Here is a 72089-nt window from a genome sequence, read left to right as displayed (position 1 = left end):
ATAACCGATGCAAGCTATTGTGACATCGGCTGAAATTTGATTACAGGCACTCCTCGGAGATATTTCAGCTTTGATTCCAGACCACCACGATAAAGCAAATATCACAATAAAGTGAATCACACTGATGTTTTGCTTTCCCAGTGCATACAAAAGTTATGTCCATACCTTAATTAAAAATATTATCTTGCTAAAAAAATGCTATCCATCATCTGAGCCTTCAGTGAATCACAATCTTTTTTGCTGGCGGAGGGTCTTGCCTCAATGTTGATGAAAACACAGTATCTGTGAAGTGCAGTGAAGCGAGGTATTCCTGTATGCGCTTTTTTCTTTTTTCTTTCTATGGTGGAGGTAAATAAAGCTTTCAAACTTCTGGACAAACAATAATGTCGAAGAGAAGCTAACGTGGAAACTGACGTAGGACAAATGGAAAGGGGAATTATTAACATTTTGGGGACACACTGACTAATCTTCACTTTTCCAATTCTAAGCAAAAAAATGCTTCTTTGTTTAATATGCTGGATCCTTCAATATTTTTGCTGTTTGCCAAGGAGTTTTTAGCCTGTTAATATTCCTCTGCAAATTGTCTCAGATGAACAAGACATAAAACACACCAAATAAAATGATAACTCAAAGGAAGTTTTTTCTCGGTGTCCTGCTTCTTCCTGGTTACACTATTTCCCTCTCAAACGCTGGGGCATCCCTCCCCACCTGAAGGTCAGCATCTTGAGTCCGTTTTCCTAGTACAACGAGAAAAATGTGGAACTGTTCATACTAAGACATAAATAACTGATGACAGCTTAAAGTGCCCATAGGCATTTGCATCTTGCAAGATCCAAAGCTCTAAACTAAGAGAAGATGTTAGTCCGATGAAAGTTCAGGTGCGTAACAGGTGGAGAGGTTGACATGGTGTGGAGTGAAGGAGGCGGTGGGGGAGTTCTCAGAGTTCCTGAAATCATCACGTGTACCAGTGGTTCTTAAGTGTTTATTGGCATCACCTGGAGGGCTTATTAAACTGCAGCGCGTTGGCCCTATCCCCAGAGCTGCTGATTCAGTAGGTGTGGGATGGAGCCCAAGAATTTGCATATTTAACAAACTTCCAGATGATGCTGCTGGTTGGTGGACCATGCTTTGAGTAGCACTGACATCAACACTGCATGCTCCGTGGACACTGGAAGACAGTTCCAGCAAGAACTGTTTATGATGCCCAGGTTCAAATAAATTAAGTTTTTAAAAAGTACCCAAACCTGAGAAGGTAAAATGACCTAAGTGGGTAGAATGGAGATTTTGGCTAAGGGGCCTTGCTTTGCAATTCTTTCAGACCCAAGCCATCCAGGAAAAGAGACTTGTGAGCTGGGGGTACTTTATCAAGGACAGCTTTTCAGGGTGTTTAGGGAGGAGAATTGTTAGCCAGCACTCTAATTGACCTCAGCTGTCACAATGGTACACAAAGAGATGTAGCTCAGTACCCAGGGATCAACCATCAGGGGTTTATAGATCAATATCCACACCTTGAACTGCTCTTGAAAGCAAATTAAAAGCCAGGGCTGACTGCGCAGTGTACAACTCAAGGTGTAAGTGATGATTTGCAAAAATTCTTTAATTAGAGTCAATAGGAAATGGCTCTAGATTTTTCCTCCCATTCCACCTAGCTTGTTCATGATTTTGTTTTTCTTTCAGACATCACAGATGTTGTTTAGGGGGGTGGTGCAACACTGACAAGTTAAAGTCCTGAACTTTTATAAATTTATACTAATTGGAAACTATTACCATACAGAAAAGATGTGAGTCAACGTATGTACTATAGACCTAAGTAGAGAAAACACTTTCTAAAATCCTACTGGTCTGCAGCATGGGTGTTAAGTGATGTTGACATTCATATAAAAAGGACTTTACAATAAGGGAGAGAGAATAAATATACAGTCTGTCTCCTTACTTCTCCACCTGTAGAAAAATAAAGAATATGTTTCCATTGTGTACAGTGAAAAAAATGAAGAAATGTGAGATTAACTTTCAGTTTCTATGGTATGTTCTTTGGTATTAAGTACATCTAAATTAATTTTTTGTCTCTCATGGAGCTAGAGAGCACACCATAGATTGTTCAGATTTGGAAGAATATAGCTTCTACCTACCCTTCTCTCTTCAACAGAAAATGTCCTAAGAAACTTGAAAGGCAAGCTTGGCCAAAACTTCTGTTTAAATACACATGTAGACTTTTGAATGAATATAAACATCTTCATTACATTTTGTTTTCCTCTTTTATTCTAGCTACGTCTGCTGTGGTTTCAGGCTTCTAAATGGCAAGTTGTGGGCAATCATTTTAAGGTAGTTAAAAGGCCTTTAGGTTAAGCAGTAATTTAGACTATAATAGTTTGTGGTAATTTCCCAATACAACCCTGTAGAAGGAAAGAAAACATGTCAGTTCTCTGAAAGTTGGCTTCTCCTTTTCCAGAGCTGGAGTGTGTTTGAGGTGTTTTAAACCATGACTATCCTGGCATTATACAATTGGGTGTAAAATTAGATCAATTCCTTTTTTATATATTGTTCACATTTTGGAAGATGAATAACTTCCCTTTTCTAAGCTGGAAAGTTTGCAAAAATGAATTGATACATCAATGTGTTTTGGGTTAAAATGTTTAAAGTTTCCTGAGTCTATTTAGAGGTACAAATAAGAGTCAAGATCCCCACCATCGACTCACTCTTGTAAAAATCCTTAAATGGAACCTTCTCTTCTTCACTGACTTCTCTAATCTAATATTCATTTCCTTTTAGAGGGGTGGGGGCAGGGGATTGAGGAGACTTAAAACTCTAGTCTCCTGAAAATTATCATGTAGTAGTTTAATAGCATTCAGGAAACTGAATTCATTTAGCCAAACAATTAATCGAGGACCCATTGCATGTCCCCAGCTATGTCAGGTACTGTGGAAAATTCAAAGTCGTTTAATGAGACAAGATGAACAAATGCTGGAGAACACTGAAAGATGGCATTTGACTATGTAGTACATTGTGAGATACTGATTATAAGAAAGAACATGAACATTTAACCTTATAAAAAAATTTGGGTTTTATGTGTAGAATCCTTTTCACGATTCTTTTCTTACTCAACTGAGACTGAACGGAGAACAGAGTTGCAGAGTGGGAAGAGGCCAGGTTTGACACTGCAAGCACTAGGTGTGTGACCTCGGTCAAATTCCTTAATTTCTCTAAGCCTCGGTATTTTGAGCCATAAAACAGAAATCTTAATATCTACTCTCATAGGACAGTGAGGATTAAATAACTCAGTTAAAGCTCATAGTATGTAGCTCACAATAGAAAATAAAGTGGTTGCTATTGTCATTATTATAACACAATCCAATCCTTCTCATCACTTGGCCTACTTTGCTTTGGGCAAAGAATAATTTACCTCCCCAGACACTGCTATGGAGTCAAATGACACATGCTTTCAACATCCTCTTCTCCTAAATTATTTCTGTTTGGGACTTTACATGCTGAGCATTCCATGTTTCTATTCCCTCACTCGTTCGCATATTTTTTCCCCTCAATATTAGATTCAGAACCTCTCTTCGGTCTTTGTCTTTCAAACATACATTTGTTTGAAAGACTAGCCTTCTACCTGTGAATGGGATGTCTAACTCTTCTTAGTGCTGGTACGCCTTGTCTCATTTTACTCTTATAAAACCTTATGAGTGAGTTAAGACCGGCATCAATCTTCTCATGTATACAGTAAGGCGCAGAGAAGTTACGCAACTTGCCTAAAGTCACACAGGGAGACTTTCTCAGAACCTGAATGACAACCCGATTCTTCTCATCCACAAGTCTGTGTGATTTCCACTAAAATGTCACACCTAAATCTCACTGCAGTTTTTCGTCACTTTACCTGGAAATCCTTAAGAGCCTACCATAGTATGGAACACAGTGAGATGGCTTGCGTTCATTCATGCATTCCCTCAATGAATATCTGAGTGCTAAGTATGTGCCCGGCACTCCTCTAGACATTTAGATCCCACCGTAAACAAAAGAGACAATGATTTCTATCCTCATGAAGTTTACATGCTGCTGGGGGAGACAGATAAACAAGTAGAGTATTTGGCTTCTTGGATATTGATAAGGAAAAAAGTAAAGCAAGGAAGAGGAGTAGAGAGTGGGGGACTGGTATTGGTGAGTCCGTGGTGGGAAGAGGGATATGATACTTTTAGATGGGGTGGCGAGGAGGAAGACAGTGAGAAGGTGACATGAGACAAGACTGAAGGAGACGAGGGAGCCGGGCTTTGAGATATCTGGGAGGAGGGAGTTTTAGAGAGTAGCAACGACCAGCACAAAGGCCCAGAGTTGGGATAATGGAGAAACAACAGGTCAGCCAGTGTGACTCAACCCAGGAAGCTGAGTTAACAAAAGGAGTGGGAGACAAAGTCAGAGGAAAAAGGGGGCAGGCAGGGGCAAGAGCCAGATTGGAGGGGGAGAGGCGTTGTGAATCACTGTCAGGACTTTGCTTTTGCTCCAGTCAAATGAAGAGCCAGTGCAGGGTTTGGAGCAGTAGAGTGTTAAATGACATTAACAGCTGCTCCATTGGGCAAAGGCTCAAGGGGGATGGGGCGGGGAGACAGAGAGGAGCCATTGCAGTAATCCGGGTATAAGATAATGGTGGTTTGGAATGTTCCCTCACCTCACACCTATTATTCCATGATGAACCACAGTTAACTCAGAGAGTGGTATTGAGAAGTCAAGGCCAAGGAATCTTGTGAGTGTTCTTTGGGCCAGTGTTACCGACCAGAGCTTCCAGGTCTTTGGAGGTACTCAACTGGTTCCTGCATTTTAGTACTCCTCGAGGAAATCATTTGGAAAGTTGTTGCTCAGGCTAAAACACTGAGTTTATTTGCAGTGGTCTGGGCTTGCATCGCCCTGGCTTTCGATGCTGGTCAGAAGGTCAGGTTGATAGCAATACTTGTCATCTTTTTTTTTTTTAAGCAGGAAAATGAATGCATACTTAACAAATGGGGTTTGGTTTGTAGACCTAATTTTTGAAAGCATGGGGCTGAGTATTCGGGGGAGGGTGCAGTTAATACATTCACTCCTTGGTAATAAAACAGAAAGAAGCATTAAGGAAGATGATGGCAGCTGCTCCTGTCTCCATCCCACCAAGGCAGCTCTGTTCCTAGTTCCCTAGAGAGGGAGATGAAAGTGTGTCCCTGGGTCAATGCCAATGCCTTTCCTCACTCCCAGCACACACCCTCTGCAAAGGAAACAGTGTGGTGGAAGGACGGTGAGCTGCTGGTCGCCCTGGGCCTCAGTTTCTCCATCTGTGGAATTTGGAGATTGGACTAACTGATCACTGTGGTCCACCCCAGCTTCAAGCCGTGATGCTGTGGATGGTCTTTTCACGGGGAACGGGAGAAAGGATTTCATTTAACATCTGGTCAAGAATACAGGTAAACAGTCCAGCACTTAACTCTTCTGCAAACCTAGAATACGTGAGCATGAGGAAATCTTTTTCGCTCTTGGCATGAGAAAGAAATCATAAATATGGCTTACAGGCTAACCATGGGATGTTTTATCAAACTCTAGAGTTCAGAAAGATGTTACAAAACCTGGCATTTATTGAATGTATTTGGATAGACTCTCAAGTCATGCTCCTGACATATACTGGGATAATACACTCTACTCCTCACAGTTTGGGGTGGGCTTACATCGTAGCTCAGCTATGGCTCATTTTTTCTAAAAGAGCAAAGAGTATGTGGAAATGTTTTTGTTTTATTTTTTATCAATCTCTGCAGCTCATGTGATATAGACTTCAAGGGCCAGCCTTACTCTGGGGTTTATCGTCTTGGCAGAAAGGCACATGTTAGGAGGTCAGGAGAGGGCTCATTTCCTGCACTCGCTGTGGCCAGCCAAGATCTTCCACTCCCAGACTGACTTTTACTCCTTCGCTTTAGCCTGGAGGCATTGTTCCCCACCAGAAAGCAACACAATGAAAAAACTGTCACTTAAGTTACTTGTGGATTTACTGTTTAGATTGTCAAGATCAACTTTTGGTTAGAAGGAGAGAGGCAAATAGACCTTATGACCTTAGCAGAGAAGAAATGTGCCCTTGGGATGAGGACTGTGAAAACAGAGCTGAGAGCGTCACAGTCAAGTGCTGCCTTCTTACCCGTTTTTCCCAGGCAGAGTCCTACCGACCGGCACAACCAGCATAATTCCCCTCTGGGGCTTTAAGAACTTGGTTTTCCTTGGTTAAGTGAACTCACATATTGATTTGTATTTATCTAAGCACATATTCGCAACCCTTTTTTCTTGTTGCTTTCTTAGTTGTTGAATAAGTGTAGAAATCGTGGATCAAGAATCATACAGGTCACTTAGTCTCACTTCCTGCCCCAAATAGAAGTTCTCTCTGGCCCACTGAGGGCCACTCTGTTGGTGCCTAAATATTTCTAGTGCTAAAGACCCCACTGCTTCGTAAATTCGCAGGATTTAAATGACGGGCTATTTTATTTTTAGGAAGTTCTTCTTTATACTGAATCAAAGTCTTTCTCTCTTAACTTCAACCCATCACTTCTAGTACTCCAGAATTACTTTCGTTAGTGGATCTCAAAGTCTAAATTCAAACATTCTCACTGGACTATCAAGGTCCTCTCCTTTATCATTTCTTTCACTGGCCTAGTTTATATAAACAACCCTATGAAGTCTTGGTGACTGCTCATCTGACAAGCCCATGCCTATTTCAGAAGAAAAGGAAGGCAGGTGGACCCTAAACTAATCTTAGTAAAAAGCAGGCCTTAGCACAGCATAGCTACTCCACGAGGCACATGACATTTTCCCTGGAGATATTCCCCAGGCTTTAATAGCTTCGGTTCCCAGCATTTGATAACCGATCACATTTTCTAATAGATTCTAATATCTTACTTAAAATTAATCCACAATGAATATTTTGACACAAAACCCCAAAGGAAATTGCTTCCTATCCAAACTAACTACACAGTCAGGAAAAACTTTAAAAGGTTCTGTAAAAGACTGTATTTAGGAAAACTGACTGCTGTATTTCACTGGGCTCATCCTGACATCTAGTGGTGAAGTCTGGAAGAGTTTACTGTCCTGGGCTATAGAGAAGGTAGAAAAAAATCTTAATCTTATTTAATATTTCTCTTTGAATATTTTATTTTGTGAAGTTGTAAACTGCATTCATTTTTCAATCCATTATAATGATATACTCATCTACATTTTAGCCATCTTTGCTGCTTTAGACCTTTTATATCTGAGCTTACTTTGAAATCAATCAAATCTATTTTTTCACAGATGCCAGAAAAACACATCTTCTTCCTTTAGAAAAAAAAAAAAGGCATTTTGGATAAGCATAAATAACTATATTTTGATCTGGAGGCATACTACAAAAATGTTTTGCATAAATATATTTATCTTCAAATGTGGTTTTAAGACTTTGGATTCCTGTGAAATCTGAGTCATTTATAGCTAACCTTGAATGTATTGTTATTCACAATTAGAAGTAGATAAATTTCACAGGCAGAGAAGCTGACAAGTCTTTAAGACTTCACACTTAGTTTTGCAGGAAGAGCTGAAGTTAATTAGAAGTGATTATACATACATTGCATGTGTGTGTGTGTGTGTGTGTATGTGTGTGTGTTGTCGCACATAGACACCACAAAGGCCTTGGGAAGGTTGAATTTTTTTACGTTTTAAAAATAAACATAATCTCCTTCCCATGTGTTGCTATAAGCCCAGTAAATCTAGGAAGCTCAGCAGGATTGAACAAGGTCATTTCTTGTCAGGACTCCAAGGGGGAGCAGGAAGCAACCTTGTGCATCAGATGCTGGCATTCTAATCCCCGCTCAGCACGGGCTTCCCGGGCATGGGGGACACGTCATGCCAGGGACGACACACTGGCAGACTGAGGCTTTGACACGAGCATGATCGCTACCAGGACTGTGGCTCTCTATCTACGGTGTCCCTTGTAAATTGGAAATATATTCTTGCCCTGGTAATAAAGGCAAAATTCCTACCGAGTTTGCTCACTTCTCGGTTCTGGTAAATAAAAAAGTAATCATGTAAAGATATATAGTCAATCACTAGTTTAAGTCAAAGAGGCCTTATCAATTTGTTCTGGGTTTTGTGGAATTTAAATATACATTTAATATACTTTTTAAATTAAATATTATATATATATTTAATTCAAGGGCAAGCCTTTCACCAGCCAGCTCATCCGGAGATTCTGGGTGGGCCATCTGATTTGGGGTCCCAGCCGGCTCATTGCTGGAGTCCTCGGGTGGGCAGGTCTGGTGCCTGGGTCAGCATGTGGGAGGCCTGATGCTTGAGTATAGAAGGACCAATGCTAGTGCCCAGGTTCACTGGGTCAGGCCTGGCACTGGAGTCTCTAGTGATGGATTTTAGACCTGGGTCTGTGTGGGTGGACCTGGATTCTGGCCCTATAGAGTCAACCAGGCACCAGGACCACCGGGATAGGCCTGGTGTCTAGATGTGCAGGGGCTAGTCTCTACTGGAATGGGCCTGGATGCTCGTTGCACAAGAACTTTCCTGAGGCTGGCACCACAGGGGCCAGCCTAGAGCTAGTGTGGGCCTGGAGTTTGAGCCTCAGCGGCCAGCCTGGATTTGAGTCTTCAGGAGCAGGTCTGGCACTGGAGTGGCCCAGGAGCCTGGGCCTATGGGAGCTGGTCTGTAATCTATGTCCCTGGAGGTTGGACTGGCGCCGAGTGAGCTGGGGACCTGGGGCCATGGGAAGCCAGCCTGGTGAGGTAAACCTACCCTAGCCCAAAGAAAGCAAAAGCCGTACATTAGAAACAGGCAAACTAGACTTTAAGGTAAAGGACATGACTAGAAATTAAATTCACTTCTTACATATAAAGGTTCAACTTACTAGGAAGATAAGGCAGTTTTAAATCTATGTGTATCTACTAACATGATATCAAAACTAGAAATTAAAAACTGACACAACTTCAAGGAAAAGCAAACACACAAAGTTAATCCAATAATTAAAAAATACACATTCTTTTTAAGCATATTTCCAAAAACCACATTTAAAAAACATTTGCAAGATTATAATGTCTAATAAGAATATAGTGTCTAATATGATTATAATTATATTGATAATATTAATGTAAATTAATTATATTAAATAATTATATTTAAATGTATGTATTATAATATATACATAGGGCCATAAGTCAAGTTGCAACAGATTTCAATGGTTAAAGTGTATAGAATATGTTTTCTGACCTCAGTGTAATTAAGCTAGATCAAAAAATATATATATATCAAAAAAATCTTCATTTGTTTGGAAATTAAAACATATATTTCTAAATAACACATGGGTCAAAGAAAAAAATTAGATAACATTTTGCTCTAGACAACAACACATCTGTGGGATATAGTTAAGCCAGTCCTTAGAAATAGCTTTAAAGCATATATTTCAAAAATAAAGCTAGATTTTAATGAGGTAAATCTACACTATAAAAAGAAGGAAAAAATAAAATGTTAATAAATCTATAAGAAAGGAAACATAAAGATAAAAATACAAATGAATGAATCAGAAAAAAAACACAAAATACAGACATTCAATAAAACTGAGTTCTTTCATTAAAATATCTAATAAAACTGATAAATTTTTAGTGAGACTGATTAATAACAATCCAAATTTTGATTAACAGATGAATGAATAAATAAATTTTGGTATATAGAATAGAATAGTACTCAGCATTAAAAAGAATAAATTATAAATATGCACGACATGGAGGAATCTAAAAATAATTCAGTTGAATAAAAGAAGTAAGAAAAAAAGAGATTATACTGTAAAATTTTATTTACATGAAATTCTAAAAACGGAAAACTAACATATAGTGAGTGACAGAAAATTGATCAGTGGATGGCTAAGAGGAAAGGTAGCATGAGTTAAGAAGGGCACAAAGAAAAGATTGGGTATGATGAATATGTTCATGCTCTTCATTGTGGTCATGGTTTCACAGATGTATACATATGCCAAAACATATCAAATTGTACACTATGTATAATTATCCCTAAACTTATTTAAAAGACCATTAAAAAGAACAAAAACATGAATAAAAATGAAAAGAAACAATAATTAATAGAAACAGTCTCACAAGGGCTCCAGATAATTGGCTCATCAGATACAAAATTTAATAGTTACATTTAGACTTCTTTATCTGTCAGACTTGCCATTATAGACTCCAGCTCTATGATGGAGTAATTTGTGGCAAAGTCATGTTCCCACAAAAAATGCAAGATTTGAGGATCTAGGGTCCCAGTGAGAAGGGAGGAACAGAGAATAAATCTTGATAGATAGCTGATATTTCCTTCAAGACATTTGCCAAATTGTCTTGCATGGGATTAAAGATAAGAAATTAAAGAAACTCTGAAAACAGAGTGTTCATCATAGTCTCATAGTGTTAAGGAAGTAACGATTAAAGTTCAAATCTTCCAAGTGGAGGTGCTTCAGTAAATATACTAGGCTTTCATTTTATTGGATAAATTCATTGAATAAAGTAATCTGACTTGAGCGGAGGAAATTGTAAACTCATTCTGAAGGAATATCATCCAGAGCCTTTACTTACTGTTCATTTACAGTGTCTAATATGCAATAGATATTAAATAAAACATTGTTAAATATTATCAGATATGCCAAGAGATAGGACCAAATGACTGAAATCCAAGAGAAAAAAAATAGACAATAGAAACCAACTCACAAGTGATTCAGATATTGAAATTAGCAGAACAAGACTTTAAAATACAAATGCTATGTTAAAGAAAAAATAAAAATTTTTAAAACGAGATTTTAAAAAATGGAGTATATCGGCAGAGATTTAGAATCTTTTAAACATAATTCAACAGGAAGTCTAAGAATGAAAATATAAATACTGAAATTACAAGATAAATAGGTTTAACAGAAAGTTAGAATAAAAGAAAGAATAGAGAACTAGAAGGCATGTCAATTGAAAATATTTAGACTGTCATGCAGAAAGTCAAAGGATAGAAAATACAGAAGAAATGGTAAGACATAGTGAAAATGACTGGTATGCATGGAATTGAATAAAAGAAGTCAGAAAATGGCACAGAAGCAATATTTAAAGAGAAAATGGCAAATAATTTTTCACTACTGTTTAAAGACACAATACCATCTTATGAAGTTTATAACTTGTAAAATATACGTGACAACACTACCACAAATAATGGAGGCTAAATAGAACCACAATGCTTCAAATTTCCTATATTTTAAGTAAAGTAGCATAATATGTTAAATCTAAGTGATATGTTAAAGATAAAAGATACACAATGCATTTCCTAGAATAGCCACTGATGAAAGAGAAATTTAAATGGAGTTTGAAATTTTTGATTAACACTAAAGAGGTAGGTAAAAAATAAAAATAAAAATAAAGCAAAAACTAAACACAGATGGGAAAACTAGGAAAAAAATAAAATGGAGACCTAAATAAATTATATCAATCATTAATCTAAATGTAAACAGAATAATTCCAGTTAAAAGACAGATATTGTCAGACTGAATCTAACTAAATGCTTTCTACAAGAGGTGTATTTAAAATACAAAGACACAGAAATATTGAATGGTAAAAAGTTATACAAGCTATGCCACGCAAATAATCAAAACGCTAGAGGGACTATATTAAATTCAGCAAAATAAATAAACTTCAAGACAGAGAGCATTATCAGAGTATTAAAAGACATTTATGATTAAAGGATGAATTCATCAGAAAGACATACTGTATATATATTTAAGTCAAATATACAATCATAGTTGAAGTTTACAACCACTCCCTCAGTGATAAATAGAATAACAAACAATAAAATTAGTAAGAGTACAGATTTCCTTAACAATATCATCAACCACCTTGATCTCCTTGATAATTATAAGAAATATTAAACTCTACAACTATGCAATATTCATTCTTCTGAAGTGCACATGGAACGTTTATCAAGACAGATTTTTATGCTGGGACATAAAACAAGTCTCAAGAAGTTCCAAAAGATTAAAATCTTAGAGTATGTTCTATTATAGAAATGGAATTAAATTAAAAATCAACAAAAATAAGATATCTAGAAATCTAATTAAAGAACATGGGATGTTTTTCATTTATTTATATCTTTCACAATGTTTTGTAATTTACAGAGTATACTTCTTCTACCTCTTTAGTTAAATTTATTCCTAAGTGTTTAATTCTCTTGGTGATATCGTGAGTGGAATTGCTCCCTTAATTTCATTTTTTGAATTTTTACTGCAAGTATATAGAAATACAATTAGTTATATATATATATATATATATATATATATATATATATATATATATATATATATATATATCTTGTATCCTGAAAACTTGCTGAATTCTTTTATTAGTCTGAATAGTTTTTTAGTGGATTCCTTTAGAATTTTCTATGTACAAGGTCATATCAACTGCAAATATAGCTTTAATCCTCTTCCAATCTGGACGCTTTTTTTTTCTTGTCTTAACCTCACAAGAACCTCCAGAAGTGGTGAGAGCTGACGTTCCTGTTTTGTTCCTTATCTCAAGGGAAAGCGTTCAGGCTTTTACCAGTATTTTAGCTGTGAGTTTTTCCTAAATGCATTTTACCATACCGAGGAAGTACTTTTCTATTACTTGTTTGTTGAGTGTTTTGTCATGAAAGGATTTTGGTTTCTTACGTTTTACATTGTGTGTGTGTGTGTGTGTGTGTGTGTGTGTGTCCTTGTATGCACATGTGCATGCACATGTATACGGTTTAAATAACTTTGGGCTTGTACCATACTGAGGTAATTAATAATCTGTTTGTTTGTTTTTTTTAATCTAAATATATCTGAGATATTGTTCTGGGTGAGGAAAACTGCTATAAATAGAGAATGGTTCATAAACCATCTAAACAGGCCTATCCCATTCTGCCTAAGAGGTCGCCAGCTTTATAATAAAGTGTTATGTCCATAAAACAGTTAATTCCTGAAATGGCATACATGTATTAAAGTCTTAGTAACAACTGTATTAAGGCACTCTGAAAGCAAGTATGTTGGACCAATGTTTTTAGGATTTCATAAACTCAATGGATTCCATATTTTGATTGGTAAAAAGAAACAACAAAGCTTTCTCTGACATAAATTGTGAATTAAGAATTGTTAAATCTCAAGAAAAAATTTTTTAAGTAAAAACTCAAACCAAAATGTAAACACCAAATATCCCCTTGCAGTTACTAGAGTCAAATAAAAAATCAGATGAAGTGACATCTATTCACCTTACCTTTTAAAAGATACCTATTCACTTCAGTATGACCTATCCTAGTGGTTTATGTTGACCTATGCACTTATGCCCAGGCTTCCTGCCATTGTTTTTTGTTGTCGTTGTTGTTAAATACCCATTTTTAAACTTAAAAGTCACCTGTAATCAAGGCTAAACCCATGCAGAAGCATCCTAATGCTGTCAATGTGTTGACTTCTTTGAGAGAATTACATAGCCAGGGAAATGAAACTGCACGCTATTTTTATTGGGATCTGGTAAAGGAGTCTCATATTACAGTTGCTCCGCCTTGTCCATGGGGTTGCATTCCAAGACACCCAATGGATGCCTGAAACCTTGGATAGTACTGAAGACTGTATATACTATGTTTTTCCTATACATATAGAGTTATGATAAAATTTAATTTATAATTGGGCACACTAAGAGATTAACGATAACTAATAATAGAACGGTTGTAACAATATACTGTAATAAAAGTTATGTGACTGAAGTGCTAAGGATTCTGGTCAAGATGGCGTAGAAAGTAGACACTGTGTTCGCCCCCTTTCATGACCACATAGAAATCACAATGAAACCACAGAACAACATCACTGGGAGTCACCTGAGGTCTAGCTGAACAGAAGTCCTACAACTGGGGACATACATAAGAGGTCCCCCGAAACCAGTAGGAGGGGCAGAGACACGAAACAGGCTGTTCCCACAAACCTGTGCAGTGATCAAGAATTGGAAGAGTTATCCTAGCAGCAGACCCCTCTCCACCTTCCCCCACCCAGGAGCAAAGGGTCCCGGCTCCACACTGTCTCCTCAGCCAATGCTGGGAAAAGAAATCCTCACAACCTCTGACTGTGAAAAACCAGAGGAACTTGTGGCAGAGTGAGATGGAGGGTTGCAGGAGCACAGACAGTCCTCCCAAAGGGCCCCCACACATACTTACTCAGCGACGGAGTCACTCGCACTGAGCTCCAGCACTGGGGCAGCTGCTTCAGGATCACCAGGGACACACAGAGAGACACTGAGTTGTCCGGCTTCAGGGTGAGGGCTAGAGGGGCAGCTTTCTCCCAGACAGAAGTGCTGGCAGTATCCATTGTTTCTTTGTTGAACCCTTCCACCTCCCAACGTGCAGGCACACAGGCAGCTGCCATATCTGAGTCTCCATCACTTGGATAACACACATCACTCTGCCCCAGGTGATTCTCTGAGGTTCTGCCCTTCCCAACTTGCAGGCCCATCCAAGCTGCCTCCATTGATTTTTTCCATACGAATGGTTTGTCTTGGTTCATGCTGCAGACTTTCCTAAAATCTCTCAAAGGCTCACAAAACCCAAAGAAGCAGATCTGGCCTTGGCATGCCCTGTACCTCTTGCTGAGCAGCCCAAGCCTAGCACTAGCGGCAGCTAGCCTCAGTTCCTGGGTTGGCCTCTTGAGGCACCTGTAAGCCAAGCACAGGTGGCAGCCATCTGCAGATTGCTTGATGACTCTTACTAGATAGCTCTGGAAGTGAATAGGCTGTGGCTGAACTTGGCCTACAGCTGGGCCCCTCCCAGAAGGAATTTGGGTGAGTGCACCCAGTGGCACACGTCAACCGATGCAAGCCAGAGCACCACCCAGGGCTGTATTTGAGGAGGACACACCCAAAGAGCAGACTGGGCAGGCACCAAAGCCATGCTAAAGTGAATCCTCCTGCTCTGTAGGGTGGGCCCCTCACCAGCCAATCTTCACAATCAATCAACCCATGGGTCAATCCCTCCCATCAACATGCAAACAGCAACCAAGACTCAACTACAGTAGGAGGGCACACACCAACCACATAAGGGACACACTTTGAACACCTGGCTCAGGTGACCAGGGAACATTGTGCCATTGGGCCCCACAGAACACCTACTACATAAAGCTGCTCTATGAAGACTGAGAAACTTAGAAACCCTACCTAATACACAGAAACAAATACATGGAGACAGCTGGAATGACTGACAAACAAACATGTCCCACAAGAAAGAACAGAATTTCCAGAAACAGAAATAAATAAAATGGAGACAAGCAATACACCAGATGCAGAGTTTAAAGCACTGGTTATAAGGATGCTCAGTGAACTTAGGAAAAGAGTAAATGAACTTAGTGAGAATTTTAACAAAGAGACAGAAAACATAAAATGGAAATAGAAAACAAATGGGAACCAATCAGAAATGAAAATACAATATCTGAGATAAAGAGTACATTACAGGGAATCAACAGAGGGGATGAAGTAGAGGATCAAATCAGCAATTTAGAGGATGGGGTAGCAGAGGACACCCAAGCAGAACAGCAACAAGAAAAAAAGATTCTAAAAAAGTGAGGCTAGTTTAAGGGGCCTCTAGGACAACATCAAGTGCAACAACATTTGAATCATAAGGATACTAGAAAGAGAGAGAGAGCAAGAAACTGAAAACCTATTTGAATAAATAATGACAGAAAACTTCCCTAACCTGGTAAAGGAAATAGACATACAACCCCAGGAAGCTGAGAGTCCCAAACAAGATGAATCCAAAGAGGCCCACACCAAGACACATCATCATTAAAATGCCAAAAGTTAAAAGCAATGAGAGAATCTTAAACGCAGCAAGAGAAAAGAAGTTACCTATGAGGGAGCTCCCATAAGACTGATTTATAAACAGAAACTTTGCAGGTCAAAAGGGATTGGCACAAAATATTCAAAGTGATGAAAAGGACCTACAACCAAGATTACTCTACCCAGCAAAGCTATCATTTAGTATCGAAGGAGAGAGAAATTACTTCCCAGGCAAGAAAAAACTAAAGAAGTTCATAACCACCAAGCCAGTATTACAGGAAATGTCGGGGCGGCGGGTGGGTGGGGGGGGGAGCGATTTCTTTAAGAAGAAGAAAAAATGTGTATCAAAAATATGAATAAAGAATGGCAACAACTACATATCTATCAACAAGTACTTCAAATGAAAAAAAATTAAATGCTCCAATGAAGAGATAAAGTGACTGAATAACTAAGACATATGCTGCCTACAAGAGACTCATTTCAGATCAAAAGACATACAGAGACAAAGTAAAGGGATGGAAAAAAGTGTTTCATGAAAATGGAAATAAGAAAAAAAATGTCTGAGGTTGCAATACTATTCCAGACAAAATAGACTTTAAAACAAAGGCTATAACAAGACACAAAGAAAGACCCAGTAATCCCACTTCTGGGTATTTATCCAAAGAAACCCAAAACACTACTTCAAAGAGACATGTGAATCCATATGTTCATTGCAGCATTATTTACATTAGGCAAGATATGGAGGCAACCTGGGTGTCCATCAATGGATGAATGGATAAAGAAGAGATGGCACATATATACAATGAGATATTACTCAGTCAAAAAAAAATAAAATATTACCATTTACAATGATATGGATTGACCTACAGGATATTATGCTAATTGAAATAAGTCAGACAGAGAAATATAAATACCATATGATTTTATTTATATGTGGAATCTAAAAAACAAAATAAATGAACAAACAAAACAGAAACAAACTCATAGATACAGAGAACAATTTGAGGGGTACCGGATGGGAATGAAAAAGTGGGAAGAGATTAAGAAGTACAAATTAGTAGTTACAAAATCATCAGGGAGATGTAAAGTATAGCATAAGGAATTTAGTCAACAATATTGTAATAGCTACATATGGTATCAGAGGGGTACTAGATTTATCAGGTGATCACTTCACAAGTTATATAAGTGAATGATCACTATATCATACACCTGAAACTAATATAATATTGTATGCCAACTATAACTGAAAAATAAAAGTTTTTAAAAAGTTATGTACCGCAATCTCTCTAATATCTCCTTGTACTGTACTCACCCTTCTTGTGATGATGTGAGATGATAAAATGTCTATGTGAAGAGATGAAGTGAGATGAATGATGTACGTATTGTGACATTATGTTAGGCTATTATTGACCTTATGACATACATAACAAGCGCTTTACAGCTTCTCTGTGGCATATCCGAATTGCCAGCATCACGACTCTTGTGCTCTGGGGCCATTACAAAGTAAAATAAGGATGACTGGATCACAGGCATCGTGATACCTCGAGAGCCAAACCGATAACCAAGGTGGCTACTAAGTGACTACTGGGCGGGGAGCACCTACAGTGTGGAGACGCTGAACAAAGGGAGAAATCACATCCCGGGCTACGTGAGATTTCATCACGCTACTCATAACAGCACGCGATTTTAAACGTATAAATTGTTTACTTCTGGAATTTTCCACTTAACATTTTCAAACCACAGTTGACCATGAGTAACAAGCAAAACTGTGGATGTGGCAAGGGGTAGGGGAAATGACTACTTGAAAACCCAAAGAGCAGGTTTTAACAACTTACACATTCAATAATCCCCTATAAAATGAGAAATCTGATTACTAAGGAACCTAAATGACCCATTCAAGACTCTGACAGAGGAATCATTTTTGTGAAATTAGAAACTTTTAAGAGAATAAAAGCAGTCATGAAAGAACGTTCTAGAATGACAGATGGGACAAAATTTATCATTACAAACAAAATACAAGAGAAAAAGCGCTGATTATAAGGAAAGACTAAAGCCTTTAATGACAACTTCAAAGCAGTGTTTCGTATTCTTTTATGGAGCTTTGCCATCCATTTCCATTCCTTACTAATCATCATGTAAAACTGTGTTCAATGGTAGATGATGAAAGCTTCTAAATTTCTTTGCCGGAGGGGTTTCAGAATCATTGTCTGCTGATTCCCCTTCAACGAAAAGAATATTAATATGGTCAATGATTCTTATCGTCAAGGACTACAGTGATTGTTTCCACAACTTAAAGGACTAACAATTGGCTATCCCTACTAAGTTCAATGTTTTTACCTTTAATAATGACAGGTCCCTCCTGAATTCACTTAACACCACTTTAACAACTCCTCGTTTTTTCATCTACATTCCTGCTTAATTAAACTCTGCTTTCCAGGCTCCTCTTCTGCCAATTTCTTAGTATTTATTAATATTCCATACTATTTGGACCTTCATTTCCTTCTCTCCCTTTCTATTCTCACTAGATGCTACCATTTCATACACCTGTCAACTCTCATCACCTAAATGACTCCTAGTTCCCCACTTCCAGCCCTCAGCTCTAAAACCACATTCCTGTGTACCTACTCGACATCTCCACCTGAAAGCCAAGAAAGCACACTCCAGATACATTGTTCAAGGCAATGTGTCCAAAACCATATTCAACTCCCCCTCCAAACATGCTGCTTTTCCTAAGAACCAGCATTTCTACATCCAGCTATCGAAATGAAACACTTGGGTTGTTGTAGACTCCTTTAGCTCCTTCCTCCCACTAAGCTAAGGAGGGAGCCATCTCTCACGTGGAAAGGAGCTTCATGCTATGGTTTCTGCTTGCTCTTCCAGCTTCGTCTCCCTCCTCACCTCCCTAAAAAGTGTCTTTTATTTAATTCTCATTCTTTTCTTTTACTTCTGCTAAGTTCTCTTCCTTACCTTGCTAAACTGCAAATTCCTACAATCTCTCAGACTTACCTCAAGCATCTCCTCTTGGAACCTGATAATTTGTTCAATATTGTGTTTATTGATGATAGCGATCAAAATAACTTTGGTTTAGTGCTAAGGACAAATCTTTGCTTTACTGCTCATATACTAGTAGACCAAATAAAACTATAAATAATTACAATGTAGTTTGCTAAGTACCAGGATGAAATAGGCACAGGGTGCTACGGCATCAGAGAAAGCATACACAATCATTATGTGTGTTATCTCTATCAGTTTTGCTTGGACTGAGGTAAGTACCATTTGCCAGGTGGACAAGGTAAGTCAGAGGAAAGCATTAGCTATCAGGGTACATTCTGGTAACTCTTTGTACAGCGTAGCACACCATGGAAAAATGGAGGGGGGGCGAGGAGAGGCGGCTAGAGGGGAGATTACATTATGAAGACCTAGGAAAGGAAAGATAACTAGCAGCCATAGGAGGAACATTAGAGGCCAGGAGACAATTAGGAGGCTAGTGCATTATGCCTAGCAACAAATGATGGCCTTTTAAAAAAGCAGTGGCAGTGGATGGGACAGCAGTTATCCTTATTCCAGATACAAAGTAACGCACACTTAATCTTCATAGGTAATGTTCCCATTTTTACAGAAGAAACTCAAAATCCTAAGGATGTTACTTACTCAAGATGACATAGCTTACAAGTAGGAGGAACAGAGATTCAAAGTTCAAAGACCCTACTCTAAAGTGGAATAATGTGCCAATAATGCATGTCCAAGTACAAATCAACAATCGTGTTTTCACAGCAAATTCTGGCCTGTTCAATTTACCACAATTCCTCTACAAACTTATCATAGAGAAGCATAGGAAGTGTAGAGGAAAGAGACTGGCAGGTTTAGGGTTACAGATCATAGATTTTAATACTATACCAAGCTCTGTAGTTTTAGTTGCATATCCAAATCCTAATGTTATGGGCAGAATATACATATTCTCCAATTGATAACTTTGCACGAGCCACAAAGTTTAAATGTAATCTTATTAGCCTGTAAAAATCTCTACTCTACCCACTTTTTCTTATTGTGCTGGGCATGTAAAAGAAGTATTGATCTAAAAATAAAACCTGTGACAATATGCTAAAATGACATCAATATTCTTCCTTATGCAAGATTAATTGGAGAATATTCAGTATCTTAAAATTTATTTACCTAACAAATATGCTATATGTATAAAACATACACGTTTGGAAAAGTCTGTAAAATGGAGCATAATACCTCTAATAACAAGGTTTTAAAGCTAAGAGAACACAAATATTCCTCTAAAGTTGTCCTTTAGCATTCAGTAGATTGCTACTTTTCTTTAAAAACAAAATTATCTAAGTTTAGAAAGGACTGATCTCAGGAGATATATACAAAAAACAATCTACCAAACTGAATTATGTAATTACAAGAAACATAGGTAAGCCCTAAATGTCTTTATAGACATTCTTTAAAACTTACAAAGGAGAGGGTTTACATTGACTTACTCAACTCAAATGCTTTATTCTTATTAGAGTATTAAAGTATTTATTCTAGACATTCAAAGAAACATGGTAAGATCTGAACTATTTTAGGTAAAAAAAGCCTCCTCTTATCAAGTGTATTAACAGCAGCCACACACAATCTGCTAAGGTGTATGATGAAAGAACACCTGAAAACGCTGGAAAAAAGAACAGTATACATCCTCGAGCCTCGAGACAAAGATGGCAGACATGCCTCAAGTCACATGTAACTCGATTAAGTGGCTACCTACAACAGAACAGTGAAAGTGGGGGACAATTTGGGCAAAACGTATCACAAATTGTGTTGGCCAAGACTGTACTGGAATACTTCTGTTTCTATTACTAACGGTATTTCATTGTTGTTTCATATCAGATAATGCACCTTGTGATTTAACAAAACATGCAAAATAAAGGGAAAAGTTTTGTGAGGTATTTTTTCCCACGTCTGACAAAACAAACAATAAACCTAGTATTAGTTTTCCAGAAAAACACTAATGGATGGCTTCAGTTAAAATAACTAGAGTTATGTTTTTCAAGTGCTCTTATTCATCTGGAAAATTGAGCATTACATATCTAATATATATGTGTGCATCAGTGTGTCTATACACACACACATGCAGTTTTAGGAGAAAATATCAGCATTTCGGCTTGGTAATTTAAGTAATGTCAACTATGCATTTTATTTGTAAAACTTTCCATAGTGAAACATGTTACAGTCACCTATAAACATTCATTTTTCACTATTTACAATTTGATTATGGAATGTTTGTATAATGCAACCAACTGGGTTACAAAAAAGTCACAAACAATATAAACCTGATGCCCAATCCTTTACAAATATGTAATTACTTTCACTGGGTTTTCAAACTGTCAAGTATAAAATAGGATGAGGTCAGCAATACTTCAGATGAGGCACTTTAACAATTACTCAAAAAAGATTAATAAGTGTATAAAGTATAAAACAAAACTGATATTAATCTTATCCTCAATTTCAGACGTGATTAATCTGAGATGGTCTACATTAAGAATTGTTATAAACTTTTATTTCTTGCCCTTCTGTCTTCACTTGCCCAAGGCAACATAAAAGTAAAATACCTAAGATATAAAGACATCACAATAGACCAGTTAACGTGCTTACATACAAAGGAACTAAACATTATCTAATGACACCAGGGTTCCAGAAAGTGACTATTTTAACACAAAAACTTCTGTATAATTTTTTTCATAAACATGTATAAATACATTGGTCTCCCAAAGGCAAAATGGTATCTCGACCATATTCCTAGACAAAAATGCCCTCAAATATATTAACTGAATCAAAATTGTCTTATGTACTCATTTCACTGAATTTTTGAGAAATTAAAATATTAAATTTCAATTTTAAAATTAAAAAGTTAGACTTACCAATACTTTATAGATTAGTTTTAAGAAACAGATGTTTTGTTTTACCAGCGTTTTGTGAAAGACCTTTTAAACATATACATTTGGCCAATTCATTTTCAACCTTAAAACAAATTCTCTAAATATTTATACTGCATCTTTTGGTAGTTAAAATACTTGATTAAAAGATATTCACATTACTTCATGAATTCTTAGTTCTGTACTTTCCCCTGTCAGATTTCAACATACCAATGGCTGACTCAAACTTTTAGTTTATCCAGAAGGAATTAATATCTGTAGTCCCATAACTAACAATTTGAGGTGAGAATAGTTATATCTCATTAAACTTGTTTTATTTCTGGTAGTTTATAATTTGAGTAACTTCTATAGCCCAGGTACCTAAATGTTGTTTAATAAACATATGTGTTAGTACTCATCTGAACATGATTACTTGTTCTAAGTTCATTTATCCAAATCACTTGCTCTGTGTGTGTGTGTGTCTACATGAGGGCACATGTACTCTTTAATACCCGAAAACAGTTTTGCTCCTCTAAGGAGAGAAACTGGCTTTCGCTCAATATGCTACCAGACTCTTAAGCCTCTTCTAAAATCAGAAGTTGACCAACTTTCAAATAAACAGAAAGAGAAAATACTTATTTAGAATGACAAAAATTAAGCTTGGCAAAAGTAGTGACTTTTATTTACAATTGCATGTATCAAGATTACAATAGAAACACTAGTGATATCATCTGAACAAAAGCAATGATTTATTGGTAACGGCAATGAATGGAATATTGACAGTCTCTGGCGAGAATCAAGCAATTATCCAGGAGCTGTAGATCTGATTGCAATATGGTCTTCCAGTGTCTTTCGAACTTTAGTGGCTTTCTCCTTTTTTGCCAACTACCTAGAAAAACAAAAATAACTTTATATGTACATCTTATTAATTTAGAAATATATCAGTTATTTTCAAAATACTACTAATTGGCAATCATCTTTAAAACCTGGTGTTAACTTTTATCCCTGCATTTTTTTTTTTTGGCATGCAGTATATTTTCATTGTTGAATCAAACTGTGACTCTCTCCTTGAGCTTCAAGGAATTAAAAAGGACACACATGCAGGCTATTTTTGGTTTCCCACACTGTTTTAAGAAAAAGTTATGCAAATTTTCAAAACAAGGTTGATAATTTAGGGAAGTTAATAAAAAGCTGATGCTATATGAGTGACATGTATTTGGCATACTATTTTTTAGGCAATTAGAAATCAAATGTTGATCACAAATAATCTAGAATTAAAAGACTATGCTAAACTTATATCTTTATGTCCAAGATGAAAGGTTTCTAAACTTCTCTCTCAATATGTAGACATGCAATGAAAACAGATTAAAAATGACTAATTTTGTTGTTTCTTTTTTTAAAAAATCCTGGTTGCTACAAATATACTACAAAAAATGTAAAAAAAAATTTTGTTTCTGATAATGATTAAAAAATTCTCTATTACAGGATTTTTTAAATACCCTAGTTGCTGTAAATGTGGCAGCATAACAATGTAAAAAAATAAACTTGGTTTCTACCAAAAGTTCTAGAAAACAAATTCTCTAAGTTCAAAACTATGTTCTAATTGAATAATTTACTTTGAACCTAAAGTTTATCATTAAATAATGTATTCTCAAAGCAGAGATGCCTCTACAAAAATCTATGTGCAAGCTATTAAATATATATTTGTATACAAAAATACTGCTGTGTACATTTGTAAATGTAAATTTCATCATTTTAAATTGATTCTGTTCCAAATGGTAGAATGTGAATCAAGCAGAACTCATAAAGGTCTTCAGTACATTTCTGGTCTAAAATAAAACATAGCTGGGACAATGTCTTTCATAAGAGAAGATTATAAAAACTCTTCACACTGAATTCCCAATCACATGATGCCACAAGTGCTGTTTTCTCCACTTCCGGTAAAACCGCTTTTATTACTTTAAAAGAACTCTCTGATCTAAAGAATCATGTGTTAGACAGTCCAAAAAGCCAGAAAGATGCTGAACAGATAGTCTCAGAAAAGACTATGTGGATGAGAGTAAGAAATTTAGGTTTTAAGAACCAAGAGGAGCCTTCTTAAAAGTTGGAACTATGTGTATCACAAATGAATTTAAGCAGATAAACACTGAAAGCATTACTGATCATCGTATCACTTGGGAACAAGCAAAACACAGAGCTATTAGACTAAGCAAGAGAAAAACAATTGATATTAAAAACTAAAATTTTAGCAGATGTGATACAGTGGAAGACACAAATCTGCATACTGTTTCACAGGTTGATAGCTCTCAACTTGCCAATGTGTATTCTCTGTAAAAAAGAAGAAATTTAGCACTCCAATATGGATTTTCCACCCCAAACGTAAAGCTCTTTTATTCATTTTGAAGTCTTTATATTAATACCTCAGACAAACAAAAGTCTAGGTACATCAAAATTAGGTGTCAAAAATACTTATTCAGTAAAGAGTCCATTGATCTTCTATATTAATATTTTAAACCAGCTTAACATTCAGTCTGTAAGTCCTTCAACTGGATTATGCTTGCTTGGGGAGGCAGAGGACATACCCACAATTGATCAGCAACTACAACTTAATCAATATATTACACTAGTATTAGCATAAAAGAACTTGATGAAACTGTTCATATTTGATTTCCAAAATGACTCTATAGTTCCTGAAAAATAAAATTCAAACTTCGGATTGGATTAAAACATTATCCAAAAACTAATGAAACCATTTACAACAATGTAAATTTTATTGCAATATTATTTCTCAAAATGTAGTACAAAATTAAATATGAGACAGGAGAAAGTAAAAAATAAAGCTGAGGAGCAATACGGTACGGTAATGAAATTAAAGCACCTAGCTGCAAGCCCGAAACAAAAACCAAAACAAAATAAAAAGCCAGTGGAGAAACACAACTAGAATGATCTCAAGAAAGAGATGGTTGAGGAAACCTAGTAATAACAAGGCTGATCCGGATGACAGAAGCTGTAGAGATCTTGCACCAACAACGATGAGAACATGGGAAGGGTGAGAGAGCAGACAGGTGCAAGATGAGCAGAGAAGCAAGGAGGGGAGTAGAGTGAGATAAGGTCAATCTTTATATTACTTCATTTTAAAAAATCTTCTGGTTTTAGTTCATTTGAGTTGGATTAAAAAAGCTGAAAAATAAACAGACAGAAATGTTACAAAAATAGCTGATACGGTGAATGGCCAGTTTAGAAAAGTCTATTTTTATTACAGTGATAGAAAATCTGCTCTGCTTTTCTCATGCACCTCATTCCCTAATAAGCAGAAGCCCCTTCAATTATGCTCATTTTTATATACTTTATTTTATTACTTTTATATTAAAATAAAGCAATCCATGTAAAGAGCATATTTTAGTAAAGAAAACATCAACGTCCAATTAGGATGGCAAGCTTTCCATGCTGCAACACAAAGAATCCATTTACAACAGGAAATACACTAAGTGTATTTTATAATATGTGCACAATGCCTATAAGAGCGAAAAACAGACAAGCAAAAGGTGTGTACTAGTCTATCAAATCTTAAAGGTATAACCTTATAAAGTTTTAACAGCATGCAAGGTGGTCTAAGATTGCTAGCCACATCCAAGATTCATTAGTGCTACCTTAGCTTCTGTCATCTCAGTGACATAAGAAGAAGGTTAATGACATTCTGAAAACTAAAATTATCTAGGAACAACAACTCTCACATCATAAAAATGTAAACTGAAAATGCTCAATAATTCTATTTTATCATTCATTAAACCATTTTATATAGCTCACTTTACAACACAAAGAGGTATCAAGACTCTTCCTCTGTGTTGATAAAATACATGCCGAATCTATTTTGAAATTTTAAATTCTAATTACTGTGTGTAATCCCTTAAAAATTCAAGCTGACTAAATAAAGAAAAAGAAGTGCCAGCCATACTTGACTTGTCCTACGTTTTCATGCCCAAGTTGCTATTTTCCATTCCACTTGGACTGCCCACTGCTATATTTTCCTCTGTCCATCTCTACTCCTAAAGTTTAGTTCAAGGCCCTCTTCCTCCATAAAATATCCTCATTCTTTCCCAGTCATTGTTGGGAAGAAGTCAGTATCACTGGGCCGGAAAAGTATGACAACAGTCTGTGGAGGAAGACAGCCTTGAATTAAGCTTTAATTCTGATTAACTTCCCAAATGTTTGTGTATTAACCCTCAAGAACACAAACTTGCTCTAGATAGGGATCAAGACTGTATCTAGCACAGTACTACAGGGACAACGAACACCACACCACGTATCTGTTATTTCCCTCACTAGAAACCAAACTCATAATTTTAAAAAGGTGATTCTATAAAAGGACCAAATTGGCCAATTTCAGTTATACATAAACTAATTTTATTGCACTTTTTCTACACTGAGGTTCTTAATTTACAAAAATAATTGCAATTAGCTTACTTTTGAGGAATCGCCCTAAGGACAATAAATGACACAAACAGAACAAATCTCATTCAGAAATTATGAAAATAAAATGTAATACTGACATACAATAAGAAAACCATTTAACCCATGAAAACATATCAGAGAGCATAAGCAAGGGAAAAAGAAGTCCAGAGCACTGTGAAGGGCGTCCACTACAGTATTAAACTATTCTCCCAGGGACCACGCTGGGGGTCCCTCACACCCTTTTAGGGAGTTTTCAAGCTCAAAACTATTTTCAAAATAATACTAAACTATTATTTGCCTTTTTAACTTTCATTGTCTCACAGTGTACAATGGAGTTTTTAAGAGGCTACACAACCTGCGATAGCAAAAAAATGACTGAATGCAGGAGATACGAAAACGAGAGGATTCTATTAAGCTAGACAGTAAAGAAATTTGTAAAGTATAAAGCAATACTCCTCTAAGTTGCTTTTGTTTTGGAAAATACATACATAATTTCAAAATATTATTTGTGTTAACGTATGAGTTTATTATTTCTAAATAAATATAGTTTTTAAATTTCTCAGTTGCAATTTTTGAAACAGTAACTATTAGGTAAGTATAGCTCATGGAAACAAAAGCTCTTTTTAGTCCTCAACAATATTTAATAGTGTAAAGTGATCCTGAAACCAAAAAGTTTGAGAACTATTGCTCTACAGTAATTTTAATAGGGTAAAAAAGCATTTAGTTAAATGGACACATATCCAAATCATAAAATAAAGACAAATACAAGCAAGAACAGTCTTAACACCTATGCTATCCTAAAGGCAGTCCAAAAAAGGTAGTTTGGTAGTAAAAAAAGAAGAGTAGTCTAGAAGAGGTGAGATTGGGGGTGTTAAAATTAAAGAGGTGAAGACAGATTCTTAGATGGACAATTATTAACTGAATGGCAGGCTGACAGGAAGACAGACAAGATCAAGTAGTGGTTAGAGAAAATGGAAATCAAATCCATAAGCTAAGGTGATAAGCAGGAAACTAGAGCTGAATTATTGGTATAAGAAAAACAGGACTTAAAGAGTAACGGATCTTATGAAAGTATTAAGCTAAAACGAACTATGCAAGGCACAGTTAAAGCTAAATCCAATGGCATGTAATCCAAACAGGCAAAGTAACAAAGCAGTCAGCCAAAATGTCTTTGTTGCTCACACATTTTCCCAGTACAGCATATTTCATATCATAAAAATGCAGATATTTAATCTTTGCTTCTCCTAACCTGTCATTATACATATGTCAAACATTTAACATGACAGATCTAAGTACATGATTGTCATCCCTACAGTTCCCAAAAGTTAATTATATTGTGAGTCAGGAAAATGACAGTTGAAAAATGGCCAGTTAAAATATGTCAAGGTTATCAATTTTGTAAAAAAATAATGTAAGTTCATCCAGTTATGCAATTTTATAAATTTTTCTGTAATTTAATTAAAATTAGATCTGTGGATGCCATCAAAAAGATAAGTTTCAAGATGTTCTACAGCTCCCATTCCCCAAACAGGGGTGTCAAACTGCTAAGCTGGGTGCCTCTTCCTCTCTATAATCATCTCAAGTTCCAGACTGCCTGCCAGAGGCAGACATCAGAAACATGGTGATGTCTCCTGTGCTGCAGCACATTTAATCTGTGTACGGCACCTGAGCTCTGTACTGATGATAAAGCTCTTGGTGGCAATTCTATGATCTATGGTTGTATATTTTAAGAGTCACCATAAGAAACCATTCAATTAGAAGTAATTCCTATGAACATACAAAATGTTCTCATTCCTAAAGATCCCAAGTACCTTAGAAATTCTTTGCAACCTCAAGATTATGTCAAAATATTTATAAATAAATATTTTATATATATATTTGCTGAAATGTGTTCTTTTAGCACATAGTTTGAAAGTTATCCTCTCAGTGTAAAATTATTTAAGTCATTTAAAATATTTTCATCAGAAACAATGAAAATCTAAATCTTAATATTGATAAAGTTCTTAAAAACTAATAATAATGATTTAACTTTGTTATTTTTCTCCTACTTTCTGAAACCAATCATTTTTACTCTCTTAACTGGATGCCATTCATTAAGACACTATATCAGTAGGATATATCAGTAGGACTTATTTTTATTAGAAATTTAAGTTGGATATCTAAAAATATGATTAAAAGAACTTACTGTTCTTTCTAGTTTAACCTTATAAAAAAAACTCCATGACATATGACTTTGATTTTTAAGAAATTATTTCTTTAAAATTATATTACTTCCCCTAAAAATCATTTAAACAAACTTACTCGTTTGAAGTCATTCATATTTGTTGCCTGGACTGGAGTACCAATAAAAGTAAAATATGAAATTCTTGTTGTTTCTTCTTCACCTTGATTGGACTGAACAAATATCTACCAAAAAATAATAATTTTTATGGTAATGATTATAATACTTTTTTCATAAAAATGCTTTAAGTCTAATCGATTTCCTTAGATTACTAATAAAAATACCTTCTATTCATCGTAAGGATTAATTATATTATATTCAGACTAGTACTTCTACAGGACTATTACCTCCACTGTTTGCCCTGCTATTCTCACTTCTCCAGGGATGTCATGGCAAGACACCCACATATACAAATGCCTGATGACTTAGTGTGATGGTGTGGAGGGGCCATAATTAAATTCTTTACACAGAACGATTAAAGAGTATGCAATTCATGATTCAATGGACTGCTGAAATTTTATAAAAAATTACAGTGCTTCACTGAGGAAAATTTTTAGTTATATTCTTTCTGCTCGTCATTCATTCTATTTCCTAGAATACTAGAAAAAAAATAGTATTGGAAATCAGCTCCTAAAATCATACTATGCCCTGCATATTTTTTCAAACTCAATTGACTGTTTATACTCTCTATTTAAGAACTCCCCTCAGCATGTTAGAGACAGAAGCTTTACTCTTAGATCCTTTTTCAGAATACTGGATTTTTTTTTAATTTGCTCCATATTTTAAACACAATACTCTAGATGCTATCTACTTAGGAACATTGCCTCTCTTGATTTGAGTAACACACTTCTTTCATTCTAAGATGGCATTCATCAGATAGTTTTTGTTGTTTGTACAGGCAACCACAGATTCATCTCAAACTGAGCTGATCAATTAAAAACTCCAAGTCTCTAATTAGTGGACTATTAAACCAGTGCTCCACTTAGTTGTACTCTTCTTTTAATCTAAGCACAACAGTTTACATTTACTGCTTTTAAAATTCATATACTTACTTTGATTAGACTTTCTGATCAAAACTGTCATTTCAATTTCAATTTCATCACCAAAAAAGTGATACACGTGCTTTCTGTCTCTTAACCAAAATTCTGATTGAGACAGGACACAGTACATAAGACTTGAACCTATCACAAAATAACTACTTTCATGATTTTTGATAATAGAGAAGATTATATCAGGATATCTGGATTGAAAGAGCTTTTCCAATAAACAAATTGCCTTTCTCCCATCACTAAATAAGGTGTTATTATGAACACACGCTATAGCATTCTTCTAATTTACAAAAACCAGACTCATTCCATTAAAATAAAAAAATCACGTTAGTTTGGTATGACTTGTTCTCAGTGACTCTATGCTGGTTCTCACTTCTTCTTCCGGGTATTCTATTAGTCTGTTCTAACCCTCCCGTCCCCTCCTCCTCTGAAGGACGGGGCTGGGGGTGGAGAGCATGTGCTGGGTTGCAGTACCAAAATGCACAAAAGCAACTAATTAAGCAGCAGCTGATTTGTTTTTACTGAGACTGTGACCACTATATTATTAAAAACTATATTCTAGAAAAGCACATTGAATTTTACAAATCTATCACTCATCACCGGGTATGAATAATAAAACTCAAATCAGTTTAAGTAAAAATGTTCTCAAATACACATTTCACAACAGCTGCCAAACATACATAAAATAAGTAAACTGAAAAAACCACAAATTTTTAAAAATCAACCATCTTTCCCCTTTAGGACATGTAGATAAATTTAAAAGATTTAATTAGATCGTTATACATTTTTACTCATTTCGAACCAAGTAAACAAATATCTACTTTAAAGGATCATTTAGAATCACTAAGGAGAGCATGAATTGTCACCCATAAACCCATTAAATATATGTTCATGAAATACTACTTACAGTTACACTGTTAACATTCTGAAACTTAACGTAACGAAGTGGGACAATACCATCCTCTTTAATATCATCCTCTGTCAGTTCCAAAGCCTGAGTTGGTTCACTTCTTTCTGCTTCTTCAAAATCCATAGATCGGGGTAGATTGATAAAAATTTTTACGTATTTAGGACCCTGACCTATAAAATGGCAGAATAAAATAAAATGCTGAAAACCAAGTATGTAATATTTTCTTCCCTTTATCATTACATCCACACTATACAAATAGGCACAAATACACACATATGCACATATCTACATGTATCTTCAGAAATTCTAAGAAAGTCTGAGTATCTTCATAGTTGTTCTCCCCATCCCCATGCCTTGCACCAAGGGCATTTACTGGTATATTCTTGGCCTGCTAGCACTATTGACTAAGAATACTAGATTAAAACACATACATATATGTGCACACGTACACATATACACACACACAAATCTTGCTCTCAGAACAGACGTACTATGATAAATATGCTACTAGTGAGGAAGTATAGGGAAGGTAGCAATGGAGTCTGACAGTATATGCAGGTTAACAAGTTTCATAAAGAAATAAAATGAGTTGGGTCTTGCAATGCCAACAACTGGTACATTCTGTTATTTAAGAGGAAAGCATCATCAATAACACCATCTAGCCAAAAGGAAATTAATTATACAAATTGCCAAATTTCATCTTAGGAATTAAGATGTACTCAGTGCTAAGATGACATTTACAGAGTGTTTTAATCTCTTTAACTTCAGAGTACAATCTAAGACTTATGTTTTGTTGCTGATTAAAGAATCTAAAATATTCACATTGCTAAAATTGCTTAATTTCTACAGCATTCGCTTTTATAAATACTTGTATTTTCAGAACAGACTTTCATCAATGAAAATTCATTAATACCATTTTTAATTACCATTATATTATAGCTTACTGAAATGTGGACGATAGAATGCTAGCTAGGCTACTTTTGCTGTATTTTTTTTTTTGTAAAGGTAACATTATCTTAATATTTTCCAAAATGTTAGTGGAATGAGAATGTAAGCATCTCATCTACAAGCATCCATGTATATATAGCCATATGAACTGTTACTTGCATTACTGTTTAATAATAATACATAATTTATATATTTGATCTGTATTATTTTTCTCTTAAGAGCTATGGACTAGGTTCTTTGTAACCTATTTTTAAGGAACTAAAGCAATTTGAAATAAAAACTGATAGCAACCAGGGGAAAAAAACATGAAAATTTAGAATAAAAAATGAGAAGGGAATGCTGTCTAATAAATAGGATGCTGGCTGTTTCTCTCAATTAATTAAAAAGGTCTAGTCCCTATTCCTCTCATTCCGTCTGCCTGCTTCCCCCACAAGCGGAGGAAGAAGAGAAGGGAGATGCACGATGGGTTGGCTGAGGGAGGGCTGCAGCCCACCCCGAAACTCCAACCCTCAGCAACAAAACACCCTCAACAAAAACAGAAAAAAAAAGGTGGTAGTGCTGAATATGGAAAATTCTTTATATAATAAAAAGGAAAATACCAAGTCTGTACAATCATGTTTAAAGGATCATAATATGTATAAAAAACATAAAAACCATTATAGGGCACAAACGGGAAGATATAGAGCCTTAGTTTTATCATCTGTAATAGGAGTTTGAAATATCTATCTCCCAGTTTTGATCCTAAAAAATGGCTGCTTTGAATCTAGAGTTTTACAGTCATAGTTGGAAGAAAAGGTTCAGCCATTTTCAGATTAAGAGAGAACTTAAATTCTAAAATAAAAAACTAGAGATAAATCTCACATTATATGACCCATTCATGTCCTTGCTTTGTTCTAAAAACAATTTCGCTCTTTCCCAATACAAAGAATATTTTCTTCTATTTAATAAAAAGTTTTAGGTATATGCTAACAGGTCTACAGAGCAGAAAGTTAGTTTGAAGAAAAACTGTCCATTACTCACCATTATCTGGTCCTTGAAATTTCATTGAATAAAGCTTAACGGGTTGATTGAATGCCACAGTAATTAGTAGCTGTGAAAAAAAATAATGGCTTCATATTAAAAGGGCTCTTGAAAACCTTGAATACACAGAACAGTTAAAATTAATTGAAAGGCAGAAAAAATTTAATTAATCTAACAAAACCATTGTAATGTGTAAAATCAGTAAGTTGAAAATGACTTGAGTAGACTAACATTTGATATATATAATCATCGAGTATTCATAAGGGAATGACAACAAATTTAATGGAATAAATTAACTAAAATTATGCATAAGAACCTAAGTTCTTGTGACCTATAAATTGGCATGCAATTTGCTTTCCAAAAATTCAAACAAAATTCCCAAATTAAAATAAAATTTTAAAAATATATATTTTAGCATATAGGACAGTTTATTTGTCAAGTGTCTACCCATGTCACTTGATAATCTGGAGGCAATGCACGATGCCTTCAAATGGACTCTATTTGATCCAAAACCTTGAAGAGGATTCTTACAACTCTACAGTCACCTCCATATCTCCACATTTCACTTACTTTACTGAATTTGAAAGGCCACATAAAGAAACCAGGATACAAAACATTGTTGCAATGCCTATCTCTCAGAAACTGATTCATTCACTTAATCTTTCCAGCAGAAATTTTGCTTCTATCCTGGGAGCAGAATTTCCCCGGCAAGAGATTTTGGGGAAGCTGTAGCAGTCCTGCTGATATGCATCATCGAAATTATATTCAGAGCAACATTTACAAGAAACACAAAGTGAACAATACTCAAACCTATACAGTAAGGTACATCTGTTTGGAGCAAAGAAAAACGGGGTTTCAATTTCTGGTCTCATGATCATTGTGGTCTGTTTGCCTAAGAAAATACCTTGACTATTTCCTTTGGTTATATAAGCACTTTTTATACTTGGTCTGTAACAGTATATATAAGCATGACATATTTAGGGACCTGAATCACAGGTGAACCAGAGATGAGAGTGAAAAGCTAGAAACAGATCAAATAAGAATCTGACATCCTCTTTCTGAAGCCAGTGAGAATCATTTAACTATTCTATGAAAGAAGCATGATCAGATTTATATTTCAGAAAAATAACTTTTGTGAACATGTAGAAGATAAACTAGAATGGGGACAAAGCAGAGTCAGTGGGATAGAAAGGAAATTAAGGAAAACAACAGTCAAGATGAAATAGGGCTTGAATGAGGCAGTACTACAATATTTACTCTGTGACAACAATGCGAGGGAGTCCAATACTAGTTTACATCTGGGAGTGAAGACTAGACACATGGGAAGCACTCATCTAATTAGTAGTCTCTATTTCTCAGGGACAAACTCATTTGGGTGGGTAAAATGTATGAAAGGCAGATCAAGAATGAACAAAAGGACTTAAGAGTGGAAAAGGTTCAGCTCAGTAGTGGGGCCACTCCAAGAGTTCCGTGATTCTCCCCAGTCCACCTGCAGGCCACACAGAACAGAGGAAAGGAGTGGGGTCAGTCTGCATGGTCAAAGGACAGGGGTCAAAGAAAATGAAAGTTACAAAATGGAAAAGAACTGGTCATCTGGGAAGGAGAGACATAAAACCATGAGATGGAAACATGATAAAGAAACAATAGCAGGTATAAATATTGATAATCTCTACAAGCCTTAAGCATTCAATTACCTGCTCATCACAATCAGATTCCAAGAAGGTCATGTCTTTTCGCAAACAGTTGTCAAATCCATGCTCATCACTTTCATTAAGACATTCACAGCCAGCTTTATTAATAAAAGGCATTAAATCCATCTGAAAAAAATAACATCAAGACTGTAAGCAAAGCATTTGGATTTGGTATAAAAATCTTAAATATGTGATTCTCTCTAGATTAAGCAATTTTAAAGAAAATGTCTATCTCTTATAAAATAGCCACTAAAACTTTAATAATGATCCTTTCATGGGAATTTGTGACTGAGATCTACCACTAATTATTAAAGCCAAATCTAGGCTTAGCCCACTTGAAAAGTACCAGAAAGCAAGTCTTTAATACTAAGATTATAAAATAGGGACTTATATATTTTTAATAATGGTATTTGACAGCACAAAACATGCAAACTAAAATTTCTGTAAGATCCAAAAGAAGTCTACCACCCTCTTCTAGTGGCCATGGACTCTTTAAATCTGTGTCCATGAAGAACTTAAAGATGAACAGCAAATAAGAATTTAACATTTTACTATGGAAATTTCAAACATATATAGAATACAGTGAACTCTATATACCCACCTCTCAGCTACAATATTCATCATTCATGGCTACCCTTATTTCTTCTTTACACCTCAACCGGTCCCTAACCATTTCCTTGATTATTTTTGAGTAAATCTTAGACATTTGTTCATTTCATTCATAAACATTTCAGTGCATATTTTTAAGATAAAAATTCACTTTAAAAATCTGCACTATCAAAACTGAAACAAAATACTTCAACATCAAATATCAGTATTCAAATTTCCTCAATTATCTCATAAATGTCTTACAGTTAAAATTGTTAGAATAAGGATCCAAAAAAAGTACAAAGACTATATTTGGTTAATATGTCCCTTAAATCTCTTTTAATCTATAGTCACTTAGCCTACAGATTTCTTATATTCTGGATTTTGCTAACTACTTCTCTGTGGTATCCTTTAACGCCTTCCTGCATATGTGTTGGCCAATAGTTCCATACTCCCAACTCCACGCCAAAGAGCTGTGGTGGCAGTGGCCGTCTGGTCTTGTTTCTGCTTTGGTGGGAATGCCTCTGGTGCTTCCCCATTAAGATTTCAATGAATGCTTTATAATAAATGGATATTAAATTATGTTAAATGTCTTTTCTGCATATTAGAAAATCATGATTTTTCTCATCTGGATTCTTGGATTTTTGTTTACTAGTATATTTTTTAAGTGTTTACAGTAATATTCTTAGACATGGTCAGTAGCTTTCTTTTTGGGGCAAAATCTGTCATATTCTAGGATCAATGTCATACATACTTCAAAAAGGAAAGTAAAAGTTTTATCTTTTTCTATGGTCGTAAGTAGTTGCAGTAACACTAGGCTACCAGAACTTTAAGATCTGGTAGAATTCCCCTGTAAGGTCATCTTGGCCTTTATGAAAGAGCTCTTTTATGATTTTCTCTAATTCCTCTATGGTGATTGGTCTATTTAAGTGTTCTGCTTCTAGTAGAGATGATTTAGATAAACGGCATTTTTCCAGAAAAGAATCCATTTCATCTACTAAAAACATGGACAATTTTTAAAGTTTGCCAAGTATTACAGATTATCAGTTCTGCATGTTCACCTTTCTATCATAAAAAGCATTATATATTTTATCTAGAAATACTAAAGCATGTATATGTAGTTCTGAAAACTAAAGGAAACTCTTATATGTCAAACAATTATCAACACAGTAATAATCCATTAAATAGACTAATTATTCATGTAATAGCCTAAATGTTTTCGGAGCAAAAATGTTACTCTGTATTAATTAAATATTAAATATATTACTCAGGATAACATATTCGAAAATGGGGGGAGGGAAAAAAGGAGCACTATAGAGCAAAGTTGTACTGCTGGAGAATCATGCTGAATTTCATGAATATTTATTTGCCTTCAACGGGTAGTTTTGGCAAAATCTTTTAAATGCTTAAGTCTTTCATCCTACAGAGGTGTACCTTCAATACCGTATCTTGGATTAAGATCCCAAGCATAAAGATAACATTGTAGTCATACTTCTAATACCTTAATAATGAAAAAAAATTAAATAAGTGAATTATTTAAAATAGTTTTTAGATTTATTTATTGTGCATGGGGCAGACAAAACAAGTATCACATCCAAACAGCTACATTAAAGTGCTTCGTGTATCTGGAACAAATTGGTGTTATTTTGTAGATTTCACATATTCTCACAATATATAATGGGAAATAAATATCACTACCCATGTATGCAACAACTTGCCAATAACGAGGAAAAAATCATGAGAAAACAATCGGACAAATCCAGATTGTGGGAGCGTCTATAAGAAAGCCATTAGCCGCATGTGGCAATTTAAATTAATTAAAAGTAGATAAAATTTAAAATTCAGTTTGTCAGTTGCACTAGTTATGTAACAAATGCCGAATGGCCACTTTGCCTAGTAGCTACTATATTAGGCTGGTGCTGGTTAAATCTTTCAAAAAAAGCAATCATGAAAGAAAAAAAAAAAAGGCAGAGAGAAGTTTCTAAACTAAAGAACGCTAAAAGAGAATTGACAACATAAATGCAATGCATTACTTGATTTGATCCTAGACGGGGTAAAAATTGCTCTCAAGTATACTTTGGAGATAATTAAGAAAATGTGAAAGCAGGCTGTACAATGGAGATACTGTATGAATGTTAAATTCGTTAGGAGTGATAATGGTATCATGTCTATGTAGGAGGACGTTCTGTCTTAGGAGCTACATGCTGAAATAATTAGAAATGAACCCTCATGATGTCTATAACTTACTTTTAAATACTTTTGCAAAAGTTACAAGTAGACAGGTATCAAGGTAGAGCAAAAAATAGCAAAATATTTACAACTGATGAACACAGGTGAAGAATATATGTGTTTGTACTAGTGTTTGATTTTTTATAATGTTTTACCTTTTTTTTTGTAAAGAGAAAAAAATCCAACACAAGATATATGGGATGTTACAAAAATCTTTCATGTTTCAAGTTTTTGGTTAAAGAAAGATCTACTTACTACATCGGTTGGGGTCATTTAATGTCTGATTTGATTGTGATAATTGATGATAAATTTGTAGACAAAAACTCATAGTTCTGAGGTCAGAACACTAGAATATACTAACAAGCCTCAAGATTCAGAACAAACAGAAATTCAATTCCAGACTGCCTTGCATGTCAACTTCTGGAGAAGACCTGATTTAGATGGCATGAGGGGAGCTCTTTGAAGCTATACTATGTACTTTAGCTAATATGGGAGAAATTCCCCCAACTTCAATAAACATTTTCAAAAACTAAGTCATTATATGCAGAAAAATACTCTTACTTCTGAAAAAGGATCTATTATGATTCTTAATCTTTTGAGTATCGTACATACACCTTTTGCAACATCTCAAACCTCCCTAAAACAGATAAATGTATTTATCTTACTCTGGCTCCAGTCACATCAGGAGTTTCAAAGCAATAGCATATATAAAATCAATAACTGCATATAGCCTCTTGATATTAATGACTGAAAACTGTTATTCCAAGAAATCCAAAATCTTATTTCAAAACTGTCAATATATTTTTGTAATGCTTATATTTAAATCTACTTAAGACACAGGTATTCATTCAGTGGCTCTTACTCCTATTAAGTTTCTATTTGTCTTGTGAGAGCAATAACATTTCCTGGGACACAGTTTTAAATATTTGATGATCCTGTTAAGACCTAAATAGTTCAAAACTTTTAATTTCTTAACACTTGATGGAAAAAAATGAAAATGTTTTAATAGCTTTTCACATTGTATTTATAATATTTGCAATATTTTTTATTTCTTAAAACTTTATTTTTCCTGCTTATTTCCCAACCTGAGGCCAAAATATTGATGTGTAAAGAAGTATCCCTGTGGCTAAGCAGCAGGCCTGTCATGCGCATGAGATGTTTTCATGAAAACAACCTTAGTAATAAAGGGGGGAAAATACAAAGATGTGAACACAACACTTTACAAGCCAAATGATTTCCAACATTTTCTAAAAGGTGTCATAGGTCCTGACTTACACAACATGTTCATACTTTCTAACTAGATGTTTAATTTCAAATTATTATATAAGTTCTATTTAAAATAAATATTAACTGTACTTTCCTAACTAAAAATAATGCCAGGATATGTCAAAGACACTTTTTGAAGACACAAACCCTCCCACCCCCACACACAAAGAGACTCTTCCATATTACCTGACTATACATTCTCCTTACTCAGCATGAACTTAAGAGACTTATGGAAAGGACTTGTAGCCTCATGACCAAGATCCATTGTAATGTATTTGATACACATGCTTTCATATATTAACTTTAATTTTAATTTTTTAAATCATTTTTCAATTTGCCAATACAAAAACTTTATAACAATAAAAATTAAGACATATCTATTTTGTTATGCAGGATTTACCAATTTGCATAAACAAATTAGCTACCATGAAATGCTACTTCCGAATTTTATTTTTTTCCCAAATAACTCTCAAATATAAAACTACTGCGTTATAACTACTCCTATTAGTTTTAAAAAACTTTTAAGTTCTTAAGTCTTATGTTATCATTTAGAATAACTTACTCTTAAAACTCAAGAAAACACATCCAACACTGAAGTTACTTTTGGTTCTAACAGAATAACTAGCACATTTCTTTACTTTTAGGGGCAACAATATATTTTAAAAAGTCTTAAAATGGCTATTAAAGTAGTTCAGAAAGCAGATTTTTAAGAAAGCAACAAAAAATATTAGCAGGAGAAATTCAGGAAAATAGTTTAGGATAGGGGTTTAAGGTTATAATACACACACACACACACAAGTCAACCAGTGAATTTACTTTTAAAGTTATTTGAAAGTACTCTGAACTAGTAAAAGATAAAACATGTTGGGGGGCTTGTAGAATGGGGTGAAGGATTAAAGAAGTATAAATTAGTAGCTGATAGCTGGGCACGGGGAGCACGGCACAGGGAATGCAGTTAGCATTAATAGGATGGCTAAGTGGAGGGGCAGGGGAGGGAGGGAGCAACTGGGGGAATCGTTTTATGAGCAATCTAGATGTCTAAACAATAATGTACTGTATACTTGAAACTAATTTAAATAAATTTATTTTAAAAAAAGATAAAACATAAAAACACAGTTAATTTCACTTTAACCAAATAATGGCAAATGCAAGAAATATCATGATTTCACTTTTAAGTCTACATACATAGCCTTTTGGAATATCTGTGTCCTCATTGCTTCCAGGGTCATTCTCTAAGTGCTGCTTGATTTTTTCTTCTAATCCCACAGCATCTGCTCCTTGATATTGATCAATTCTCACTTTGTTTCGAAAAAACAAAAATGTAGGTGTTGCTGATATATTGTTGGTGGCAGCTGTTCCCTAGAATTGGCAAGTTAGACAGCATTATGAATTAAAACTAATCTTAAACCACTCTGAATATTCATTCTACATCTCAATGTAAGTTAAATATCACAAGTATAGACTAAAACATATAATTTATCCCTAATTATCATTTAAGAAAAAGCAGGCCTATTCCCTAAACTACATTACCCACTGGTGCATAACCATATTATATGAGCTTTACATACACAATGAAGAATAGCCCTGTATTTTTATGTTTTAGTGTTAAGTACTTCATCCAGTAGAACAGTTAGCCTCCAATACAGAAACTGCTCTCCAACACAGCTCTCTCAAAAGTACATTCTGTTTCCTAAATGGGTACTAAAATGTGAACACAAACCAGTGGTACTGGGAAAAAGTGCACATTTGAAAAACAGCTACCCATGTGTCCATGAAAAGGAAGTACTGTCCTTTAAATTGCAATCTTCACCCAATTCAGCTCTTACAGAAATGACTTCTGATCTCCCCTCAAACACACTGCAACAGCTACCTTTTTAAATTCTGTTCCAACTCCACAATATTATAAGACTAACCATTGAATGAAAAATTAGCTAATAACCACTGATTCGTGGTTTAAACTTTTCATGAGAAATATAAAGGAAATAGTAAAATAAACGTGTCACCTTACATATTCAAATACTATGAAGAGGTACGAGGATACTGTTTAAAGGAAAAAAAGCATATTTACATAAAGATGTCTTTTCTAAGTCTCATATAAAAAAAAAAGATAGAACTTTTAGAATAGTGCTCTACCAAAGAAATTTGTGTGCAAGACACAAATGTGAGCTATCTATGTAATTTTAAATTTTCTAGTATCCATGATAAAAAAGTAAAAAGAAACAAGTGAAATACATAGCTATAGCTACCATATAGGACTGAACGGTACAGAAGATAGCACTTCCACATCAGAGATAGTGAATACTTAAAATAAAGGCCAGCATTGCAATCCAGTAGCATGTGGCATAAATACTGAACAATAAACATATAACGTAGGGTTTATACTATACAAATCCCCGAATTACTAACTACAAACTATACAACATTTTAAATTTTTGCACACTCAGAAATGTAACAAAGACAAAGTTCTCACCAAAAAAAAAAAAAAAGTAGCTACAGCATTGTTTTTCAGTTTGAGCTAAAGACTATATTTTTCATGTTGGAAGGAGCCTTCCAAAACCTTTTTTCCAACAAAACTCTCCCAAGGTTCTACATATGAAAATGCAGAACTGTCACATAGCCATTCCAACTAAGTATCAGGGCAATCTACCTACAGAATTATGGCTCAATCAAAAGTAATCAACATTTTAAAGTTTCTGCTGAGAATGCAGCTTTGGAGCTAAGATTACAAAACAATCAATTAAAATCAAACTATAACCAAGAATTCTCTCCCATGGCTTGCTATCAGCCAATGTCTCTGTAGAAGAAGATATAATTCTAGATTCGCAAGGAAAAAATAAACAAAGAAATGTAAAACACAGAACAGCCAGGTGACCTATTTGTTTCACAACATATTAGTTTTATTCAGAAGGCTATTAATATAAACAAACCCAAAAGCAATTAATAATTGGGCTACCTTTCTTAACTAATGTAGCCGTAATGGCATTTGTAATAATCATATCTACATAACATTTTTCTATCTCCAAAGGAATAAGTACTATGCACATAAAGAGATAAATGAAGAATAATATTAATGTCGAAATTCAAACTGATTTATAAATTTCTTTTAAGAAAGGACTTCATTCCCTTACCTGACACTGATGTACATCTACTTCCAAGAAAACTGCCTGTGGATACTTATTACTCATAGTACTGAATGCTGGGGCAATCCTTAAACATGGTCCGCACCTGTGAGAGAGGTAAAAGATGCTTAACAAAATGACACTAAAGATTGTACTAATTTACACTCTAAAGAACTTGTCTATTAAAACATAAAATAAAATTAAGCAAACTCTGATCATCCTGCCTTTATACTTTCTAGTCTTCTCGCCTGGACTATTTAGATATACTTACATCAATACCACACTGTCTTAATGACTATAGATTTGTGTGAGATAAAATCTTGAAGTCTAATAGTGTTAAGCCTTTCAGCTTTGTTCAGTGAGAGAAATTAAAGATCTAAAAAAATGGAGGAATATACTATGCTTATGAATTGGAAAACTCAATATTGTCAAGATGTCAATTCTCAATTTGGCCTTCAGAGTCAATGTAAAATCCCAGCATATTTTCTTAGTGAAATGAACAAATATAAATTCTAAAGTTTAGAGGGAAACACCAAGGATAACTCCAGCCATTTTGAGGTTCAAAACTGAGAAAATTACATTATCAGATATTAAGAACTATCATAAAGCTTTATAAATTAAGAGTGTACAGTACTGGTATGAGGATAAACAAACTGGCCAATGTGAAAAAAATAAGAGTACAGAAACTGACTCATCCCATACACAGCAAGTATAGTGATTTATGAAAAAGCTGACACAGCAGTGCAGTAGGGAAAGGATGGTTTTTTCGATAAACAGCACTAAGTCAATGAGATAGCCACATGGGAAAAAAATTTTCATCTTGACCCCTACCTCACACCATACGCAAAAACCAATTCAGATGGATTATAGATCTAAATGTGAAAAGTAAAACATTAAAGGTTTTAGGAAAAAAGAGTATACTTTCAAAACCTTGGAGTTAAGCAAAGATTTCTTAAAACACAAAAAAACAATGAAAAAAAGGAAAAGAAATTACATATTGGAACATACTTGATAAACTAGAAAATATTACCATTAAGACCTTTGTTTGTCACAATATATATATCACTTTGAGGGTGAAAAGATAATTTAGAGACTGGCAAAAAAAATCTGTAAAACATATCAAACAAGGAACTTCACCTCTACTACGTAAAGAACTCCAACAAATCAATAAAAACAAGACTGACACACAAAAGAAAAATGGATAAACTCTTGAACTAGTAGTTGACAAATGAGGTTATCCAGACAGTCAATAAATATGAAAAGATGTCCTTCTTCATTAGTCATTAGAGAAACCAGAAAAATGCAAATTAAAACCATACTCACCAAAAAAGCTAAAACAAAAAAGAATGAAGTATGGTCAAGAATGTGTAGCAACTGAACTGTCAGTGACAGTGCAAACGAGTATAACCACTTTAAGGGAGAAGAAAAACTGGCAGTCTCTGCTAAAGCAAAATTTATTCCTACCTAAGATCACTTCTAGGGTATAAAAACAATAGAAATGTCTATATACATTTGCGTTAGGACATGTGAAAAAATATTGATAGCAGCAATATTTCTAATAGCCCCAAACTGAGAACTACTCAAATTTCTATCAACAACAGAATGAGTAAATTAATTGTAGTTATTCATACGGTGGAATACTACACGACAATAAAAATAATTGATGTAAAATTTCATGCAAAAACATAGATGACCCTTACAAATAATACTAAGGAAAAAAGTACACTATGTGATTCCATTTATGTGCAGATCAAATACAAGCAAAATGAATCAATGGTATAATAAATCAGGACAATAGTTCCCTTTGTGAGAGTTAGTGACAAGATGAGGTCATGAGAGAGAAGGCTTTCAAGAGGCTAGAGATTTCTATTTGTCTGGAAGCTAAATACATGGGTATGTGTTCAGTTTCTGAAAATTCACTAAGCTATATATTTGTAATTGTGTACTATGTATATCTAAATAAAAAGTCAAAAACTAAGACAAATCTTGGATCTGACAGACAGACATATAAGGAAAACTCTAAAGTACAAAATGTTCAAACTCACAAATGTTCAAACTCAAGGTGTGACTGTCTCTCCATTCTTAATATTTTAATAAGCGTTTTCATCCTGTGCCATCCGTAAGCCTTACTCACAACAAAAAGCTAAGAAAATAACTATTAAGTTTTTTAAATATTAAACTTGGTACTTCTGAAAATAAATTTTTAGATCTAACAATCCTCAAATAGGCCCTGTGACTATAAAGAAACAAGTATTTACAGTTAACTAAACCTGTGTTTAGTTCAGCAAAATACTTCTAGCTATTAATGTCTTAAACATTATGGATGAGAGTACAAATTAGTAAATCCTTTCTGAAGGGCCATTTAGTCATTATTTATCAATTTTAAATGAATATAACCCAAGATTCAACAATCTCACTTCTAAATATCAACCCTATCTTAACACTCAATTTCACAATAATATGAATAGGGAAGTTCAATGCAATGTTTGTAATAGTAAAAAGTTTAGAAACAATCTAAATGGCAATTAACAGAAAAGTAATTTAAAAGGTTATAACACGTCTACACTAGGGGATAAGAATAACTCGTACTGTTTAAAGAACACTAAGTCTCATGATAAAATGTTCTCTATGATCATAAAAGATACAAACACACATTAAAAAGTTAGGTGGGTCACACAATAAACAGTTCATTACTTCTATAAAGTGGGATTAGAAAAGGAAGATAGAAAGATTAGGGGAGACTTTTAAATATACATACTCCTGTATCCTTTGCTTTTTACTGATGAACAGGTATTTTTATTTTAAAATATTAAATAAGTTGTCAAATGAAGCACAGATATTTCGGCTACACAACAATATATTAATTCCTGAAAAATCTCTCTTCTGCAAAAACATGCACTCAAAATAGAGTTTATGGGGAAAAATAAGATTGAAGGAAACCATTTAAACCCATGCAATTTTGTAAAAATATCCCTAAGAAAAACAGTAACTTGTACTGAGGAAAGACTTGGGCAGCCAGTCATGTGGCTCAGACCTAGAGGCTACCTCAGGGGTTATTTAAAATCAACAAAACAGCCAAGTAGAAGTGCCCACTTATTGGTGCTGTGACAATCCAGATGTAGTGGAGTTTTAAGAAAATGGGGCTGCCATTAAGGTAGAGACAGGAGGAAGAGTAACACTGAGAATGAAGCCCCGTGTGGAATAAGAGCTAGGTGTTCATGTTTAACTTTCTTAAAATAAACCCGAAAGGGAGCCTGCCTGTGTGGCCAAGGGCTTTACATCTCCCTGCTAAAGGTTCTATTTCCACTCCTGCTCTTCACTACCCAGGAGAAATATGAACAAACCTATGAACCAACACATCGTCCACATTATACTGACATCATTGCTCTATTTACCAATCATGTATGAGCTATAACTGGTGTTAAACAGTTCTTGTAGCTAAACAGACTGTATAAAATAATGGCTACCTTGCATATAACTGTTTCTTTTCAAAATTTAACCTTACCCAGATGCTTTAACTTTAGTTAGCCATCACAGTTTGGAACTTTAAAGTCAAAATAAGTCATAGAACCCAGAAGCACAAATATATATAGCAGTATACTTTCATGTTACAATAATTCAAATGAATTGATTAGGTATTTTAAGTAAAATGTTTTACCTTGCTTATCATAAGCATTTAAGGGTAAACTTAAACTTCCATTATTGGCTGAGCTAATAAACATGTTACCTGATTGCTCTGTATAATATAAGAAGGGATGATTCTTCAAGGACCTTTCCCATCTCTAAAAATATTATGCCCCAAGTATGCCTGAATTTCAGAATTGTACTTTTTTCTCTTGCAAAGACCTTGATTCTCAGCGCCTACAGAATACAAAATCATAAGACCTTTGAATATGCTGTAAAAGAGATCACAGCCCATCTAGTTCAGACGTTTAATAAAGAATTCTATTTCTACCTCCTGAACCTCTTTTTGACAGAAAGCTTATTTAAGTCCAATGTGTAAAATGAATCTATAGGATTGAGTTATGCTTTTTTGAGTGAAAAAATACAACACATTATCCTCTAGCTGTCTGCAATAAAAAACCAAACTCGCAGAACTAAAACTTTAAAATTGACCTAACCTAACACAATTATTTAATAAGTGAGAACTAAAGATCAGAAAAGTTAAATGACTTTCCAAGATCAGACGTTCTAGTTAATGGCAGGCCCACAACCACAACAGTTAATTCCTAAATCCAATCCAAGATCAGCTTTCTCTGAAAGCACCACTTTAAGTTCTTCTTAACAAGTAAGATTTTTGTTTACAATCATAAATAAATTCTATTTCATGAACTTGCTGTACTTCCATATTTGCTATAGTAGTCAGTGCTCTCTAAACCTTGAGCAGTTAACAGGTATAAACACATTCAGCTAATAAATAAGAAAAATAAATGTGCTTTCTGAAGACATGTTTTAGAAGTTTACCTTATCTGCAGGGCATAACTTTAAAATAGATCATTTCTAGATGTATTATACTACTAATGGTATAATTATAATTGGTTTTATTAATAACAAAAGTTAGCATTCATTGAGAATTTGCGGTGTTATGCAACTTAAAAAACCCAACTCTTACTGCTATTCCCCAAACCCCTAAACAGTGGCCTACACAGTGCTTTTTTCTGTTATTTCTAAATTAACTGCCAAAATTAAAACTATTTATATGCTCTTGAGAGAAATCCAGTCAGATTACATACTGTATGACACCATTTTTATAAAGTTCAAATCCAAGTGGAACTAATCTGTACTGTTAGGTTTCGAGAGTGAAGAGGAGCCTGCAGAAGGTTGGGGGTGGGGAGATGATTCTGGAGTGCTGGTGTTGGTTAAACAGGTGTAACCACTTTGATAATTTATCAAACCGCACAGTTAAATATTTCTGCACATTTCTGTATGCATGCCACACCTCAATAAAAATGTTTAGTTAAAAAATTCTCCATATGATCTCTAAGACCTCATGATGCCCCTAGTGGTTGTACAGCTATCCACCTCACTCACTAATATTATCTGCCAGTCCCCATGGACTGCTGGGCCAGCTAATTCTGTAATATACTAAGCTATTTTTGGTCCACAGCAATTTTGCAGTATATAATGCAATATACATATAGTCCATTATTTTGACAACCTACTATTACTACTAGAACTCAACATACTAATACACACCTGACATTCCCTTTGGACGGTAATATACAACACCTAACCAACTACAAAGTAAGACCTGCTTTAAGGGGAAAAAAAAGTGTTATCACTGAGGGACGAAAGTATAGATGCGCCGTTTACGGCCATATCACCATGAACAAGCCCAAATCTATCTGATCTTGGAAGCTAAGCGTGTTGGGCCTGGTTAGTACTTGGATGGGAGACCACCTAGGAAGACCAGGTGCTGTAGGTGTAAAAAATTAAAAAAATAAGGGATTGTAAGATGACAAGGTCCTTGCAATCTGTGAGGTCAACCAAAGGTTGCCTCGCCTAAAAAAAAAAATCACACACACACACACACACATATGCTCAGACTAGAATTAGAAGTTAACTGAAAATGAAATTCATTGTTAAAATCATCTCTTCCATTTTCCAATTTTGACCTAGGTACTTAACAAATGTTACAAGTATTCCCTATCTTAAGAAATAGACATTACAAAAGTGCTAAATCTGGGAATTTTGATATGTCCCTATATACGAAATATTTTTAATTTAGTAAATGTCAAAATCTGTATATCAAATGGATATCCTATTCCACCATACAAAATTCAATGTACTACCCATTTTCAATTCTGTGTAAGAGACTGGTTCAAACTAAGTCCTAACTTGTTTTCACCTCTACCTGCATCCTCCCATTCCTTAAACCTATCTAATCCTAATGCCACCACTTATGTACTAAACATTTATTTAATCATGTTCAATAGATATGAATCACTTTTGCTCTGGGATCTAAAATACTGCCTTATATTTATACAGTTAGTTGGACAAACGGTGTTACAGAAACAATGATACCTGCAGTATATTTTTCCAAGTTACTATAAACGTGAATAATGCCAGGACGTCAAGGTAAATCAGGTGGAGATACCCAATCTAACTAGGCATTGACATGCACAAAGGGAGGTCAGTATACATGCTGGCTGAAACCTTGCTTCTGAATGCCTAGTCCCAACATGTCACTCACACAGGTACACTGCATACCCACCAGCCCTGCAACCGATAAATCACATTGAGATTTACCAAAGCCAGTTAACAACTTTTCGAGATACTCTTAAATCATCGGGTAAAAAATGGAGTCTATTTGGTCAAACCCAGGCATCTGGATATCTGTCTACCAGTACTATATACACCTACTATAATTTTTGTGATCACACGAAATCGCCTGTTACAAAGTTACTAACCAAACGAATAACAAAAACGTTGAGAGTTAAAAAGTATCCTGACCCAATATTAACATAATTTAAAATGCATTAACTGCGCTTTAGGATTAAGCATAGATTAGTTGGATAGCCTATTCTGAATCGTCCAAAGGATTTACAGAACTGCAGGTGAAGAGTAACAATGTTAGGTAAATTAAGACTTCAGGGTTTCTAAAATGCAAGTGACAGCTGGCTCCCCGGAAAGAAGGGGACTGACGCAAGCAGGTGCAGCTGTGGGAGACTCCCACAGACCAGAAAGAATAGAGGCAGGCCGCCCCCAAGAGCAGGGCTCGTCTAAGGATTCAAAACGGGCGGGCGGGTATATCCCGGGCAGGAGAACGCAGCCGTTCAGGCCTCCGTGCCCGCCAGAGACTCCCCTGTGCACAAATGGAGGAATAGACCCAAGAGCTGAGGCCTAACTGGGCAGCGGCCTGCGGTGCGGCCAGCGCCGGTCATTCCGGAGCCGGAGGAGACCACGAGGGAGTCGGGACCGGGAAAGAGTGAAAGGCAAGCACCGACTGGCAGAAGGGGCCCACATGGCTCTGGCCCGGCCTCACCCTCGCATGGTAAACTTGACCACGGCGAGTCTGGAGCCCGCGCCGCTCAGCTCCGGCTGGAAATCCGGGTCGCTCCCGACTGGCTTCACTCCCACCATTCTCAGAAAGCCCGGAAGGGCGGCCGCGACGCCACCGGCCTCTAAGCTGAAAGAGAAGACTGGGAGAAGAAGGGGGAAGGTTCTGGAAGGCCGAGGCCTGAACGGAGGCGGTAGCGATCGCGAAGGCTTCTCCCGGGGCGCTCAGTGCCGAGTCACGCCAGGGAGCGGAGAGGCCGAGGGGGCGGGGACGGGAGGGGGGAAGGGAGAGGCGAGGGAGGGGGCGCTGTGAAGCTCCCAGCAGCCACCGCGCGGCCGCGCCGCCTGCGCATGCGCACCTTTGCGTCATTTCCGCGCAGTCCGTTTTGGCTCCCTCCGCCCAATCCTAAAATGCGAACCGTGGTCCCACAGTCAACCGAGGAGCCTCGCGCTAGCGGAGCCGCGCAGGCGCAAACGAGTAGCGGTCACATACTCAGGTGCGAGTGCGACTCAAATGTTCGTGTATTCCTCCGCGGTTGTGAGATATACGGGGCTTTTACCTCAGGAGTTTCTTGGGGTGGGGAAGTGAAAAGAGAACCCCTATTTCTCCAGGGTTCGTGGCTATTGCCGCACGTCTTAAGGTCCCTTCGGAAGTGCCTTGAGGACAGTCTTGTCTCATATTTGGGACAAGTCACTGCACTAGACAAAATAGACTTTAGGAACAATTATTTACCCATCTCATAGTACATGGGCACTCTCTGTGCAGTCATCCAGAAAATACTATGCACGTCTTTAAGTCGTGTCAAAAAAATATGAAAACACCATCCCTCCTTTAGGGACTCACAGTCTAGTGACAGACGCAAAGTTATAGTAACAAAAGTTTACAAAAGAAACGGTGGAGACAAATGAAATAGGAAGTTGGGGCAAGGTAAACTTGCTAGATGTGACCAGGAACAATCTTGATGAAGAAGAAAGGGGTAGCCAGATGGTGAGAGATGACGAGTATTCCAGGCAGAGGAAGCAGCAGTGCAAATGCATGGGTTGAGAGGGCTAATAATAATCATATTTAACAAATAGATTAAGATGCAAACTCATTATGTGTATCAGCTCATTTAATCCTCACAACAATCCTGTGAAGTAGGTTCTATTATTATTTCATATTTAGATTAATGTTCCCAAGTTCACACACCTAGTAAGAACTCAATCTTGCTTTCAAGTTAAGGCAGTCTAACACCAGCATGCTCTTTTAAATATTAGGCTAGATGACAAAATGATTTGCTTTTGGATGCAGCTGGAGAGATGAAACTGAAGAGGAAGGTTGAAGTCAGATCATGAATAGCTAAGAAATTCGTATATTAACATGAAAGCAATGGAGTAATTGCTGCAGGGCAAATTTGTGATTACAAGTGTCTTTAGAAAAATGCCCTAAGGTATCAGGAGAATGGAAGGTAGTGAGAACAGTTTAGGAGGTAACTGTGGTAATCCATGAACTGAGTTATGGGAGCTGCTGCAATGGAAATGAAGAGGAAATAATACAAATGAGAAACAGTTAGAAGATTAAAAACCAAAGGGTTTGGGGAACAATTGGACCAATTTAATGAGATGACAGAGAAAGGAGTCTACAATAACAAATATCTCAATCTTGTGGCTCTTTTGACCTAGTTAAGATGCCTGTAGGACATCCAGGTGAGGTGTACAGTAGATAGTAGGAAGGATAAATCAGAAAATAAAGAAAAAGTAGGTTACAGTCACAAATTGGATGATAATTGAAGCCCAAGAAATGTGAAAATACAAGGCTAAGTGTGTTGCTGAAACATAAAATAATTATTCCTAACTAAACTCAGCCAGAGCAGAGCCACAGTAATTATGTTCCTTTTTCATGTGATACCTGCACAATATTATAACCTTAGAGCCAAATAAGACAGAAGTTCCAATAATCTCTGCTACTTATTATTCTGTGGCCTTGAACAAGTCACTAACCTTTCTGAACATCAGCTTTCTTGTCTATGAGAACTGGTTTAATCATACATACTTTCTAGGATTATGAGGGTTATATACAATAGTAAATAATGTATATAAAGAACTAGAAAATAAGATGTTCAATGAAAAATGTTTAGAAGCAATGGCATATTACTCAGCAAAGGCTGCCATAACAAAATATCGTAGACTGGGTGGCTTAAACAACAGAAATTTAATTCCTACAAATCCAGAGGTTGGAATTCCAAGATCGAGGTGCCTACCAGAGTTAGTTTCAACTGAGTCCTCTCTTCTTGGTTTATATATAGCTACATTCTCACTGGATTCTCCAATAGATGCTTCTCTGCATGTGTGTGTGTGCGCGCGCGCACACACACACACACACACACACACACACACACACACACTAGTCTTTGTGTCTCTTCCTCTTATAAGGACACCAAATCCTATTGGATTAGGGCCCTACCCTTAGGGCCTCATTTAATCTTAATTATATCCTTAAGGGCCTTATCTCCAAATACAGTCACATTGAGAATTAGAGCCTCAACCTATGAGTTTTGGGGGCACACGATTCAGTACATAACAGGTGGCTTATTATTATTCCCAATGGTCCTCCCAATTTTTCCTAATAAGCAAAAAAGAATCTCAATTAAGGAAGCTATAGTAAATATTTAGGAGGAGAAGGGAAGACTTTAGAATTCTATAGATTCCTTAGAGGCGAGAGGAAAAGAGGCACTGTAAAAGTTAGACATGTTAGGAGCATTTTGCGAAAAAGTTAGACGTGTTAGGGGCATTTTGCGAAAAAGTTAGACGTGTTAGGGGCATTTTGTTTATCACATTTTTCTCCACATCCACTCTCAACCTTTCTTCACTCTGCTCTTAGTTCCAGAAAGCTGACCTGAAGGATTAGATCAATAGGATCCCTTGTTGGAGCTTTTTGTTGGAGACCGAAGAGTAAAAGAGAGTGAGATCCAGTTACTAATCCTCCCAGTTCCCATCCTGCTATGCTGCCACAGGTTAATTGTGTCATGATCAAAGGGCATAGCTCCTGTCGGGAAGTTTTTCATATCATTACCCTTTTTGAGTTCCTAACCACTCTCTTCCATTGTTCCTTCAAGCCTGGGATTAAGAGTCAGTCCTGGCTGTTGGTAGCACAATTCACATAATCGGCAGAGACGCTGGCCACCAAAACCCCAAGTCTAGGATCGCCCAGAGGAAGCAGAGGTACCTGGAAGCCATAATTCTTAGATGGGCTTCCCATGCTTTTTGGCAGGAACCACCTCCTGCCACCTAGAAAGCTCTTAACTAGTAAACTTAGATATTATGAGCTAATGAGCAACACTCAGATTTCACTTTCCTAATACAAATAGAGGTCTCTGGTTTGAAAAGAACTACCCTACTCTTACCCCGCCAAAGCCTAGTGGTGTGGTGGCCCAGTCACCCTCTTTCCAGTAAAACTTATCTACTCACCACTCAATTCTTGATGTCTTTATCTCTATTTTCTCCTTAAGAACACCATCCTTTTTTGATTCTCCTAACCCTGTCAACAGGTGTGCTAGTATACTTCCCTTACTAAATTCTACTCAATTGCCATCTTTTTCCTGTCGTGCCCTGACTAATATAAAAATCGAAAGCCGATTAAACACCAGGGAATCTGGAGATTAATATAGCAAGCTGCAGATAAATATTTGAGAGTTGCCAGCATAGAGGTCACAGTCGATACCATTAAACTCCACGAGTGCATCAGGAAATGTACAGGAAAGCACAGGGTTGCAATAGAAATTGAAGGACAACCACAAATAGGAGTAAAATGAGAAAGAAGAGTTCACAAAAAAAGCAGAAAAATAAGAATAAAATCACAAAAGTCTTCAAGGGTCAAAGACCAAAAGAATGAGAACTGAAGAACGCCTTTAAATGTAGCAGGGGGTTCACTGGTTATCCAAAGAACCAGTGCAATTCAGTGAATAAAGATTGGAATCAGCTCGAGGGCAGTCATAGCAAATTCTCCAGGGCCTATCTTGTGTCAGGCACTGTGATAAATCCTCAGCAGATAAACATGATTCCTACGTATTCCACTCTTGGGAGAGATTCTCACACAATCTAGAAATGCAGGCCGGGGGCAGTCATTGTCCCTGTGGTACTGATGACGAGGCTGACTTCCAGAGAAGTGTGTAACTCATTCAGTTAACGCAGCTGCTTAGCCCTGATGTTGCACTCAACATTACATAGAAACAGACTTTATACATGTGCATGGAAATTTTTAGTAGACGTTATTGCAAGGTGATGATGCTTTTTGGGTTATTTTGTCCTTATCTGTATTTCTAACATTTTTTTCAGTAATTATAAATAGTATACATAATAACAACAAATAAAGAAGGCATAGCTGGAAAAAAAAAGTCCTACATAAGAATTCTACCAAGAAATTCCAGTGTTCTTCCTTGCCCTATTAGTAATAACTAAAAAATAATACAGTTAATTGGTCTCCTTGTGTCATTTAGCTAATGCTTAATTTCGTTAAGTAAAATAAGCTTTTGGTGGATGGAATTTTCCCAAAAGATGTTATTATTTTTTTTTCTAAATTTGTATATGCCACCCCGAAAACCTCATTTCCTGGAGTTTCCATGAAAATTTTAGGAAAAATTTACAGACCCTAATACCTCTGCATGGATGGCTTGTTATTCTTAAGGGGATGGTACACTCTCTCCTTTCTGGGATTAATGTAGTCAGAAATGCCAAATTGCTGCCATAAACTGCTCCCATCCCATTATTTGGCCATGGCAGGCATTACTATTAGGTGCCATGGTTTCCTAGAGTCTATCTAGAGGCAGCCTCAGAATTCCATTCAGCAGCACCCAGTACCAGAATCAGCATTCAAAAGAACCTATTTTCCATCCCACAGCTTCCTATAACTATCATACCTTAAATTCATGGTTCTCAAACTGTAGTGAGTTCATTAAAATGTGGGTTCTGTTTCGCACCCAGAGATTTTGATTCAATAGAGCTAGAGCATGGTCCAGAAATCTGAATTTTAACAAGCACCCAGGGTAACCTATGCAAGGGGTCCATATTTTGAGAAACATTATTTGACAATAACTTGCTTACCATTATGTACATTTACTATGCACTTAATATGTACAAGATATTGTGATAATGCTTTGAAATGCCTGTCCTCCAGGGATATCAAAAAGAAGAGAAGATACTTCTACAAAAGCTAATAATATGAATTAAACAGTGGTAAGTGCCGTAGCAGAAATATAGATAGCATATCATAATGGGTCAGAAAACGGAGAGAGAATTTCCAGCTGGAATGAGCAGAGAATGCTGCATGAAGGAACATATTCGAATAATCAGGCCTAGATAAATATAGAAAGGAAATGTATAAACTTCTTCACAGAAATGATTCCTGACTTTCCTCTTAACTCATCAAGAATATAATTTTCTTCAGATTCACCCATTCTTATCCAGTAACTAGAGGAAGGCTTTCTCTCATGATTTGTAACTGCCATGGGTTCACTTTGCTGATTTTACAAATAGATGTTTTAGAGTTATATCCTACATGGCTTTCTCTCTCCCATTGTCCTTTGCATGCAGTAGATACAAAATAAGTATTGGTTGAATAAATGAAACGCTAAGAAGCATAATGAGTGTGAACCTCAGCCCACAAAATCAGGTATACAAGAAATATGACTTTGTTATATATAACTCAATTTCATTTTAACTCTGAACCCCCACCTTCCTGCTACATTCAACTAAAATAAAAACTTCACCTTATTTCCTCTTCTCAGAAACTGTTATCAAATTTCTAGATTTGGGCTCGGAGTGGAGCTTTGGAGTGCAAATATTTAGGATCACTGTCTCTGTCTACATACCCTCTTCAAGTCTAGCACTCTCTGCTTCATGTGACTACTTCAGGGGATGGAACTCTTGTTTGAGGCTGCCTATGGACCCATCTGCCTAGATGCAGGAGTCTGCCATCTCTTCCTGGGTTTTTACTTCTTTTTTCTACTTAAGGAAACAAGACCTCGGGCACTTTCTTTTTCTTTCACCTCTACAGGGAATCTATTTTTAGTGCAGAAAAAAACCCTCTGACTTCATGTTTTTTTCAAGGTATTTTCGTCTGTACCTGTAATCCCCTCCCCTCAAGGCAGACACTAGAAACTCCGCAGCCAGAGCTGATCCAACCTGCAGTTATGTTTTGTTTGGCTAGACGCGTGTGTGTGCACGCGTGTGTGTGACAACTGCTGCCTAATAGCTTATTTTTACCTGTGTTTGTTTACATACAAATAACTTCTGCGTAATAGCTTATTTTTACCTTACTTCTGAAGTAGAGAACTTAGAAGATTTTATATTATACCAATTTAACTCTGCTTATCAACTGGATAATTTATTTCAGATGACAAGCTCTGTCTTACACTTAAAGTTTCTAGAGGAAAATATGTAATTTATGTATTATAAATATTAAATAGAAAAGAAATCATGCTTCGTAATTTCCAAACCCTTTTTAGCTGTGTGCTCCTGAATTTGAAAATTGAATACCATTTCCAATAGTTGTCCCTAGGTGGTGCAATATCTTTTCAGCCAAAGGGTGTGATTTCCCCTTAGATATCCAGTGTTTCTTAAAATAATGCCATTAAGTCACCAGATGGACCATTTGTCCCACTAATACCATATTCCTTAGTTTTGGACACTGGGCAGTGTCTTGGAGTAGAGAGTTTCCTAGGAAGTTATAGAGTGATCTATCATTGTCATAAATCTTTTTCTCCTAGAATATACTGAAGAAACTTGTGGACAATTCTAAGTCAGTTTGGGGTGTTTCCCAGAAATGTAAAATAGTTTATTCTTCTGAGATTTATTACTGAGGTTCATAAATCATTAAACTGTCTAGAGTTTCTATTAAGAAGGCCAGATATTTAGACAAATATTTCTATCATCTCAGCCTCTGAAATAAAAATCCATATTTTAATTTTTTTAAGGAGTGTGTGTTGGAGGTTGAAATGGACTCTTTGGAATTGAAAAACTGCACATAACTACATATAACTACGTCTTCCCTTAGTCACTTGTAAAGAGAGTTCTCTTTTGCTTGTGGTAGTAAATATTATCTGGCTACAATGTAAAGATAGGGAAGAAATGATAAAACTCTTAATAGAGGCCTTCACTGTATTCAAAGCCCTCTCTCAGGCATGCTCTCCAGTGTGCATACGCATGTGCACATGCGTGCATGCACACACACATCAGTTGATTCTTTTTTTTATTTTTATTTATTTATTTTTTAAATTAAGTTTATTGGGATAACATTGGTTAATACAATTATATAATTTTCAGGTGTACATTATAATTTAACATCTGTATATTCTATTATGTGTTTACCACCCAAAGTCCAGTTTCATTCAGCTACCATATATTTGATCCCCTTTACCCACTTCACCCTCTCCTACCCCCCTATATTTAACCCCCTTTACCCCATCTACCTCCCCTCTCCTCCCTCACCCCCTACCCTCTGGTAACTACTTCATTTGATTCTTGAGTAGCAATATCTGTATACCTTGAATATGTATGAGGGCCAGGCACTGAAGACATTCAGTAAAATTAAAATGTTTGTTAGTGGATTCTGTACAGCGAAGAAGTGGTTATTTATACAATGTTAAAAATGCATTTTCCGGCTAAAATTCAGAATATTAGAATCAAAAAGAAAGGAGGAGGATCAGACCCACTGCAGGTCATAGAAAATACCAATGCACATCACTTCTCACTCTGTGTTGTGCTCACAGAGGATGTATGTGTCTCCCCACCAGACCATGAGCAACTTGACCACAGAACCAGCGATCTGCGTTAGCACATTACCCAACCCTGGATGTTGAATCAATGATGCTTTCTGCCTTGGAGAATTAAATTCAGGACAAGTAAAAGAAAGTACAGTACTATTTCATGGAAAGAGAGGTAAAGTTAAAGTACTCACAACCACTGGCTCCCTCATCCCAGATTACTGTGGAGCAGATGCCAAGCATCGTATAGTTTCATCTGTAAATATTGCACCTGTCCTGTCTAGGAGATAGGGATCCTTTTAAAAAATATAACGAAAATACTATTGTCGCATCTAAAATGTTAACAATGCTTCCTTCATATTACCAATATCCACAATGTTAAAATCTCATGTTTCTACTAATTTGTTTTCTAACTTATTTGAATCAACATCAAAATAAGGTAGATACATTGCATTGGTTGATACTTCTGTCTCTCATCTTTTATTAAAACTACTTAATCTTTATTTCTTTTTTGGAATTTTTTTTTTGAAAGAATTCAAGTGGACAGAATAGGAGGAAGAAAGAAAAAAGAAGGGGAAAAGAGGAAAGGGAGAAGAAGATGGTACAGTAAGAAGGGTACCCCTTGGTAGTCATCGACTGGGGCACTCCCCAAGTGTGCCCCTAACTAACTTCTCCCTGCTCAGGCATGTGCCTCGGGCTACAGTAAGAAGAGGTAACCTCAGCTGGAAAGCTGAAGTGACCCTGAAGAAGCTAATAGCAGGGATAGTGAGCAAACCACTCTCCATGGAGCTGGGAAGGGTTTTTTTTTTTCTGGTAGGGGCATCTAGGTAGTGCACCTTTGTGTTTTCCACAGTCCACTATTTGTAGCACATGGATCCTCTCCTTTCACACAGGTTTAGGGAGCTACTCTTCCAGGGCTCTGGTGGTCCTACCATCATGATAGGAAACAGAAGAGGGAGGTTAGTGGGACAAACTACAGCCCCTGTTGCTGCAGCTGGCGACAGGGCTACAAGCAGCACTCATCACTTCCTTTACTATCCTAATTTCCCCTTGCTGATCTTAGTCGCTTGGTGAGGGGCCCCCGATCCCTCACTTGTGAGGAGCTTGGGGACCTCCAATCTTATCATTATTTTTTAGAAGGCATGAGTATGGAGCAAATAGAGGTATTTCTAGAAAAAGATATCCTGTTACTTAGAAAGAAATGGTTTGATTCAGGGGAAGTCATGAGATAGGAAAAAAAGAGAAGTTTTCAACAGCTGACATTCATGTCATGTGAGAAAGTCCAAAGACTTTCTCAAGTAGTTTTAATCATACAAAACCATGCAAAGAACACTTATTAAACTATTCTTTTGCAACATGATGAACTGTGAGGACTCTCAGTACTAATGTGAAGCCCCCAACCATGACATGACTTTTAGGGGAATGAGTCCACTAAGGAATGGACAGAATTAGCAAAGTACTGGGCACTGTGAGGAAACACCAAACCACAGATTTACACTTCAGGTGAGGAAAAAAATAACAGCACGCATGAAACAATCCAAAAATGGTGTCAACAGCGAGGTTACCGTTAGACCACTGGGCAGCGTGATAATCTCCCTTTTTTGAAGTTTGTAAAATGGAGAGACAATTCTCCTTGTCTTTGGAGAATTAACTTAGAATTTAGGAAGTTTAGGAAGTATTAGTGTGTTGTAGGGTAATTGCTACTAAATTCTAAAGACAGAATAATACTTAACTTTCTTTAATGCCTATAGCATTAAAATGTACCATATTGAAATTCCTGACCCTTACCCCATGGGTTCCATTTATGAGTCTATTCGGGTAACAACTATACATTTTTAGTTAAAACGACGATGATAACTTGTCTCCTTGCCTGTCTTTCTCACCTAATTTATATGATGCATTTCTGCCAGACTAATATCTGTGGCTGACACACCCTATGGTGACCACCCAATGAGTCACACTCTATATAATCCTCTCTCCTTGAGTGCAGGTGAAACCTGTGACCGCTTCAAACCAAGAGAATATGGCAAAGGTGACAGGATGTCATTCCCTTGGTAAATTTACTATCTATAGCTTTATCTATATTGTCTATATCTATAGCTATATGATTCCAGCTTTCTTGTGCTCACTGCAGCGATTCTTTGCTGGCTTTGAAGAAGTAAGCTGCCATGTTGTGAGAGGACCTTTGGTAAAGCCCAAGTAGCAAAAAGCCGTGGGTGGCCCTGTAGGACCTGGGGCCCAAGCCCATACATAGTCGTACAGCCACAGAAAATGAATGAGCCTGAATGAGTTTGGAGTCAGAGGCTTTCCCAGTCAAGCCCCCAGAGGAGAACGCATCTGGCTGACACTTCAGCTATAGCCCATGTGAGCACGAGCACACAACCCAGTTAGGCTGGGCCTGAGCTCCTGTCCCCTGGAAACTGAGGCAATAAATGCATGTTGTTTTAAGCCACTGAATGTGTGGTAATTTGTTATACAGCAATAAAAACAAACACAATGCTGTTAGGAAAAGCACCACTCTGTGTATTGGTTGAGAGTCTTCAATGGCTTTTCATTGCATTTGGAATAAAGTCCAAAAAGCTTATAAGGACATTGAAGCTTATAAGGACATCCTCTTGTTATCTGACCTTATTCAGTTTTTCCCAGGATACTTTCCATTACTAGATCTAGACCCAATCTGATAAAGACCGTGTCAAACTAAAAGGGAGCCCCAGGGCAAAGACTGCCTGTTGAGGGAGTCTCAGTGCGCAGCAGAAATAGCTTAGTCCCAATACTATAATCTCCCATTATATCTACGTCGTGTCCCCTGAACGTCCCCCCCAATTCAGCTTTCTGCTTATTGTACATACCCATGTTTTCACATTTTAATGCTAGCAACAAATTTATTTTCCTTTCCCAATTCTTCTTATTCCAAATCCTACCCATTTTTCTAAAATCAAATGCGATAGCCTTCCTTACCCCAAGCCAGAAGTAATTCATCCATTTTCTCCATTATTTCTTATGTTGTATATTTTTCATACTGCACTGTATTATAACCATAAATCTTGGTAGACAGTTGTCATTCTTTTAAGGTGCCCAACATCCAACAGACTTTTCAATGTTTAGGGAATTCCCTATTTTGTAAGTCTTGGTGGGAAGCAGAGCGTGCCTTCCTCTACAGAAGCTAAACATGCCAAATCCTCACTTTCTCAGCTTCACTTTCAGTTAAGGTTCAATAAATATACGTTGAAATGAATTTATCATTTAAATCTTTTAAGATATTTGTATAATTCTTCCAGAGGAGAGGAATAAATAATTTATTCAAATAAATATACTCAGGATCATCTTACTGAAGATGATCATTTTACTGATTATCTTATAAATTTAATTTTTCTGGAAGGCTATACATGTAAAAAAAAATATATATATGTATAAAAATGTTTAAATTTTCTGAACCAGAAGCATTTTATTCACTAATATTTGAATATTTATTTTAGTCCTGTGACTCAGATTACACACACATATATAGACCCTGGAAATAAATTTTGTAAACTTGGTAGAGAGTGCCCAGATTGTTAATAGTCTGAAAGCTTCTCCTTAATATTCCTGTTAACCTTTGTATTCCTAGAAAGGTATTTGAAGAATAGTAAATGTTCAATTAATAATATCTGCTCAATACAAGAATCAGCTTTATCTGGAAAAAAAACATAGATTTCATTTACAAGCCAAAAAAGCTTTAATGTAACATAAGATTCTCTTGTGGTAACCACTCTGTGTTCCTATACCTCCAAAAATTTCTTATAAATTGTAAAGGGGATTATGCACTCAACATCTTAAATGTATTCATCATCACACCACATGGACTGGGTATATTGAACCCAGCAAGCCAAGGAATTAATTTCTTCTATTTAACATCATTTCTCTGCTCCTCCTTCCAGCTCCAACTCATGTGATTGCAAGGCAGTTTTTTAAAAGTAAAAAGAAATCATAGAATTTCAATTTGCAGTATAAGACAATTTCAGAATTATTGATTTTCAAGTGTTCTATTGACTTCAGTGGTCAATATTATTTAGTTTTTCTCATTATGATGGCAAGCAGAGCTGGTCTCTACAAATGAACAGAAACACCTAAAAGTCTAAAGGATGCTAAATGGCCTAGTGAAAGAAAAGGGGGTATGCCACCCAGAACCCTGATGGCTGTGTGATGTGTTGCTGAGGAGGACTTCGAAGCTGGGGAGAAGGAAAGTGAAAAGTTTACCATTTGCAGGAATAAGAAATGTTGCCTTTCAATAATTGTTGAATAATAAATTGAAGCCTTTTGCCCAAACCAACACTTACCTCTCTTTTGGCAAATTGGCAAGGACATTACCCTGTCTGAAGTAGTTGCTTTTGCCCTGTTCTAATGCCCTAATCCCTTGCTTCAGGCCTGTCCAATAATATTTTGCTACTCGAGGTGTGGTCCAAGGACCAGCATTAATCGGCATTGCCTGGAAACTTGTTAGAAATGGAGACTCTTAAACCCCACTCCAGCCCTACTTGAATCAGAAACATCACTGTGACAAGCTCCCCAGGTAATTCAAATACACAGTACCTTTGGGGACTACTATAGACGTCTTACTTGTCCTGTGCATCCATTAGTGAGATTATAAAGGAAAAACAAAGCCATAGAATGGAAATCTTTTCTATCTTTTTAAAACAGAACTGATCATTGGCTACCAGAATGGCACCAGTTTTCCCTTGGCCACCATCCATTCATCCATTCAACACATATTTCGGAGGAAGATAGGCAAACATAATAAGTAATTAACATTTGTTGAATTCGTTTCATCCCTGAAGTTATTGTGCCTATTTTGTATACGGGAAAACTGAAAATGAAAAGAAGCAACATGTCCCAGATGACACGAACAACGTGCAGTGGATAAACCAGGACAGAATACACGCCTCTGTGAATGCAGAGCTCACGCTCCACCACTCTTTGCCGCCCACACGTAGGCTGTATATTCATTCTCCCTCTGCAGGAATGTTGCACAAGGTCAAACTTCCCCTAGTCGAGTAGCAGAGCTCTTCCTCTGACCCTCTGTGTGGTGGGCAACAGCTAAATTTGGAGGTCACAGGGAAACAGTAACCAATTCTAGAGCTAACACTTTCCATGCGCTTGACTGAGTTACCGGGCAGAAGAATAACCTTGCAACATCCTGGCCACAAGGAACAAACACCTAGACTTGCCACTTCATGCTTTCTTCCATCTTGGTCCTCCCAGCCTGGGCATTAGAGGCGAGAAGAGAGCCTAGACCACACTTCCCATAACCAAAATGGCAGCCGTGCACTCCTTGCCCACAGTTGACCACCGTCGTTCCATCTCCATGGTGCCGGCCTAGGCCAGGCGTGTATGGAAACGTTGAGCATTTCTCTCCCCTTCATTTTTTGCGACAGTTGCAGCGAAAGTCACGGCAGTTGAGGCTGGTGTCAGCTGATTTACTGCAACGGCGGCGGCGGCGGCGGCAGTAGCGGCATCCTGCAGCCCCGGTGGAGAGACGGCAGCCGGGCTGGGGTTGTGGTCCCAAAGGTTTTCCCACCCGGATTTTCGCACCCCACATTCTTCTTAGATACGTCCTTGTCTTGTGCTCCCTTGCTGGTGCGTCCGCTCATGGTCCGACAGACAACATCACGGCACGAGATGAAGCTGTGACAGGTAGGGGGCTTTCGAGCTTCCCCAGGGGCATCTTTGACGCGAACGTGCGGGCGACGTGGAGGTCAGCGGGGCCGGAGGTCAAGGGTTACAGCCCCCTCCCTCCGTTGGCGGTGCCAGCTGTCAGATCTCTGCTGCTGGAACCTCTGCTCTGTGCTGCGCCTGCCAGGTTCAGGCCCTCAGCTAGGCGCCTTTGCTCGGAGCGTGGGTCCTGACAGGGGTCTTTGGGGCTCCTTGGCCTGGTAAGTGACATTTACTTCTGGTGACACTTGCTTTGGTCTTGAGATAGGACTGCCCTGCTCTCAGTGGCAATCTAAACGGGGTGAGGTGGTTGCGATGATGGGTGGGTACTTATTGACTGTTTTCGGGTAATGTACTTGCTTTTGGGGTACGCACGGTCTCTCTTTACCTGTTGGTACTTCGCTTGCCTAAGGTATTGAGACGTCTGTTAGTTTCATCTTTGAATGTCATCTGCTCATTCTTATCACTTTGCTCTAGAACTTGCTCTAAGAGATTACCTGCTACTCCCTCTGCTTACTAATGGAACCCAGCGTTCTGAAACGATATGGTTGGAGTCAGCGCTACCCTGCCATTTATTCAAAACTTGGCGTTTTACCTTTTGATTCACTTGCTATGTCTTTTTCTAAGGTGCTAGGGAGAATTTGCTGATTCTTATAGTTTGAAATAATGGCAGCTACAGTTGCATCGCAGACTGCATTGGTATTGTTGATGCTGTTGATTTTAGGATTCAGTGAGAACTACAGCTTATTTTCACAGTAACATTTGCCAGGAGCTAAGAAAGACAAGCTATGACTCTTTCAGATGTTTATTGCATAGGACTTTGACAAGATGGCAAGAATCACCTGTTGTGTGAGAAATTGAGTTTTGGAAATGTTACACACAGATTTTCTTGCTTTATAAGCAACTTATGACAGGTTGGAGTAGAGGGCAGTTTAAAAGTGAAAATAATGTGTTGAAATGTCTCTAGTATGAAAAATCAAACACTGCCTTGATTTCATCCAAAATAACAAGTCATAGTTATTTTAAATTGGGAAAATGAAACAATATAAATAGATGGTAAATGTCTTGTTAACTTCAGTTAGAGATCATGGTAGAGAAATTAATTTATAAATAAATAGTAAATCCCTTGTTAACTTCAATTAGAAATGATGGTAGAGAAATTCATTTGTTTAAATGTCTATATTTAAAGTGCTCCAGAGTCCAACTTAACAGCAAGAGTATACACTTTATTATTTCTTATTGCCATCTGTAGCTAAATTTTAAAAGATCTCAATAATTAGATAAATCAAAGGGCCTTGTTAAAGTATTACTGTGGGAACTTAAATTTTGCAGTAGTGAGCCATATATCTTATACAATTTACTTTTATTTTTATCTTGGATATAAGTTCTTTTTTAAAGTGAAGGAAGTGGGATGGTTTATCTATGTAACAGGCTTAACACTGAAAACTTTAAAAGTAACGAGCTGGTTTTGTGCCTGTGTCATGAGAAGGATAGGATGTCATTTAGCCTTAGTGGTGTGCTCTGTGTAAGGTGTCTGAGTTCTTAAAGTTTGTTTCGATCTCAGGTGCAGAGAATCGAGTTCATCTTTCTCAATTCAGTGATCATAATTGGGCTGTTCAAGGTGGACCTCCTATTTTTTTTTCATTCATTGTCTTTTATTTCCAATTTCCACTCCATTCTCTTGCCCATAAACACATCAGCAACCATTCTAACATGTTATTAAATGTATATTGTTTTGTGTGCCCACATTTTTAATTTATAGAGATATCATGCTATATGTCTCATTAAAAAATTTCCTCTCCTTACTGTGTTTTAAAGATCTATTTGTGTATCTACTGTTTCTAACTGCTGCAGAGTATTTCAGAATGTATATCTACTACATTTTATATCTACTCTCCTATTTGTGGATGCCCACATGCCTTCATTTTCCTACCGCTATTGACAATATACTATGATAAACATACCTTTTTGATCTCTATGGTGCTTTCTTTGAGATTTATATCCAGGAATGTGATTTCTGGATCATAGGGTATTCATATACATATTTTATTGAAGGACTGCCAGATTGTGTTACAAAACAAGCTGCAATGGTCTATACTTCTGCGGGCAGTTCACGAGACTTTCTATATCCTTATATCCCCACGAGACTGGTAGATAAAGTAAAAACTCATTTTAAATTACATTTCACTATATCTAATGAGACGGAGCATTTCTTCATGTGCATTTTACCAGGTTTTCTCTTTTGTAAAATCGCCTGTTTATTTCCTCCCCTATTTTTAGTTTGAGGTTTCAGTCCTTTTCTTGTTGATCTGCACAAGTTCCTGGTTTTTCCTAGATATTAGTTCTTTAAATTTTACAAGTACGTCTGTTCCTATTCTGTCATTTATAACTTTTTTCATGATGTTCTTCATTGAACAGAAATCTTCAATTGTAACATAAATTAAATTAAAAAATTTTTTTGCCTTTATGTTTTGTGTTTTGAGGGTTTTGTTTAAGAAGTCTTTTCCCAGCTCTTTGCACAAAGTTACTCTGCTGTCGTATGTACTAACTTCATAGTTTTCCTTTAAATTTATAGGTTGATACATCTGTTTTTTTACAGTCAATGCTCTGTGAAATGATGTTTTGGTCAATAGAATGTGTATACAATGGCAGTCCCATAAGATTATAATATAGCTGAAAAATTCCTATTGCCTAATGATATCAGAGCTGTCATACAGTCATAGCGCAGGGCATTACATAAATGCTTACCATCGTGTTAAAATTGCCTACAGTGTTCAGTGCAATACATGTATAGGTTTGTAGCCTAGGAGTTGTAGGGGAACAGAATTTATCACCCCAAAATATGTCTGTTTGGCATAAGGATTATCTTAGGCTGGGTAAATTTAAGAAACAGACACAGAAGTTCTGAAAACCAAGTAGAAGTTATCCATTGTAAAGATTTCTTCATTTGTAAGGGTTTCTCTCTTGCCGGAAGAGGGGCATGACCTTATTTCAAGAAATTCTTTATCAGTTCATAAGACAAACTTACTATTGTTTTCCTGGTAACCTCCCATAACTGACTCCCCACCCTCAACATCTTTTCTGCTGAAGATGGTACTTAAGGTGGTGGCTTCAGCCATTTTGGCCAGTTACTCAGTTTTCATGGGTCTCTTCTGTGTATACAGGAGGTATATATGTTATTAAACTTTTGTTTTTCTCCTGCTAATCTGTCATTTATTACAGGGATGTCTCAGCCAAGGATAGAGGGAAATTATTTTTCTTCCCTTACAGAGCAATAGGCCATACCATATAGCCTAGATGTGTAGTAGACTATACCACCTAGGTTTGTGCACTCTGCGATGTTCCTACAAAGATGACCCAAAATTGGATCTTTGGCACCAATTCAACACCAACAAGAATCCCCGATTTGGGGCGCAGTGAAAAAGGAAACTGTATTCAGTGCAGATTGTGATATAGCATGGCTGTGGAACATCTCAATAGTGACGCAGCATGGCTGTGGAGCATGGCTGTGGAGCAGCCCTAGGGTGAGCCAGCCCTGGGGTGAGCCAGCTCTGCTCTGCCCCACTTGCTCTGCCCCACCCCAGCAAGACTTCTTTGGTGTTTCAGTTTTGGCTGTGGGAAGTCTTCAGTCTTTGGTGGAAAGGGAAAGTGCACTCTCCCAGCCAGCGGGAGCTGTCATATACAGAGAGAAGTCCCCAAGCCTGGTCCCTGATTGGTCCATCCTTATGCAAATGAGGACTCCTAGTTCTCGCAGCTTGGTTGGTCCAAAAAGCACTGTCCTGATTGGTCAGAATGGAGCTGCTCTGATTGGTCAGTAAAGATGCCAATGGGGGAGTATAGCTGCACAGCTCTGATTCAATGGGAAAAACCTCAGTTCTATTGGTTGAAATGCAATTCCAGGAACTCATTTAGAAGGGCTGGCTCAGAAGGTAGGTCACATGGTGTAAGCAAGCAGTTCAGTGCTGGCTTTTCCCTAAAACATAGCTTCTGTGAGAGGACTCTGTTTAGAAACGTCTACTGAACTCTATTATTTTTAATTTGAGCCCAGTGAGCCACTAGGCAGGAGCACTTCTTGGTAGGTATCTTCTTTCTCATGGTGCACAGGATGCATTCTCAGAACATATCCCTATTATTTAGCAATGCATGACTGTTATATGTCACAAGGTAGAGATCCAGTTTATTTTCCATATAATGTGCCAGTTTTTCCAGCGTCCTTCTCTCCTTTCCCCATAGATCAGTGGTGCCATATTTATTGTATATTAAGTTCTCTTATATACCCTGAACACTGTATCCTGTTCCTTTGGTTTGTTTGCTCTTGCTCTAATACCATGCTGTTTTAGTACTATGGCTTTGTATTTTTTTCCCCTACATGAATAAGTCTTCCTATTTATTTTGTTTTAGCTTTATTTTGAAATAATTATAGATTCACAGGAAGTTTCAGAAATAATACAGAGAAGTCTGGTTTCCCCCAATGGTTACATTTTATACAACTTCACCCAATTTCCCGTAATGATTACATTTTATACCACTATAGTACAATAGCAGAACCAAGAAACTGACATTGATACAATGCCTGTATATAATTTTGTGCCATTTTGTTACCCGTGTATCCTTGTAACCACCACTGCAATCAAGATAAAGAACTATTCCATCGCCATAAAGATTTCCTTCCTGCTGCCTGCTTCTGGTCACATCCATCTCCCTTGTTCCTACTATCCCTAACATCTGGTCATCAATCAATTTTCCATCTCTATAATTTTATCATTACAAGAATGCTATGTAAATGCAGTTGTACAACATGTGACTTTTTGAGATTCAGATTCATCCAAATTATTGGACAAGACAATTTTTGAGATTCATTCAAATTGTTGCATATTTTGAGTACATATTCCATGCTATATATTTACCACAGTTTGTTTAACCATTCACCTGGACATAGGGGCTATTTCCAGCTTTGGGCTATTACGAATAAAGCTGCTACAAACATTCTTGTAAATTTTTTTGTAGATATAAATTTTCACATTTTCTGGGATAAATGCCTAAGAATGTGATTGCTGGGTGGTATGGTAAGTGTATACTTAGTTCTTGGAGAAGATGCCAAACTGTTTTTCAGAGTGGCTGTACCATTTTACATTTCCACCAGCAGTGAATGAAAGATTTGAGTTTCTTTGTATACTTATCAGCATTTAGTATTATCACTATTAAAAAAAAACTTTAGCTATCCTAATAGGTGTGTAGTGATATCAAATTGTGGTTATAATTTGCATTTCCCAAATGGCTATAAATATTGGTAGAGCAAGCTCTCTATTCTTTGCCCATTTTCAAAGTTGGCTTAGCTATTTGTGAATTTTTATTCTTTTCTGTGTATGTTAAAGCTAGAGTTTCTGAAAACAACAGAACTAGACTTTTGATCGAGGACACACTGAATTTATAGATTTAGGGAGAATTGACATTATTAGGTCATCCTATCCAAGAGCATGGATGGTCTTCCACTTACGACTAAGCAGAAAGAAATTTCTCGTAGTTTAAAAAAAATATTCTGAATAGATACTGTTTTAAAGTAGATTATTGCTGCTAGAAGAAAATGCTACTGATTTTAATAATATGTTGTTTTTTTGCGTTCTACTAGAGAAAGATCAAAATTCATAATATAAGTCTTGAAATAATTTTAGCACTTGTAGAGTTAGGCATGGGACTAGGTAGTGCTTTTATTCCTGGATTTATCTGTTACATTTCTCTGTTAACACTCTATTTATTGGGACAGATCAACTTGATGATTAGAGTATGGGGTCAGTGAGGTTTGTAAGTTCTGTTCCTATTTTGTCTATTTCATTGTTGCACTTAATAAAGAGTTAGTAACCTTACATATATGCATGCCATTGATTATAGGCAGAACCAGCTTATGTGTGGCTTAGTGAAATCCTGTCATCAATAAGTGTATACCTAATGTTCCTACTTACAGTTAACTATGATAGTGATGTTCACTTAGAAATCGAACTTCAGGCATGTGGTTCGTCTTGATCTTTATCTGACACTTAAAGCTACTTGTGGATTAGAGCACATAGATTTTGTTGGAAGGATAAGTCCTATATCATGAGTGCATTCAGAAAGTCCTTGTCCAAGTTGAATTTTTCTTTCTTTCCTATTAAAGAATATATACATTATATTCATAAAATATTATTTCGTGTAAAATTAGACATCTTTTCCAAAATGTGTTGGTGATGTTAAATGAAAATGTAGGGTTTTTTTGGATGACGATTGCTTGGGTTAGTGGGAGCCATAAGATGATGGATCAGTAAAATGTTTTGGCACTGGTGAGTTCAGGGCAGAGAAAATTTCTAAAGTGCTGAGGCTCTTTTTTAGAATCGAAAATTGCTGGAAATACATGATTTTTTAACCACTATCTTTCATTCGGCTTAGCACTTGTAATTTATGAACTTTCAAGCTCCTTCAAAATATTTTACCAGTGTTTAGCACATATATATCTCTCTCTGAATGTCAGTAGCTAATATACACGTCAATGATAATAGGTTGGTAGAGTGTGCCAGTTACCTTCTGTTTTCATGTACAAGTTTTCTATTTGGCTGTTCTTCAAGGGCTCTCTCTTTTTTTTTTTTCCTAAATGTTTCAAATACAAACAAAGACCACCACTAGTGGAAGTAAAAAGTTCACACTAATAAAATATCCCTATACTTAGTTTAAGAAACAGTTTTGTGATTCATTAACAGGCTCACTTTAGTGAATCTAGCAGCGATTAAAGTAAACCATGTCAGCTGATTTGCTTCCTAAGTTCTAAGGTCTGTCTTGCTGTGTATGTGTCACAGATAGAATAAAAGAGGCTGAAATGGAGGCAAAACCTTTAGCTGGGGAGAAACAATTAGTACGTTAATAGGGATTTGATTAAAATCAAGGTATATTTTAATTTGCTGATGAGTTTCTTAAACTGAGGCAAACATACTGCATTCATTACTTTGTTCATTTATTCAACAAATATTTGGGTACTTTTTATGTGGCAGAAATTCTAGGCCCTGAGAAAACAATATAGAACAAAACAAACATAAATCATCACCTTCATGAAGCTTATGTTATAGTGGGAGAGAGAAACGAGAAATAAATAAGTAAAATGTTTGGTACATTAAATGATTTTTAGTGCTCTGGAGAAATATAATAAAACACTGTTGGGATGGTGGATTTTGCGGTTTATGATGGTTAGGAAAGGCCTCATTAGGAAGATGACATTTTAGCTGAGATCTGAAAGGGGCGAGGGAGTGTGCCTTGAAGAAGTCTGGGGGACACTGTTCTGAAATGAAACCCTGACTGGTGTTTTTGAAGAAAACCAGGAATCAGAGCAGATGGAGAAGGGTAAGCAAGGAACAACAGCAGTCTTGTTCATGTAAGTTAGACGGTTGTATAGAGTTTGGCTTTTATTCTGAATGGGACAGGAAGCCACAGGAAGTTGCTGAGTAGACGTGTGACATGGTGTGATTTTTTTTTTAAATAGCATCGTTCTTCATGCTATGTTGAGACTGTAAGGGGACGAGGATGGAAACAGGGAGCACAGTTAGGAGACTGTTGGGACATCCCTGGTGGGAGATGCTGGTGATCTGGAAGGGGTGCTTTCAGTGAAGGTGTTGAGGAGCTGTGTTCTGGATATACTTTGAAGGTCCAGCCAGTAGAGTGACCTGATGGATTGGGATGTGGAACGTATGTGTGAGGGAAAAGTCAAAGATCGTTCTAGGATTTTGGCCTGTGAAGCTATAAAGATGGACTCGTCATTGCTTGGGGTGGGGAATACTGTGGGGAGAGGCAGGTCTGGAGAACAAGACCAGGGACTCCCTTCTGAACATGTCAAGTTCGAAAAGTTTGTTAGCTATCCCGATGGAGATGTTGAATAGGAAGTTGGACGTGTGAGTTTGGAGTTCAGAAGAGACCCCCACGCCATAAACTGGGGAATTGTTGAGATATATGTTGACATCTATAGATGGTATTTAAAGCTCTGGGACTGGGTGAGATCACTGAGGGAGCAGGAAGGGGATGGTGTTGCCAGAGAAGAAAAGTCTAACATTTAATGGTCAAAAAATAGAAAAAACAGACTAAAGCCAGAGAGGCGGCAGGAAAATGTGAAGACTTAGAGGCCAAGTGAAGAAGTGTTTTGAGGAAAAGGAAGAGGTAATAAGAACTATGCCATATGCTGCTAATAGGTCAGGAAAGATGAGGGCAATGGGGAGATCATTGGTCACCTTGTCAGGAGCAGTTTTTGACAGGCAGAACATTTTTCTGTAGTCTGTGTACAAGGAGGGGAATGTTTCAAATGAGAACATTCTGATTTGGAAAGAGGTTACATATCTCCTCAAGGTTAACAGCTAGTAAATGGGGAAGCTGGGATCTTTCCTAGTTAGTGTGATTCTCAAATCTTCACACTTAGCCAGCACACTTTAATGAACCCCAGAATATTGTGACGATTCAACTTCTAGTTTGGGAAAACATGTTTGTTTCTTCTGGGTAGTTTAATTTCTGAACAATGAGAAACTTCAGTGCTCAGATTAGAATTTTAATGGCAATGTGAAAGGAAGAAGCAGGAATGATTGGAGAGGTAGGTGAGAACAGAGGTGGGTGTGGGATAAAATTGAAGTTGGTTCTACCAAATGGGATCTGTTTTTCCCTAAAATGCAGGGGCTTAGTGGCTGTAGTTTTCTTTTAACTTAAGCAGTAACTCTTAAAACTGAGGCAAGTCGGTGACGGATAGAGCATAAATAGAAGAGCTCAGGCATCTTAATGGCAGCTGCAGAAATCTTAAGCACAATTCATATGCCTCAAAAATCTACGAATCATTTTAAAAATTGTGATTTATTTTCGACCAGATAGCTCTACAGTTCTTCAAAACCTGACTTTCATGTGCTCAGAGCTGTTTTAGCAATAAGAAATAAGTGTAGTCTTCAGTTGCCATCTGCTTCTTCCACATGTCCTTTTGAAACTGAATACTGGAACTTCCTTTTACAGAGCAGTCCTAAAATGTCAGGTTCATCGGGAGTAGGTTTCTTGCCACTCAAATATGAAAGTATAATCCTGTCAATTTAGTGACAAGTTTCGTGTTCAGAAGGTTGTGTTCTTCACGACTTTTTCCTTCTAGAAATCCTTTGTTCTGAGGAAGCAGCTCAGTAATTTCTTAAAGATGTTTCATGACCTAGCTGTCTCATGGCATTGTAACAAACAGTCTTCACGATCTGATTTAGTTTTTTCCAAGTCTTCGATAAAATGGTAGCAAAAGCACAAGCACAAAGAAAATTCGTAATCTTAATGATTACTTCCTTCATCACATCAGACAGTGAATTTGACTTGAACATACTCTTATGGCAGATGATGTTGGAATGTTGTCTGAGAATTTTAATAAACCTTTAAAAACTTTTCTTCCCTCTTTCATTGCAACTGTGGCAAGTACATTTAGCTATTTGTGTGTAGCCCCTGCTTCTCATATTCCCCATTGGTGGATGGGTAGTGTAGGCCTACTCTTTTTCATACATGGCTATTCTCATGAGAGAAAATTTGAGTTTGTTTTTGTCTGCAAGTCTCAGGAGGCCTGCCTGCGGCACTGGAAGTACATAGACCAGGACAATATTGGTTCTCCTGTGAAAATGCCTGTGTGCTGGATAGAAACCTGTCTTGCTTTTGCATTTAAGAGTTAGAAAAGCAATGTAGAGAAATTAACATTGATCTAATACTAGATTTTTCATGTATAATCTTTTCTAGCTTTTAGAAATCACATAGGATTCAAATATCACATGTGATATTGTAGAATAGGAAAGTCTTATCAGAGTATCACTCCATAGGTTATTGATAGTTTTAAAGGGCAAAAAATTTAATTTTTTAAATTAACAAATTTTTCCATAATAATTAGGGAGAATCACAAAGGGAAAAGTAAATTTCATCTTAAGCTTTTATTGAAAGAAGAATCAAATGAAGAAAATATTCCAAATCTAATGAAAAACAGGGATGAAAGATCTTTCTTTGTCTGTTGAATTTTTCTTTGGGTTTTCTAGACCTTCATATATCTAGGCATAAGAAAGGTGAAAAACTAGGAAGAAGATAATTTGGAGAGTTTGCTGTACCAAAAACCAAAGAGAGAGGGTTGAAGATTAGCAAATGATCAGCCATGTCAAAATAGCAGCTCTAGAAGACTGTAAGGATTGAATAAGATGGTTGGATATAGAAAGAATAGATAGCAACAATCTGCTAATTGCAAAGCATCCTCTCCTCACCTCTCTTGTAAGGCATCCTTTCTCTCTGCAATATTGGAGAGTTCCGCCTTGGAGTATCATATTGGAGAAGTTGTTGACCACTTCAGGTAGAGGGAGATTTGAATGTCCTTAGATTAGGTCTGTATGAGGATAGAGACCAGAATACATGAGGCCTTTTGTAATAAAGATATAGAAATAGTGAGTTCAAGACCAC

The 72089-nt window shown here is 36.6% G+C and overlaps 2 protein-coding genes and 1 pseudogene across 6 annotated transcripts in view; 2 read left to right on the top strand and 1 right to left on the bottom strand.

The window, feature by feature from the left end:
- Positions 1-22375: 22375 nt before the first annotated feature.
- TXNL1 (thioredoxin like 1) lies at positions 22376-48598 on the bottom strand. 2 transcript variants are annotated; one of them, XM_039840992.1, is made up of 9 exons: positions 48200-48598; positions 44942-45075; positions 41224-41320; positions 39281-39454; positions 34016-34138; positions 32322-32391; positions 30351-30523; positions 28475-28579; positions 22376-22610 (listed from the first exon to the last, which is right to left on the bottom strand). In XM_039840992.1, exons 1-9 carry the CDS (start codon positions 48581-48583, stop codon positions 22581-22583), a joined length of 1290 nt encoding a protein of 429 aa, XP_039696926.1. In that variant the 5' UTR covers positions 48584-48598; the 3' UTR covers positions 22376-22580. The 2 variants fall into 2 exon arrangements, with proteins under 2 accessions (XP_039696926.1, XP_039696927.1); XM_039840993.1 differs by lacking the exon at positions 44942-45075 and having other exon boundaries at positions 48200-48497.
- LOC120590417 (uncharacterized) lies at positions 46522-46639 on the top strand (annotated as a pseudogene).
- Positions 48599-61225: 12627 nt separating the features above from the next.
- The window catches only part of WDR7 (WD repeat domain 7), a 278744-nt gene continuing 267880 nt past the window's right edge, over positions 61226-72089 (top strand). Inside the window, exon 1 of one of the 4 annotated variants that reach the window (XM_039840991.1) lies at positions 61226-61622. The gene's annotated coding sequence lies outside the window, so the exon portion shown is untranslated. Of the gene's footprint in view, positions 61623-61712; positions 61862-72089 lie in introns of those variants that run through there. The other 3 variants (XM_039840990.1, XM_039840984.1, XM_039840989.1) reach the window with 3 other exon arrangements.

Source organism: Pteropus medius, unplaced genomic scaffold (assembly GCF_902729225.1).
Source record: "Pteropus medius unplaced genomic scaffold, Ma_sr-lr_union100, whole genome shotgun sequence".
Lineage (NCBI taxonomy): Eukaryota > Metazoa > Chordata > Mammalia > Chiroptera > Pteropodidae > Pteropus > Pteropus medius.
Note: the sequence above shows the minus strand (reverse complement) of the source record. Positions and strands in the feature narration are given on the sequence as shown.

Coding starts and splice junctions, on each gene's coding strand:
- TXNL1 (XM_039840992.1), bottom strand. CDS start 48,583: ATGACGCAAAGGTGCGCATGCGCAGGCGGCGCGGCCGCGCGGTGGCTG. Junction 39,455..41,223: donor TAGATGTACATCAGTGTCAG/GTAAGGGAATGA, acceptor TGCCAATTCTAG/GGAACAGCTGCCACCAACAA. Junction 32,392..34,015: donor AATCTGATTGTGATGAGCAG/GTAATTGAATGC, acceptor TTTTTTTCACAG/CTACTAATTACTGTGGCATT.